The 72,089-nt window shown below is 43.0% G+C and overlaps 1 long non-coding RNA gene across 2 annotated transcripts; it reads left to right on the top strand.

Moving 5' to 3' along the window:
* Nucleotides 1-4,700: 4,700 nt before the first annotated feature.
* Nucleotides 4,701-59,707, top strand: LOC138737593 (uncharacterized). Of its 2 annotated transcripts, none has more exons than XR_011341040.1 (4): nucleotides 4,701-4,763; nucleotides 4,866-4,936; nucleotides 33,596-33,665; nucleotides 59,569-59,707. It is a non-coding gene; the product is annotated as an uncharacterized lncRNA (long non-coding RNA). The 2 variants fall into 2 exon arrangements; XR_011341041.1 differs by lacking the exon at nucleotides 59,569-59,707 and adding an exon at nucleotides 42,533-42,968.
* Nucleotides 59,708-72,089: the final 12,382 nt, after the last annotated feature.

Genomic DNA, 72,089 nt, shown 5'->3' on the forward strand with positions numbered 1-72,089 from the left:
ATCTGCCTGCCCTGCAGCAAAAAGAATCTCAGGGTTGTATATGATGTCATGTATGTGCTCTGAGAATATATTTGAACTTTGACTTTGAATTGCATCTTGCCTTTGGAAACTGAAACCAGGACAGGGCTTATACAGTAAAGGTCGAGCACATCACATTTGTGCACCTCTGGGCTGTGTGCTCAGTCTGCTCCTGTTCACGCTACTGACCATAACTACAATGCCAGCTCCAGCTCCAACATAGTCGTCAAGTTTGTAGACGACACAACAGTAGTTGGTCTCATCAGCACCAATAATGAGTCGCACTACAGAGAAGAGTTGGAAAACCTTGTGATATGGTGTGAGAATAACAACCTGAGTCTCAATGTGGACACGACAAAGGAGATCATTGTGGACCTCAGGAGGACCAGGGATAACCACCATTCACTATATATTAATAGCTCTGTAGTGGAGAAAGTGGAGTGGACCAAATTCCTCAGGGTTCATTTAAAAGTGACCTATCACATAACATCTCCTCACTTGTCACAAAGGCGCAACAGTGAATGCACTTCTGGAGAAGACTGAGGCAGCAAGGCTACCAGCCAATATCCTGTCAACTTTCTACAGGAGCACTAAGGAGAGTATCCTGGCCGGCTGCATCACAGTGTGGTACAGTTGCTGTGGAACATTGGATCGAATGTCAATCCACAGGATGATAAGAACGGCAGAGAGAATCACTGGGGTCTCCCTCCCCACTTCCATCAACGTGATCTTCCAGTATCATTGCTTGAAGAGGGCTCGTAATATAATTGAGGACCCCTACCACCCTGCATTCTTCTTTCTGGTACTCCCATCAGGAAGGGATCCAGGAGTATCAGAGCCAGAACCACCAGGCTGAGAAACAGCTTCTTCCCACAGGCAGTGAGACAGATAAACAACTGAAATGAACTTACAAACACTCCAAGACTCTACTATTTAGTATACAAAATGTATTTATTTTTATATACAGTGCCCTCCATAATGTTTGGAACAAAGACACTTTTTTCCCCTTTATTTGCCCCTTTGCACCACAGTTTTAATTTTAATCAAACAGGTAAATAAAGTGCACATTCCAAATTTTATTCAAGGTTATTTGTGTACATTTTGGTTTGACCATGTAGAAATTACTCCACTTTTTAATACATAGATCCTGATTTCAGAGCACGATAATGTTTGGAACATTTGGCTTCACAGGTGTTTGTGATTATTCAGGTATGTTTAATTGCTTCATTGGTGCAGGTATAACAGAGCAAAGCTTCCTTCTAAGCTTTTGATCACCTTTGGAGTCTGTAGTTGCCATTTTTCAACATGAAGACCAGAGTTGTGCCAATGAAAGTCAAATAAAAACAAGAATACAACAGTAAGAGATATCACCCAAACTTTAGCATTACCAAAATCAACTGTTTGGGACATCATTAAGAAGAAAGAGTGTACTGGTGAGCTCAGTAATCGCAAAGGGACTGGTGGGCTAAAAGAATACCACCACCGCTGATGACAGAATAACTCTCATCATAATTAAGAAAAATCCCTAAACGCCTGTCCGACAAATTAGAAACGCTCTTCAGGAGGCAGGTGTGGAAGTGTCAATGACTACTGTCTGCAGAAGACTACATAAACAGAAATGCATATGCTACATTGCAAGATGCAAACCACTAGTTAGCCACAGAAAGGATAGTCAGATTACAGTTTGCCAAGAAGTATTTTAAAAACTGCAGAATTCTGGACAAAAGGTCTTGTGGACAAATGAGTCCAAGATTACCCTCTGTCAGAGTGATGGCTAAAACAAATTGTGGAGGTGCAAAGAAACTACCTAAGATCCAAATCATACCACCTTTGCTATGGTTTACGTTTCTGTTCATGAGGTCTTCTACGGACAGTAGTCATTAACACATCCATACCTCCCTCCTAAAGAATGTATTAATCTGTTGGATATACGTTTGGGGATTTTTATTCATCGTAATGAGAATTTTTCTGTCATCAACAGTGGAGTCTTTCTTGGCCTACAAGTACACTCTTCCCTCTTAATAATGTTCCAAACAGTTGATTCTGGTAATACTAAAGTTTGGGCGATGACTTACTATTTTATTCTTGTTTTTCAGCCTCATGGCGGCTTCTTTGACTTGGCACAGGAATTGGCACAATTCCTGTCCTCATGTTGAAAAATGGCACCTATGGTCAAAAGATTAGGAGCAAGCCTCACTCTCTTGTACCCGTACCAATGTAGCAATTAAACATACCTGAATAATCACAAACACCTGTGAAGCCAAATCTCCCAAACATTATGGTGACCTGAAATAGGGGAACTATGTATAAAAAGTGCTGTAATTACTACATGGTCAAACCTAAATGTATACAAATAACCTTGAATAAAATCTGGAAATGTGCACTTAAATTACATGTGAATTGTTTGATTACACATTTAAAACTGGAGCACAGGAGAAAATAAAGGAAAAAAGTGTTTTTTCCCCAAACAACATGGAGGCACCATATGTATTGTTTGTCTGGATGTGTGCTTGTATGTTTTTGCACTGAGGATCAAAGAATGCTGTCTTGTGCAATCAAATGATAATATACTTGAACATAAATGATAGAATAATGGAGAGTGATGTAGTAAAGAGAGATTGAGGAGTACAGATGCATGGTTCCCTGAAAGTGGTGACTTACTGTAGGTGGACAAAGAGGTGAAAAAGGTATTTGGCACACTTTCCTTCTTTAGGTGGGGTATTGAGTACAAGGGTTGGGACCTCATGAATTGGGTGACCCCACATCTGGAGAAGTTTTGGTCACCTAGCTTTAAGAAGGATGTTAATAGTTTAGAAATGGTGCAGAGGAGGTTCACCAGGATTTTGCTGGGACTGAAGAGCTTGAGTTAAAAGGAGAGTTTGGCTTGTCTGGGTCTTCATTTCCTGGAGCGTAAGAGGCAGAGGGTGCCCTGATAGAGGTATGCAGTATAAAATCATGAGGAGCTTGGATATAGTCAACACTCACTTCTTTTCCAGGATAAATGATTCTGGAACTAGAGAGCATAGGTTTAAGGTGTGTTGAGAGATGCAAAGGGGTTCTGAGGGGGAACTTTTTCATTCAGAGCCTGGTCCATTTCTGAATGTGCTCCCCGAGGAAGCTCCAGAAGCGGATATAATTACAAATGTTTAAAGACATTTGGGCAGATACTGTATATGGATGTAAAGGGTTCAGAATGAGATGGTTCAAATGCAGGCAAATGGGATGAGGAAGAATGCCAACTTGGTGGACATGGATGAGTTGGGCTGAAGGGCCTGTTCTGTGCTGTAATGCTGCATAACTCTGTTACTTTTTGTATATCATCTTCATCATAGCCGGGTCAAAATGCTGAAGCACTTTCCCATAGCTCAGAGACGCTGGGGTTGGGATGGTGGATTCTTCTCTGCATGGGTTGCAGTAGTTCAAGAAAGTTGCTCAGCATCAATAAGAATGAGAGAGCATCTAATAGAAACATAATGAAAGGGTTAGATAATATAGAGATAGGAAAGTTGTTTCCATTGGCCTCAAGAGTTGGGGAAGTAAATTTAGGACAGAGATGAGGAGGATTTATTCTCTGAGAGAGTAGTGAATTTGTGGAATTCTCTGTCCAAGGAAACAATAGAAGCTGCCTCATTAGATAGATTTTTACATGGTAGAGGAATAAAGGGTAACGGGGAAAAGGAAGGTAGGTGCAGCTGAGCCAACGGCCAGATCCACCATGATCTTGTTGAATGGTGGAGCAAACCCGATGGGCCAGAAGGCCGACTCCTGCTCTCATTTCTTATGTTATCACCTCTCAAAGAGCAATAATGATGAGCAGTCAATGTCTTCCATAAAATAAATATAAATTGGCATATGATTGCATTCTCTCCTTCCCATGATGTTAGAAGCCAGGTCATTTTACAGAAGAATACACACAAATTAATCTGAATGCACCTTGTCTCCAGGACACCACCCCAAACCTCCATTCCACCCCAGCTTTTCTGCTTTTGATGTAATTGGCAGCAGAGATTTTTGGTTTTGTACTTAAAAGCACAGGAAGTAAAGCACTGGCTGTGGCACCAGTGTGTGGAATTCACTCACCACCCACTGTGACACCATCTGTTCCAAGGTTGTTTTCTTTCCCAAATAAAAGAGATTAGCACTTTCAAAGAAGAATCTCTGTTGTGGGTGAATTCTCTTACATTTCACACAGTGGAATTTTATAGGTTTTGTTGTTGGAGGACGGGAAGGAGACAGTGGGGAGTGGATTTGCTAAGTATTGTTCACACCAAGGTCCATCTGAAAGTTATTCTGCATGATTTTCCCAAACTGCCAGAATATCCTTCCATTCTGCTTCGCAGGTCCAAAACCTCAAGTCATAATGGGATGGTCATGGATGAATTTTCCTGTAATAAATAAAATGGAAGTGATTGAAGGGAAGCTTAATAAATATGGGGTAAAGAAGAAGCAGGAGGTGGAGGTCAGGCTGTGGAATGAGATGATTAGAGGTGGAAGAGTGTAACTCTCAACCAAAAGATGACCATCTTGTTGAGCCTGTGATTGTATATTTACTCCCCAAGATTTGATGGTATTAAGTGGGAGGTAGTAGGTCAGCAGTTGTCTCATATCACTGCCCTTTATTTATTCTTTCTTCATTCTAATGGGCCATAAACAATCTGCTGAAGGAACTCAGCCGGTCAAGAATCATCAGTGGGAGAAAAAGAATTGTTGCCGCTTCGGGCCAGAGCTCTTCATCAGGACTGAAAGTAAGGAGGGAAGAGAGCTGGTATAATGTGGATGGGGAAGGAGGGGTTGGACTCCTTGTTCTATTCTTACACTGACCTGTCCAACCTTGCCTTTCTCCACAGCCAGAGGGAGAGCCACCATAAACGAGAGGATCAATACCTCACATTCTTCCTAGGCAGTCTACAGCACAATGGTATGTATGTAGAATTTTCCATTATTTTGCTGTGAGACACTTTCATTCTAGTGGGCTACTTTTCATCTTAAAATATCCATCTCAGTTTATTGCAAGGTCTCTAGAATGTTCGTATGTCTCTCTACTGTTCAGCTTGCCTGTGTGGGGCCAAGCAATCCTTCAGGAAAATCTAGTCCACAATATTTCCCCATTTAACCTCCTTTTGTAAAGGGGCATCACAAACATTTCTTTAGTTTTTCAGTTTTAGGGAAAACCTTTTCATGTAAAAGCAGTGGTAGGGTCATGTACAATCACAATGTTTAAAACACATTCAAACAGGTAGGTGTTATTTCTGTGACATGTATAATGTTTTTACAGTGAGAAAAAAAAGAGCGATTGTAAAGACTGACATTCTCGGTCTTTAATGGCTTCACTTACCTCCGTAAAAGGTTCGAAGGAGGATTGACTGGTCGAACTCACTCCGTCTTCCATCCGCCTGGGGAGTGGACTCAGAGGTGGAGTGAGGTCGTTCCACCTCCTCTGTAAAAGGATTTCTGCTGAATGCAGATTCAAAGGGGAGGGTTGATGTGTCATGATGACATCGTCATCCCATGACCCAGGAGCGCATATTTTAAAGGACCCATATGGTCCAAAAAAAAGGCGATTTACATTGTGCAGAAGATCTGCCTGAGTTCTAAGACTGCTTGCACAGATCTCCACTAGCGCTCCTACCTACTCTTCAGTCACTGTTTTCAGTATAGGCACTTTCCCTTCCCGACGCGCATGTTTGACATCCTGGTGGCAGTTGGCACTACTGCACTTCTCACCTTCAGCTTCGGAAGGCGGCTTGCAATTCACCACTCCATAAGTACCAAGGGATCCACATTTAGCATAAAAGGTAAATTCGCCTTTTTTTTAAAAACTTTGTGTATATAAATGTTGTCATGTTATATGCTGAGGTTGTTGTGTAGCTAACTAATACTTCCATTTTGCATATGCAACATGTTATCTTAATCAAACCATTTTAGTTCCAACATCATTTTGGGGAGTCTGTACTACCCTGCCTCCAATCAGGATGGGAATTGCACTCATGAAGTGATCCTTGTATTGAATGTCCCTGATACAGCTAATGTTAGACCAGTGTGACTTAAGTTGGATTTTTAAAATCAATTGTTTGACATCTTCGGCAGGAGATAAACCTGCTTAGATTCCTGGGTTTAAATGCATAAGGATTTAGATTTACTTATCGTTATGACTGTCACGTGTACTGAGATACAGTGAGAAGCTTTATTTTGCTTACCATTCAAAGGCTGGTGAAGAGTAACTATTCCTGCTCCATCTTGCCAAAAAAAAGATAAAGAAAGAAAGACAAAAATGATCCATTCAGAAAGCATGGTTGAGGATCAGGCTAACACTTCTGATGCAGCCTCCTCTTCCATTGTATCTGCCACCCAGGTAACAAGATGAGCTTGATTTGATTTGTCTCATGTACCAAAGTCGAGAGAAAACGTTGGTTAACGTGCTAGCCATGTAACACAACAGGTAGTAAAATAACAACAAGTAAACAAATGGATAGGATAACAATGTGGAATGTCATGTTACAATAGGTAAAGAGAAAAGTGTAGTTGTAAACAAATGGTGGAAGGACATCATCTTTTGCCGGTGTGAGATCCACTCAAGAGTTTGAGAAAAGCAGGAGAGAAACGGTCCTGGAATCTAGAAGTTTACCTTCTCAAGCGCATGTAAAATATGATATACATTGGCACCTCCTCAGAGACAATGGAAAGTATGGAGGGAGTCAATGGTGGGGGTGGGAGGGGAAGGTTGGTTTGCACATTGGCCTGAGTTGCATTCACAACTCTCAGCAGGTCTTGCAGTCTTGGGCAGAACAGTTCCCATACAAAGCTGCAAGGTATCAGGACAGAATATTTTATGTGGTGTGTCTTTCAAAGCTGTTAAGGGTCCTTGAGAAATTTCCTTGGTTTATGAGAAAGTAGTCTCAGGTGTAGTTTCTTGGTGATAACGTCGATGTGGTTGGACCAGGACAGATTGCTGGTGGTATGTACTCATTAGAATATGAGGCTTTCCATTATCTTCATCTCAGCATTGTTGATATACTCTGGGCCCTGTACTCCCCTTCATTTCCTGAAATCAATGACTAGCTCCTTATTTTTGTTGACATTGAGTGAGAAGTTGTTGTCCTGACCCCATGTCACTACACTCTCAACTTCCTCTCTACACTATCTCGTCATTTTTTTGAAATCCGCCTACGATGATGGTGCCATCTGCAAACTTTGGCCAAACAGTCACATTGGCCTCACTACAGGGGGTATAGTTGTAGTGCCATTTGATGAAGTAGACAAAGACGATGCGGTCAAACAATATTCATGGCTTTTATTAGCGGAAACTTCTGGTACAATAATGAAAGACAATGGGTGCATACACAGTTATACCCAAGAGGAGTGTATTTAACGGTGGAGATAATGCACAGCCAATGTTATTACAGCAAGGCTCGCCAGGGGGGAGACAGGCAGCTTGGCAGTCATTCACCACAATAGTGAAGGTGTGAGTACACAAGAGACTGCAGATGCCAGAATCTGGAGGAAAAATCAACCTGCTGGAGGAACTCAGTGGGTTGAGCAGCAGCAGTGGGAGAAAGACAATTACCTACTGTATGTTTTGGGCCAGAAGCCTCAGCCAGTAGTCGAGGCTGTAAAAGGTCAGTCTGCAGCCTTGCATGGCTCCAGTGTTTAGGGTTTGTGTGGAGAAGGCATTGACACCAATCCTCATCACCTACATTCTACAGGTCAGGAAGTTGAGGATGCAGTTGCTAAGATATGTATCATAGTTTTGGGGATGAGATTATTTGGGATATAATGTTGAAGACAGTAACAGGTGTCCTTGTTGACCTGAAGTCCCAGTGTAGAGAGCAAGATCAGGGCGATGGCATCTGCTGTGCACCTACTGTGACTGAAGGCATGCAGTGGATCGAGGGTGTCTGGTCGGCTGGTGTTGGACATGATTATCTGTTATGAGTGAGAGAACAGATTCAATGGGTCTGAAAAGCAAGGAGTCTGAACACAGTCTGGCAGTAAATGATTTTGCATGGGAAGATCACAAAAGGAATTAAGCACACACACACACACACACACACACACACACACACACACACACACACACACACACACACACACACACACACACACACACACACACACACACACACCTTCTGTAGTCACATACAATCAAGAAAAAAACAATACCATACACACCACCCTTTGACTCAGGACAGGCACGGCTCTATGCTACTAGAAACACTAACTAATACCCTCCCAAACCTTTAACAGTGCACACCTCATTGAACACTTTCTCCAGCACCGTTCCATGATACTTGCACCGTTCCATGATACTTGGCTTGGAGTGAAGCAGGGTGGTCCCTCGAAGATGGCAAAGAGGAAGAATGGCACCCTTTATGGAACTGGAGGGTCGGGGGATCTAGCCCAGGTCATTTACAGAGTCAGGTCTAATCGATTACAATGGCCAATGGCCTAAGGCTAAGTACAAAGGTACTTAAAGGGGCCAATGGTCAGTGTGCACTGATGGGTGGGGTGGGGCCAAACCTTGATTGGCAAGTGGTGTGTCTTCCGAACGGGTAGAGGACAGTTCTGTCACATGACAGCCACGGCCCTTCACAATCCAGTCCACCCCTGTGAAGTCACACCACTCGCCAATCATTACATGGAGTGCAGTGAAAGAAAATTAATATATCTTAATAGAAGTCTAATCCTTGAAAGTCAGGACAGGCACAGCTCTATGCTACTAGAAAGTCCAATAATTCATGGATACAACTAGAGTACAATTCCAATTATCCGAAATTAGATTATCCAAAATTTTCAGTTATCCAAAAAAAATGTTTGGACTTGGAAGTGACATCTGTTTGGCTCCAACAGAAAAATCAGAAATCCTAATTTATCCAAAAAATTTTGAAGTCAAAAATGATGTCATTTTCACCTCCGAAAATTTTCAGATAAATGAGGATATCCAAAACAATCAGAAATCTTCAGTCATCCAAATTTTTTTAGGAGCCAACTGATGTCACAGGTTGAAAAAATTTTGGAAAAACTTCTGAGTAGAATTTCAAGTTTTTGGTGTTGGATTTATCATATTTTGTTCAGGTTGTTTTCTGGTGAGAATTAAACATAATTTCATGCTTAAAAAGCCTTCCCTTCAAGAAAAAAGACAATACCATATCCACCACCCTTTGACTCAGGACAGGCACGGCTCTATGCTACTAGAAACACTAACTAATACCCTCCCAAACCTTTAACAGTGCACACCTCATTGAACAATTTCTCCAGCACCGTTCCATGATACTTGGCTTGGAGTGAAGCAGGGTGGTCCCTCGAAGATGGCAAAGAGGAAGAATGGCACCCTTTATGGAACTGGAGGGTCGGGGCCCAACACAACCTGCTCCCATGCCGTGGCAAATGTAATCTGGCGGCCCTGTTGGCCAACACTGTGGCTTCACATGCTGACAGATAGGACAGTTAGTAACAGTAGTCTTACATTAATTCAGTGTCAGGGTGACCCTGAATTGCTCTGCCAACTGCCGTGTACCATCGGTCCCTAGATGCCCACTTTTGCAGAGTGCCCACGCAGCTAACGCATTGAGGTTGGTTTCATGTGGGGAAACAATGGCACAGCATATGTGGGCAGCCTGGTCCATAGCAGCATTGTGTACAGCCTCGTCTCTATTTTTCGTGGATATGGGCATCCACATAGTGCACTGAAAATTTTCTGTGCATTGCCGGATTCCAAAAAATGCCAGTTTTCCCTCCCCCGGAGTGGGCATCCATGAATTTCCCACCCCATCTCATGCCATCGGGCCATCCACACTGCCATACTCTTGGCTACTGCCTAAGAGTCGGTGTAAATGTGGACTAGCTTGGTCGTGTCCTGTAGGGTGAGCGCTACTGTCACCAGCTCGGCAAGTTGACTGGACCCACCTGCCCCTTCTTTCATTGAAATTTTCCTCATGGCGGGATGAAGTCTCCCCGCTTTTCAATATTGCTTCCCTCCATTCCAGGGGCTAGAGCCGTCTGTGAACCAGGCGTGAAATTTTTGTTCAGGCTCGAGTGAGACGAAGGGTTAGCCCCAGGACACAGAGGAGGGCCAGGTTTCAGTATTTCTGGGGCTGGGTTCTGGGCCTGCTTCTGGAGGCGGCTGACCCTTTCTGGACTGGGTTCTGCTCAATCAGCGTTCACTATAGAGGACTGCTTTGTGGGTGGAATCAGGAGATTTGACCCATCATATTATTGGCTGGTGGGGCTGTAAAACAACAGGGCCAGTGCCTGTTTAATGCTCAGTGGTGAGAAGCACCAGATAGCAGGCAAGCAGCTGGCGCTTGAATGGGCTGTAGCAATTTTGTCCAGAAGCTGTGAAGGACTCTACTCTCTTGGATCTTCTGCTAGAGGCTCCATTCGGCAACCGCCTCACTGGCGTAGAGCTGTAATTTGAAAGGAACATCTGCCTGGCGGGGAGTGAGTGACCCTGGTGTTTTCTAAAAAGTTACGATCGCGGGCTCCCTCATAAATGCCGTTCACCAGTGCCCACTCCCTAATGACCCTGGTGTCCTCACAGACTGTGTTCCATTGCAATCACCCATATAAGTCCCACTCGAGGAGGATAGGGTACCAGACCCTCACAGCAGTCACTACCCAATCACACAGGATACTGTCATCCCAAATCCCTTCCTGCAGCACCCGTACTTTCTGGTGGGAGAGCCTCAATATGCTCTTCCAAAGCAGGGAGTTATAGATGGAGTCAGTCGAGGAGAAGGAGTTGTCTGATGGATTGAGACATATTCACAACCCTCTGCAGTTTCTTTAAGTGGCTTTTACACAATCAGCCTCTGCATGGAGGCTGGTTAAAAGCCGAATGAAAAGATATTTCTTACTTTTTCATGCAGGTCCAGAATGGCCTGCTCTGATGTCCCCTTTCAGCCTGGAGGCAGCTGGGACATTGATGCAGCAACAGGAGGTATGGCTACTGCTCCAATGATGCCATACATATGCCCGAGCAATGGTTGACTTTGTTATCCATAATCCCCCAAGCAGCTGGAACCTCTCTGTGTTTCTCAGAATGGTTTCAGTTGCGTGGGACATTATGGGTAGGGAAGACAGCCATTTTGCTCTGCCGTATATTGAGCCACTGGCGCTGACGAGCGGCCACAAAGGCCAAAGCAGCCTGGAGAGATGCCAGAAGCTGGAGTGGCAGGTGGGGTTGTCACAGCCCACCCCGGCTTTCCCCCCCCCCCATGACTCCCACCCCCACCAGCCGCTCCTGCCCCGGGGGGGGGGTCATGGAGGGAGAGGGGTGAGTGAGTGATAGCGAGAAAAGTGAGATGGGTCGGAGGCTGACAGCATCACAGCAATGTCATCAGTCCGCCCCTAGCCAGCCGCTTGCAGCAGCAGTACATTCATGATGTGTGGCGGTGCGCTCCACTCTGCCGCTGATGCTACCTCAGAGAGAGATTGGAAACAGCGCCTTGGAGCTGGTTGGGGACCATTCATGAAAGTAAGTTTTCTGAAATGAGGGTGGAGAATCTCCGCCTTTATGTTCAGATTTTTGCTTTATAAAAGAGCCTATAGGCGGAGCAGTTCCTGCACCAAGCGGTGATGCACCCTGATTTACTTTGCTACAATTTAAAAGATTTTCAAAATACAAGGAAATCCTTAACATTATGACAAGGATACCTTACCACAGTGTTTCAAGACAATGACTCACCATCAGTCCAGATGAAGGATTTGCACCCACATTGTTGTCTTATCTTTTTCTCCCACTGATACTGCTCGACCTGTTGAGTTCCTCTAGCAGATTGTGTCTTGTCTCACTATCGTATTCTGTGTGAAGCTGGCCCTCGGCTATAAATAGTGCCTTATGACATAATCCATAGAACAAGGGATAGAGAAGAATAGCTGATCTTATTGCAATTATTTTTTTCCAAGGATTATACAGCAACAGACTTGGTTTGGTTGTTTTCAGTTTCGCCTTTGTTAGAGAACATTGGTTCCTGGTCATACAGCCTTTGGAACCACTGTTCATATTGACTCTCCTGACAGGGCAGCCAAAGGCAAAAAAGAGGTAAAGCCTTCAATGAAGTAGTAACCATGTAATGAGCTGAACAAAAGAGGATGAAATAGGAGCCGGAGTCAGCCATCTGGTCCATCGAGTCTGCTGGGCCATTCAGCAAGATCTGGCTGTGGGCCCAGCTCCACTGACCTCCTGTTTCACGTAAACCTTAATTCCTCTACTTTTCAAAATTTGATCCATCTGTGACTTAAAAATATTTAATCAGACTGATTCTACTGCTTCAATGGGCAGAGATTTCTACAGATTCACTCTTCTTTGGAGTTGCAGTACCTCCTTATCCCTCTCTTTAATCTACTTCCACCAAACTTTCAGGCTATGTCCCCTAAAAAATTTGCACTGCACCCCCTGCCTCAGCTTCAAGTCAGGTCAAGTATATTACATCTGATTGTACAAGTAAACGATGAAACAGCAATTCAGCCTTTGGTCCTCGGTGCAAAACATGCAGACATACAATCAGAAATAACACACATACAGACAAAGAATACGTATGCAGGACAAGTCTCCATATATACAAATAAATATATAAATATTTTGACAGAAATATGAGCGTCTCATTCTCCAGTGGAAACAACCTCCCTGCTTCCATGATATCCATTTATTTCTTAATTTTGTACGCTTTGATAAGATCTTCCCCATCCTTCTAAACTCCAGCAAGTACATTCCCAGGCTACTCAATCTCTCCTCACAACCTTAACCCCCTCATCTCCAGAAACAGCCTAGTGAGCCTGTTTTGCACCACCTCCTAAGCTGATACATCCTTTCTCAAGTAAGGGGACCAGAACTGCACATAGAACACCAGGAGCAGCCAGTACAGTTGCAGCAGAATCTCCTTGCTCCTGAATTCAAATCCACTGGCAGTGAAGGCCAACACCTCATTTTCCTTCCTGATTACCTGCTGCACCTGCAACTACCATATTACAATTCCTGTACAAACACTCTCAATCCTCTTTACACAACGGCATGCTGTAATTTTTCACCATTTTAATATTCAAGATTTAAGCTTCAAGATTCTGTTTATCGCCACGTACAGAAAAATACACTTTTGTTTCCTTTGTTTGCCTGGAAGAACCAACAAAGAGGCTTCTCTAATCCAATGCCACTATCAAGACAATAAAGAGAAGGAAAAGAAAATCCCTTCAAAAATTGAGTGTCAGTGGATCCCACTATCTCCTACCATGCTGCTGCCTCCTTCTACCCCCCCCCCCCACCCCCATCCACCACTTCGTGACTCTGTAGCCACACAGCCTCTTGTCCAGTCCAGCAGTGAACCTGAGCTCAAAACGTCCTCCTCGGTAGACTGGATCTGAATCATTGAAGTGATTAAGAATCTGTCAACTCCCGAGCCCTTGCTTGCCATCGGTACCCACATGAATCCCAGTCCAGAAAAACGCAGAAGCCGGTCACCAGCAGCCTGCAGCGAGTCCTTCAGCAGTCAAGCCCCATGCTGGCCCACTCCCGCCATTGATATTGCCTTCCAAAGCAAATGGCATTTGGCTCACATATACTCACACTTAACCATCTATATCTCCTTGCAGACTCCCTGTGTCCTCTGCATAATTTGCTCAATACACAAACTGTTCATGCATATTGTGAAGAGTTACGGCCTCCGGACCAAATCTTGCACCACTCCATTCACCACTGATTGCCAACCAGAGAAACACTCATTTATCCCATCCCCCTGCCCTCTAATGGTTAATCAATTCTCTATGCATGCCAATACATTACCCCCAATGTGCATCCTTATCTTATGCAAGAGCCTTTTGTTTAGCACCTTATTGAATGCCTTTTGGAAGTCCAAGTAGGCTACATCCACCCTCCATCCACTGCACTTTTTATAATCCTAAAAAGAACTCCAGACCTGTTCTTCCTGTCTGATGGAACAAATTTTCTCCTGATATCTCATTATTACTTCCTTAAGTGTCAGCCAGGATTATCTACTCAAATATCTGGAGAGGGACTTAAACCTATATCAAAGTGCGTACAACTTGGAGATGCTCTTTTTTGCGTCATTTATTATTTTCTAGCATTGCAAGCCTTTTGAAGGTCTTTGTTTTTTTTTATTACTCACCCATAGGATTTGAGCATGGCTGAATAGTCAGTGCATGCTATCAAGTTAACATAAGAAATTGGTGGTGAGCTGCCTTCCTGGACTACTGTGGTCTTTGTAGTGAAGGTATTAAGCTCTGCTGTTGTGTGGGATGCTGAAGGATGAACCAGTGGGAATTGTGGAAAACCACTATTGTGTCATGACTGGCTGCTGCCGGCTGGACATTCCTCCCAAGACTGATCCTACCCATATCACTTTGCATGTTCCCTCTCTCTTTGCTTCGATTGGTCAGCAAGGTTGATGGTAGTTCCAGTCTTTAATTAATAAAAGCCTGATAGTTTCACAACATCAGCCTTTTGTGATAATTGATGATACATCATTACATTAATTTTTTTTAAAAAAGCATGGAACAGTGCCTGAAACCTGAGAAGCTTGACATCGACCCCAGGTCCCTGGATGCCACTAACACATTCTAACTTAGGCTACACTGCTTCAAAAATTTCTTGGCAGTGGCCGCAGATGCCATCACCACGGATGCTAATCGACTGAGACTATTCCTTTCACATGTTGGGTCCCGAGAGTTCCCATTGTTCAGCAACGCCAGCTCATATGAAACAGCTATGGAGACCCTCAAGGCCCAGCATCACAGGAAGGTTAATGAGATCTGCACCAAGCATCTCTTAGTCACCAAAAAACAGCGACCTGCTGAGTGGAGTGTCGAGAACCTACAGGCCCTTCAGATCCTCTTTAGGGCATGTGACTGTAAGACCGTGTTGGCCACCCAGAATGCAGAGGGCCTCATAAGAGATAAATACGTGGCCGGTATCTGCTTCGGGAACAGACAGCAATGGCTATGGAACAAAAAAGTTCTCGACCTCCAAAGGACAGTTGATCCTCCAGAACTTAGATGACTACTCTGCTGCTTGGTTGGCGGGGGAGCCACTATCTTGGGACAGGGCATCATCCTGCCCTGTGAGTGACTTGTTCCCCTGCACCTCCCACTACTCTAGCAAGTTGACATCGGCCACCATTGCAGGAAACCTCTCCAAGTGCTACTTTTGCGGGCAGGGTCAGCATTTGAGAAAATGCTGCGTGTGGACAGTCGCCACCTCGGGCAGTGCTATAGGTGCCACCTCAGGCAGTGCTATCACCGCCATCTTCCCGGAAGTGCTATTGGCGCCATCTTCCCGGCAGTGCTATCGGCGCCATCTTCCCTGCACTGCAGCTACGCCATGTGTGAATCCTGCGGGTCACCAATTTGGACTACCCGCCAAATGCCATCTTCCCAGGCATACAATACTTCGAGGGGTCGAGGCTAGCTATCTTGGAGCTGAGGGCAGCCAACTTAGATGCAGAAGCCCCTATCAGACTCAGACAATGAATCCATACTAGCCTCCATCATCTTGAACAAGGGGGCCCTGCAATTGACAGTTTCATGATGGACGACCAGGTAAACGGGCACGATATCAGCTGCTTCTTCGATAATGGGAGTACAGTAAGCTTTATCCACCTCATACCACTAAACAACCATTCCTTAATGTACGGCCCGCCAAGCATAGGATATCACTTGCATCCAAATCATACATGGCAGCCACCCTGGGGTCCTGTATAGTGTACAAACGGTTCAACTGCTCGTTATGTCACAACTCTGTGCCCCCTTGCTACTGGGGCTGGATTTCCAGTGCCAACTTCAAAAGTCACTCTGCAATTTGATGGGCCCCTCCCCCCACCGACTACAAGGAACAGTTTACAGACGGCCCCCTGCAGGTGACATATGGTCTCTTGACCCTCAAGGTCAAACCCCCTCAGCTGTTCTCCAACTTCACCCCCATTGCAAGCCAGTGGCCACTGGGAGTAGACGGTACAGAGTGGCTAACAGGGTGTTCATTAAGGTGAAGGTTCAGCACTTATTGGGCAAGGGCATCATCGATGGGAGGGTCCAGGAGGTCGTGTTAAGGAATGGGAAATAGAATAAGATGGTTATAGACTACAGCCAGACCATCAACTGGTATACACAGCTCGATGCTTACCCCCTTTCCCGCATCTCCAAAATGGTCAACCAGATTGCACAATATCAGGTATTCTCCACGATTGACCTGAAGTTGGTGTTTCACCAGCATCCGGTCCGCCCAGAGGACCACCAGTATATGGCATTTAAGGAGGATGGCCGCCTCTACCACTTCCTCCAGGTCCCTTTCGGTGTCACAAATGGGGGGGGGGTCTCCATTTTACAGCGGGAGATGGACTGCATAGTGGACCGGTACGATCTACAGGCCACCTTCCCATATCTAGATAATGTTATTATCTGTAGCCATGGCCTGCAGGATCATGATGCAAACCTCCTCAAGTTCCTCCAGGCAGCAAAATGCATGAACCTTACTTATAACGAGGATAAATGTGTGTTCCGGACAGCATGGCTAGCCATACTTGATTGCTTGGTCAAGAGTAATGTCATTGGCTTGACCTGGACTGCATGAGTCCACTGATGGAGGAGCTACCCCTCCCACATATCCTCAAAGTGCTGAAGAGGTGCCTCAGGTTCTTCTCATACAATGCTCAATGGGTCCCCAACTAAGCATACAAGATTCACCCATTGGTCACAACTACCACGTTTCCCCATCAGCAGAAGTCCAAGTTGCATTCAACAGTGTCAAAGACGACATCGCCAAGGCACCAATGCATGCTATTGACGAGTCCACATCTTTCCGAGTGGCGAGCGATGCATCTGACTTTGCCTTGTCTGCCACACTCAAATGGGAAGATCTGTCGCCTTTTCCTCACGCACCCTTCAAAGCCCTGAAATTCACCACTCCTTCGTCGAGAAGGAGGCCCAGGCCTTCGTGGACGCTGTACGCCACTGGCGGCACTATCTCACAGGGAAACTGTTCACCCTCCTCACAGATCAGTGAGCAGTAGCATTCATGTTTAATAACAAGCAAAAGGGCAAAATCAAGAATGATAAGATCCTCAGGTGGAGAATCGAACTGTCCACTTACAATTATGACATTCTCTTCCAGTTGGCAAACTTAATGAGACCCCAGACACTCTTTCCTGAGGAACTTGTGCTAGTGTTCAAATGGACAGACTGCAGGCTCTCGACAATGACTTTGTCACCCTGGAGTTACTCAGATTTTCCATTTTATCAAATCTCTGAATTTACCATACACCATTGAGTAAGTCCGGACTATGACTAAAAACTTTCAGGTCTGTGCCAAATGCAAACCCCAATTCTGCCGGCTGGACAAAGTACATCTGATCAAGACTACCCGCCCCTTCGAGTGCCTCAGCGTTTATTTCAAGGAACACCTCCCCTCCTCAAACAGGAATGGCTACTTCCTACCATCATCGATGAATTCTCCCTTTGCTATACCTTGCCCGGATATAACCACGGCCACAGTTACCAAGGCCCTCCACAATATCTTCACTCTCTTTGGGTACTCTGGCTTCATCCATGGTGACCGTGGTACATCATTTATGAGTAATGAGTTGCAGCAGTACCTACTGGCCAGGGGCATTGCCACGAGCAGGACAATCAGCTACAAACCTAGGGGTAACGGGCAAGTAGAAAGGGAAAACACCATAGTATGGAAGGCCATCCTGGCCCTTCACTCTGTCCAGTTACTTTTATTGCCAACAACATTCCTCATAAATAGATGTTTGTTTTCCCTAGGAAATCTGCAGCAGGGACGATGCTCCCCACCTGTCTTACCTCCCCAGGACCAGTTCCGCTATGAAAGCACATCAGGCAGTCTAAGACTGACCCACTGTTCAAGATGATCTGCCTTCTCCATGCGAACCCACAGTATGCCTACATTGCTTTCCCTTTCGAGCGCGAAGAGATGAGTGGAAATTTGCTAGTGGGCATCAACCTAGACACTACCAACATGGGAGGGAGTGGGGCAGGTTTGACAGCCAGGAATGGATGCAACTGTATGGGGGGGGGGGGGGGGGGTACAGCACCTTGTTTGAGGGGGGCAATGCCCATGGATGCCCCCCAACCTTGGTGCCGATGCTGATGCTGGCTGCACGAGATTCCAATATATGATATCCAAGGTGTAAGAGAAGAGAAGGCAGTGTACATATAGGGTGGTTAGTTGGGTGGCAGTCAAGCAGGCTGCTTCCTCTGGACAACATTGAGCTTCTTGGGTGCAATTGAAGCTGCCTCATCCAGACAAGTGCAGAGTATCCAACACACTCCTGATTTGTGCTTTGTAGATGGAGGAAAGGTCCTGCAGAGGGGAGTCACCCACAACAAAATACCTAGCACCTGACTGCCATTGTAGCCAAGGTATTTACCTGACTGCTCAGAACATAGAATCCCTCTCATCCTCACCTACCACCCCACCAGCCTCTGCATCCAACACATTATCCTCTGAAATTTCTGGCACTTACAACAGGATCCCACCACCAGGCACATCTTCCTCTTTCCTCCCCTCTCTGCCTTCTGCAGGGACCGCTCCCTCTGTGACTCCCTCATGCACTCATCTCTTCCCATCAATTTCCCCCCGGCACCATTCCCTGTGGCCACAGGAGGTGCCACACTTGCGCCCACACCTCCTTCCTCACCTCTGTCTGGTGACTCAAACAAGCCTTTCAGGTGAAGTAGCACTTCACTTATGTATCTGCAGGACTGATCTACTGCATCCAGTGCTCCTTCCTGCATCAAAGAGACTGGACATAAATTGGGGGATCATTTTGCTGAGTACCTTCACTCCATCTACACCATTAACAGAGAACAGTAACAGCCAAGCATTTCAATTCTGTGTCACACTCTCATACTCACATGTTTGTCCATGGCTTTATGTACTAACCTACCAAGAACACCTGCAAATTGGAGAAACAACACCTGATCAGCCAGACGGCATTAACATTGACTTTTCCGGTTTCTGCTAACCTGCTCTCCTCTTCCCCCTTCCCTTCCCCTTTCAAGTTCTCTTCCCTCCCTTCACCTAGCTATCCCTCCTCCCCTTGATCTCTGCTGTCCCCCTCCCTTCTCCACCTATCACCTCCTGCCTTTGCAACCAACCCTCACCACTATTCTTTTGTTCAGACACCTGCCGACATTTTCCCATATCTTGACGAAGGGCTCAAGCCTGAAATGTTGCTATATAAAGGATACTTCTTGACCTGCTGAGTTTCTCCAGTTTTGTGTTTTTACTTCAACCATAGTGTCTCCAGACTTTCGTGTTTTATTTCTGCTCCAGTTGAGTTTCTAGTGTACGGAGATCCTTAGGATGTGGCGATCCAGTAATGGTAATGTTGGTGGCTGTTGAGAAGTAGTGGCTGAACATTCTCCTTCTATTCTAAACAGTTATTGCTGAAGCAGATTTTATGGCATAGACATTACTTGCCACTCATCAATTCATGCCTGGATATTGTCCAAACCTTGCGGGAAGTGACCATGAGTTGCTTCATTACCAGAAGAACTGCAAGTGGAATTGAACATGGTGCAATTAGCAAGCACCCCACTTATGTCCTTGGAAGGAAGATCATCATTGAAGTAGTTGTGCCAAGGGCACTGCCCCAAGGAACTCCTGCAGCAATGCATTGGGTAAAAGTGATCGACTTCCAACACATTCCCTTTCATTCCTTTATCAATCAACTGTAGCTGGTACAGTCTTCCTATTCAGCATCCAACTCAACCATGTCTTGGCTGCAGCTCAATGATCTCCATCTGCTAGCTATCCATTCTCAACTGAAAACCATCAGCAGATACTTGAATGTGTTCACTATCCTCGACATTGAATGATGATGGAATTCAGCTCAGCTGAGAAGCATTTGATATGGCTATCGATGCAATCTCCCTTTGAGCTTCTCAGAGTGGACATCCCAGACTAGAAATGTGATCACATGGGTAATGTTCCCATGCAATAATTCATGGAATTTTGCCAGAAACAATGTTGCTTAATGCTCTAACTGAAGTAAGACGTGCATTCTTTAATCTCTGGTAACATTTCTCCCTTGAGGTTGTGGAGACGAGATCATTGAGAAGGTATTTAAAAAGATGCAGAAAGATTTTCGAAAGATCAGGACAATAAGTTCAGAGAAGGAAATAAGGTCTGTAGTATTGAATGATTGTTCAGGCTCAAGGGCCAAGTCACCTACTTCTGGTCCTATTTTTTAGTTTATTTGATTGATACCATCACAGATTATGAACAGCATGAATGATAACTACAGGAGTATGCCTTAACTGAAGGTTTGGGCTAGTTTCTGTGTTACATCAACCATATCAGTGGTTACTGCCAGTCTTTGTGGCAGTGAAGAGCCAACCAGAATTGTTCTTTTTCATTAAGAAAGTTTGGGCTAGTTTCTGTGTTACATCAACCATATCAGTGGTCACTGCCAGTCTTTGTGGCAGTGAAGAGCCATCCAGAATTGTTCTTTTTCATTAAAAAAGTTTGGGCTAGTTTCTATGTTACATCAACCATATCAGTGGTCACTGCCAGTCTTTGTGGCAGTGAAGAGCCATCCAGAATGGTTCTTTTTCATTAAGAAAGTTTGGGCTAGTTTCTGTGTTACATCAACCATATCAGTGGTCACTGCCAGTCTTTGTGGCAGTGAAGAGCCATCCAGAATGGTTCTTTTTCATTAAGAAAGTTTGGGCTAGTTTCTGTGTTACATCAACCATATCAGTGGTCACTGCCAGTCTTTGTGGCAGTGAAGAGCCATCCAGAATGGTTCTTTTTCATTAAGAAAGTTTGGGCTAGTTTCTGTGTTACATCAACCATATCAGTGGTCACTGCCAGTCTTTGTGGCAGTGAAGAGCCATCCAGAATGGTTCTTTTTCATTAAGAAAGTTTGGGCTAGTTTCTGTGTTACATCAACCATATCAGTGGTCACTGCCAGTCTTTGTGGCAGTGAAGAGCCATCCAGAATGGTTCTTTTTCATTAAGAAAGTTTGGGCTAGTTTCTGTGTTACATCAACCATATCAGTGGTCACTGCCAGTCTTTGTGGCAGTGAAGAGCCATCCAGAATGGTTCTTTTTCATTAAGAAAGTTTGGGCTAGTTTCTGTGTTACATCAACCATATCAGTGGTCACTGCCAGTCTTTGTGGCAGTGAAGAGCCATCCAGAATGGTTCTTTTTCATTAAGAAAGTATGCACTTTCTCTTGAAGTCCACAGTGATTGACCCACCACTTTCCCCTCCTCAGTCCTTAGTTAGCTAGCTATCTCTCCTCCACAGTACCTCACATCATTCCACAATCCTACCTGCCATCTTCTCTCTGCCTCCACCCTTCTTCCTTATTAGCCTTTTGTTCTCTGATCTCCTGCTTGGCCCTCAACCAAATTTCTCTCCCACTCTCCTCAGTTCTTCTCCCAGTTTTGTGTTTTTACTTCAACCATAGTGTCTCCTTCATCTGCCTTCTTACTTTAGTCTCTACCCCCTCCAATCTCTTCCCTGGCCTTCCATGATCCTCACATACCATGACCAATCATCTTTTCCCAGCTCCCCTACCAAGTGTGATTGATTCTCCACCTCCCTTCTCACCGTCTCCCTTTGATTTCTCCTGTCCATTCCAGAGCCCAACACATACCATGCTCCTGTGCCCTGATAATTAAATTCCTCTCCCTTGCTGCTGGCTCTCCATTTTGCTTGGTTATTCTGTGCAATCATCACCATTTTGAACTTGCACCCAATCACATATCTTCCACTTTGTTACACCCTTCCAGACTTGATTCCGACCTTCCAACTTCAAGAAACTTGTTTTTTCTGCTTAGTTTTTTACCCCTCCCCTCTCCTGCATCACACAGCTTTTACGTTTTATTATCTTTACTTAAATGGCAGAATTAGGACACAATTTCACAAACTACTTTGGTAGATTAAATGAGATTAGGTTATACACGGTGAATGTTAACTCCCTGGAGAGTGATATAGAAGAGTGAGACCGCTGGGTACAGGTACATAGTTCCATGAAAGTGATAATGTGAGTAGACAGGGTTGTGAAAAAGATATTTGGCACACTTGCCTTCAGCTGTCAGAGAATTGAGTACAATTGTTGGGTCAACATTGGTGAAGTCACATGTAAAGTTTTGTGTGTAGTTCTGGTGAACCAGCTTTGGAAAGATGTCATTTAGGTTGGAGAGAGCAGAAGAAAGTTTTCAAGAATGTAACTAGGACTGGCAAGCTTGAGTTATAAGGAGAGGCTGGCGAATAGGGGTTGAGGGACGACCTTATAAAGCGTATAAAATCAGGAGGGGGATAGATAAAGTAGTCATGGTCTTCTTCCCAGTGTCTAAAACTAGAAGGTATACAATTAAGGTCAGAGGGCAAGGTTTAAAGGTGACCTGAGGGGCACCTTCTTCGCACAGAGGGAGGTGAGTATGTAGAACTGGGTGCCAGGAGAAGTGGTTGGGGCGATTATAAATGCAACATTTAAAAGACATTTAGACAAGGATAGGGAAGGCTTAGATTAGTGGTTCTCAATCTTTTCCTTTCCACTCATACCACTTTAAGCATTCCCTATGCCATAGGTGCTCTGTGATTAGTAAGGGATTCCTTAAGGTGGTATGTGGGTGGAAAGAAAAAGGTTGAAAACCACTGTTTTAATTGTACCTAATTGACTCATTATGTGCACAGTTTCATAACTCCAAAGGAAATGGGCTAATGACAATTTTTCACAAGCAAAATATTTCAGTAACAATTTGGTTTAGAGCAGTGATTTTCAACCTTCCCTTCCCACTCACATACCACCTTAAGCAATCCCTTACTAATCACAAAGCACCGATGGCATAGGGATTACTTGAAGTGGTATGTGAATGGAAAGAAAAAGGTTGAGAACCACTGGGTTAGAGGGATAAGGACGACATACAGGCAAATTGGACTAGCTTCAATAGACCACCTGGCATGAGCAAATTGAACTGAAGGGCCCGCTTCAGTGCTGTAAAAGCTATGACTCAGTAACACTATGATCTACCCATCCATTCTGTCCACCTCATGCCCCATCTGTGATGGTGTCTGCAGTTCCTACATTGTCTTCACCATTTTGAACTTGCACCCAATCACATATCTTCCACTTTGTTACAGCCTTCCAGACTTGATTCCGACCTTCCAACTTCAAGAAACTTGTTTTTTCTGCTTAGTTTTTTTACCCCTCCCCTCTCCTGCATCACACAGCTTTTACGTTTTATTATCTTTACTTAAATGGCAGAATTAGGACACAATTTCACAAACTACTTTGGTAGATTAAATGAGATTAGGTTATACACGGTGAATGTTAACTCCCTGGAGAGTGATATGGAAGCAAGTCATCTTTGATCCCAAGGGACAGCCGAAGAAGAGAAGAATTTTAAACCAAGTACTAATTGAGAAACTGACGAGATCATATATACATAAAACTGATTTTTATGCCCCACCCAGTTTTACTTTCCATTGAAAGCAAATCCTAAAATCAATAATTTCACTGTAATTGTCAGGGAGGGAGTGTGAATCCAAAGTTGGTGCAGAAATCTTTTTAATGCCTAGATTCAGAAAACAGTATCACATCAAAGATTAGATATCTGAGAAACAATACCACAGTAGAGAGTCGATGAAGGGGTGTCGTGGAGAGCTGGTATCCCGGGCAGGAATTGATGCAATCAATACTTATGTCCAACCACTTGGTATCATGCACTAGAATGCCACCTCCCATCCAGCTGCAGCTTTATTACTGGCCGAGAGCTCACACAGTGTTTAATTAAGCCAGGTCCCAGTACGTTCATAGGGTTTGGCTGCTTGACTCTGGATGAGATATAAAGTCCACACCATTATGGTTTGTTCACGCAGGTGCCCCATTTCAGTGAACGATAATATTGCTGTTTACTCAAATCAATATTTAACTACCTCAGTTTCTTGATCTTGCAAACATTTCATTCGACCTGCTCTTTGAAGCAATTGTGCACAATCCTTCTTGAGGGCTTTATCAATGTTAACATTATCATTCAAGTATTGCTTATATATTTTCACATTTCAGGAGGCCAATATTGGAGATGAACTTTATGAATCTGAGAATAATGTGACTGTCAAATCTAACAAAAGGCACCACATTTTATGACAGTAATAAAGTGAAAGCATGAGGGAGATTTGTTCAAACAAAGGGATTTCATTGGAAATCATAATTAACTAGTTTTTACAACTTGCCAAATGAGAGTGTACTGCCCACTTTAGTGATATTCATCTATAACCAACCTACTCTATTCTTTGAAGTTCTGCTGCTTCGATGATTGTAGCAGCTTGTGTTCCCCATATGACTCCAGAGTTTGTCCAATGGAGTAACCACTGAAGGACAGACTCAGGTTATACTCAAGGCATCTAGAAGAATGAAGGGGAATCTCATTGAAAGATAAAATTCTGAAAGGTTATATGCAGGAAGAATGTTCCTGATGTTGGGGAAGTCCAGGACAAGGGGTTACAGTCTAAGGATAAGGGGGAAGGGATTCAGGTCTGAGATGAGGAAAACCCTTCACTGAGAGAGATGTGAACTTGCAGAACTCATAGAAGAGCAGGGATATGATGTTGAGGCTTTAAAAGGCACTGATGAGACCTCATTTGGAGTATTGTGACCAGTTTTGGGCTCCTCATTTAAGAAAGGATGTGCTGACATTGGAGAGGGTTCACAAGGATGATTCCTGAAATGAAAGGATTATTTTATGAGGAGCTTTAACAGCTGTTGGCCTCTACTCATTGGAGTTTTAGGTTAATGAAGGGGGAATCTCATTGAAACATTTTAAATTTGAAAGGCATGGACAGAGTAGATGTAGAAAGGTTATTTTCCATTGTAGGAAAATCTAGGAGAAGAGGGCACAACTTCAGGATTGAAGGGCATCCACTTAGAACAGAGATGTGGAGGCATTTCTTCAGCCAGAGGGTGGTAAATCTGTGGAATGCATTACCACAGATAGTTGTGGAGGCTAGGTTATTGGATGTTTTACAGGCAGTGAGTGATAGGTTCTTGATTTGGCAAGGCATCAAAGGTAATGGGGAGAAGGCCAGACAGTGGGGCTGATGGCAAAATGGATCAGCTTATGATTAAATGGCAGTGCAGACTGAATGGGCTGAATAGCCCATTTCTGCACTTGTGTCTTATGGTCTTATAGTCTTAAAAGGGGGGAAAAAACTCAGCCGGTCTTAAAGGTAGCGATATATTATCACCATTTAGGCCTGAACGCTTCTTCAAGGTATGAGTGATATTACAAGTTCCCGTTTTAGTAAAATGAGATTATCACTGTAGTATAGACAGAAGGAACTGAATGTTCACAGTTAATATTTAACATTGCACACAAGCACCATCACAAGCCACAGCCCAGCAACAATTCAATACATTGGAAGAACTGAGGGAAGGTTTGTCACAGTCTTCTGGATTCGATACATTTGCAAAGTCACTGTGATATTCCACAGGAGAACCATTCTGACTGCTGAAGAGAAAATAGCATTTTGAATAAGCTCTTGTGACCAACCATTTTTGATGGAATTCAGAGCAAAGCATGCTCTGTAAATGACTGGGCCTTTTTGGTGGATTGACCTGTGCCAGGAGGGTCTTTTGGGAAGAAAAGTGCTTCATTTTGATTGTGACAGCAGTGAAGGTCACTTGGAGAGACCTATGCCAGGATCTTGGAAGCTTCGTGGAGGCCGCCCAGTTCAAGTCTCACCTACAAAAGGACCTGGAGTGTTATGACCACAGCTCGTGTGGATGGATATTTCTTCAAAGGCAACACAAGGAGAATTCGTGAGTCTGTAGCAGCGACAACTCCCGTCTCCCCATCAGGTCAACATTAATTCTGGGCATCAAAATTCCAAGGCCTACAGTTCAACACTGACTCGGAAAGACTGAACTTCGAAGTAAGTTGCTAGATTTTGGCCTGAACGGTTTTGGGTCTATCACGCACACGTGCACACACACACACTAGTACACTTGCGCATAGTTGGGGATAGATTTAGTGTTAAGGATATTTGAAAAGTTAAGACTATGGTTTAAGAGTTAGAAATAAAATTAGTGTTTTAAAATTAAACACTGTCTGGTTCATTGCCTATTGTTGCTCGCTACATGCCTGTCCCGCATCGGACTTGTCAGCCACAAACGAGCCTGCAGCTGACGTGGACATTTACCCCTCCATAAATCTTCGTCCGTGAAGCCAAGCCAAAGACATGCAGTATGTAACAGTGAAAAAACACAGGTATCTGAATTAAAGGCTGGGGGAAAGGGGAGGAGTACAGACTAAAGGTGTTAATTGGACATGATAAGAGGACAGGCGAGAATTGATTTTGGCTATGTGAAAGGAGACAGAGGGAAAATGGAAGGGGGAGAGAGAGAAAGCTAGAGGAATGGAGCCAAGGAGAAGATAGTGTTGGGGAGGGGGTGTGTTTTAACAGAAATCAATGTAAATGGAACCCATTTGGAGGGTGCCCAGACAGAAGATGGAGGCATTGTTCCTCCAATGTGTGGGTCATCTCAGTCTGGCAGTGCATGAGACCATAGACAGACATGTCAGCAAGGGAATGAGACAGTCACTGTAGCAGTCTTCAGACATAAAATTCTGACAGGGCTATTCTTGTATATATATATTTTTTAAACTTGAGAAGGAGGAAGCAAGAAGATGAGGAACTAAAAAAATAAGAAGCTCATTGGAAAAACTAGGGTGAATGCCACCATTGAAAAAAGCTGAGTTGGTTGGAATAGTTGTCCACATCACAATCTTTCTTCATAAACCAGTCCTGCTATCCCAGTATTCTATCTACTGAACCTTCACAGCAATCCCACAATAGCAATAAATGGGTATATAGCTAGGCATACATCCAGCACGACCACTGAAATACAGTTACCTTGAAGATAATTTTTACCTACTGCTGACGGAATATAATCAGTTGGATGCCATCAGAATTATAATTTGCAATGAGGAAGAAACTTATAGAAAATCATTTCCTGTATTCTCTCACTCCTTTGACAAAGAATTTTCTGCTGAATTCTCATTTGCATTCTTGAGACAGCTTACGTGGTTTTGTTCTTCTCAACAAGGGGAACCCCTCTCTCAATTTTTCTCTCTCCCTCTCTCTATCCGTAAAATATCTCTAACAGGCTCTTGCCAGGGTCATCTGCAGACACAGTAGTTACTCTACGCTACTGAACAGTTTTAAGGTAATCATCCAGGCAATGGCCAACTCAGTGAAAAAGGAAAAGTGGCAAAGAACCAAAAATAATTAATGTGTCAAAAAAAAAGTTAAATACTGTAGGTGCTGGAAACCTGAAATTAAAAAAAAAGTACTTTTGTGCCACAAATTTACGATCTACTTAACAGCAAGTGTTGTCCAGATCATATTAAATGCAGGGATGGACTGATACTGTGGCTGGGGGGTTGCAAAGATTGAATCAATGAACATCCCCACCTGGCCTTAAGCTCGAAGAAAGTCACTGATGAAAGTGGGAGAGCCTGGGGCAGCAAGCTGAGGAACTCCTGCAGAGAACCTAGCAATTATCTCATTACCCTCATTGTGAAAACTGATTGCTCAAAGTATTAACCATCTGTTGGTTGAATGGATTATCTGACCCAAGAATTCCACCTATCACATTTTGTAACATTTTGCAATTGTTTTTAAATATCAGATGTCCGGACACATTCAAAGGTCTGTGGTGATCCTGCAGTTGTCAAAGCTGGGGCAGAGCATCCTTGAGTGCCAAGGGAAGTTCTGGTGCATAGTCTTTCAGTGAATCATGAAATACCCTGCCAGCATCCAGATGCTGAACTTCAGAACTCCAAATCACAGAGATCAGAGAAAAGCTGCAGTTGTTGGAATTGGAGGAACTCAGCAAGTCAGGTAGCATCCAAGGAGCGAAATGAACAGTCAGTATTTCAGGATTGGTAAAAGGACTCCAACCTGAAATGCTGACAGTTTATTTCTCTCCATGGATGCTACCTGATTTGCTGAATCTTGTCACCCCTCTTAGATTGGTTCTCTGATTCTAGATTGGTATATTCAAGGGTACTAAATTCTTAGCCCTGGGCAAGACTTCCAGTGAAGAGATTAGGCAGTCATTACAAAAACAAATGCAGTAAAATGGCTTTTGTACATCAGCAATATACATGGGTAATTTTTTTTTAATCTCCTTTTCTAACTTCTACTGTGATGAAATGCTTTGAGAGGCTGGTCATGGCCAGAATGAACACATACCCAAAAAACAATCTAGTCCCGCTGCAATTCACCTATCGTCACAATCCCTCCACAGCAGATGCAACATCACTGGCTCTCCACTCAGCTCTGGATCACTTTGAAAAGAGCAATTCATACATATGACTGCTCTTCACCAACTACAGCTTGGCCTTCAATACCATTATTCCCTCAGTGCTGATCTACGGACTCTAGGCCTCTGTATCCCCCCTCTTCAACTGGATCCTTGACTTTCTCATTGAAAGACCACAATCAGTACACATTGGAAATGACTCCTCCACACTGATTATCATCACAGGTGCACCCAAAGGATGCGTGCTTAACCCACTGCCCTACTCATTATACACCCATGATTGTGTGGCCAGACACAATCCCAATGCCATCTATAAGTTTGCCGATGACACCACAGTTGTCGCCAGAATCACAAACAACAAAGAGGAAGCTTACAGGAGGGAAATAGGTCAGCTCGTTGAATGGTGTAACAACAAAAAACTTGCATTCAACATCAGCAAAACCAAGGAGATGATTGTGGACTTCAGGAGGAAGTCAGGGGAACATGACCCAATCCTCATTGGGGGGGGTGGGGGGGGTGGGGGTCAGTAGTGGAGAGGGTCAAGACTTCAAATTTCTGGGTGTCAACATTTCCGATGATCTGTTCTGGAGCCTCCACGTTGATGCAATCACAAAGAAGGCTCGCCAGCGGCTATACTTTATGAGGTCTCTGAGGTGATTCAGTATGTCAGCAAAAACTGTCATAAACTTGTATAGGTGTACCATGGAGAGTATTTTGGCTGGTTGCATCAATGCCTGATATAGAGGTGCCAACTCTCAAGACAAGAATAAACTCCAGAGAGTTGTTAACTTGGTCTATGACATCACAGGCACCAGACTTCACTCCACTGAGGACATCTACAAAGCACCCTCTATCCTCAAAGACTTCCACCACCCAGGCCATGCCCTCTTCACTGCTACCATCAGGGGAAAGGTACAGGAGCCTGAAGACAAGCACTCAGCGGCACAAGGACAGCTTCTTGCCTGCTGCCATCAGATTCCTGAATAATCAATGAACCTTACTTACAATGCCTTACTTTTCATGCACTATTATTTTTGTTTTCTTTATTTATAGTAATGTTGTAAGGTGATAGATGCTGCCACAAAGACACCGAATTTCAAGACTTATTCATGACAATAAATTCTGATTCTAATTCACTGTAATATGAAACATGAAAAATTTGGCAGTGGCTGTGTGATTAATGACTTTGCAGATTTCCAGGTTCAGAAGTTCATTTCCTTTTGAGTGTCTTAGAAGTTCTCGTGGGACATCATTTGTAAATAGGTTGCTTAATGAGGTTGTAACCTGGCATAGTGGCTGACCTTCTTTTCCATGGCGAATGCAGTGATTAAATGTGGAGAGCTGCACACAGCATGATGAGGCAACTGGTGCCACAGCCTTCCGATTGAATCATGCCCGCAAGAAAAATATCCCAGCTGATGCAGGGAAAGATTCTTTGTGAACAGAAACAGCCAATGTCTTTATTATTTGAAGCCTAGAAAAGGGTACTACATGTCACATCGATTGCTGTTCTCTGTCCCTTCATAGCCTATTTCACTCTCGGCTAATCAGACCCTGTCAGGTTCTGTCGGGGGCGAGATGGACACAGATGACTTTCAGCATAGGTTATTACCAAGGTGTTCAGACTCAGCGCATGGAGTCAAGTGAGGCCCTTCTGCACTGAAGTGATGCATTGCAACCTACTGGATCTCTATTGTCACTGCAGCAAGGCTGCAAAAGGGAGTGAAATTTCAATCTTCATTGTGGTAAACTTAATTAAACTCTGCTTTGCATTTATATTACCCAGATTATATTTTAAAAGACCATTGTTTTTAAAGTTGTCAGATATTAAAGTTTAGTGAACTGATGATCATCTAATATAAGTAAATTAATCTTTTCAAACTCTGCGCTGATAATTAAGATCTAATCTTACCACAATTGGAAGGCTGGTCTTGTAACCTGTATCAGAAAAATTCTGATCCTTGTTTTATCTTTATTCATAGATGGGAAGTCAAAACCCTGTGCAGATCTAATTAATATTGTTATAGAATAACTGGAGCCACACGGGAGACTACAGGTGCTGGAATCTCAAGCTAAACACAATCTGCTTGAGGAACTCAGCGGGTCAAGCAGCATTTGTAGGAGATAAAGAATGGTCAGCATTTCGAGTCAAACCCCTTTATCGAGTTAGGGAGGACTGGGGGTCATGGGGGCATTTGAAAACAAAGGACGGGAAGTTTTAAACACAGACTTTGTTAAATCGGATTAGGACTTCCATGCCAAATCATCAGCGATGTCCTCCTTCAAACAATGTGGCTTTCCCTCAACCACAATCAACTCAGCACTCACCTGCAAATCCTCTATTACCCATACGTCTGCCCTGGCCGCCTCAACTCCCATGCACAATGACAGGATTCATCTTGTCCTCATCAACCATCCCACCAGCCAATGCATCCAACACATCCTCCTCCATCATTTCTGCCACTTACTGTGTGATCCCACCACTAGACACATATTCCCCTCTCCGCCTTCCCCAGGAACTACTCCCTTTATAACTCCCTTGTCCATTCCTCCCTCCCCACCAATCATTCCCTTGAAACCACAGGAGAGGATCCACTTGTACCCACACCTCCACCCTCATCACCATTCGGGGCCCCAAACAGTCCTTCCAAATGAAGCAACAGATGTGAATCTGCAGGGGTCATCTACAGCATCCAGTGCTCCCATTGTGGTCTCCTCTACATTGGAGAGACTAGATGCAGACTGGGAGATCATTCTGCTCTGTCCGCCGCAATAATGTGGATCTCCCAGTGGCCACTCATTTCAATTCTCCATCCCACTCCCTTACCAACATGTCTGTCCATGGTCTCATGTACTGCCAGACTGAGTCCACCCGTAAATTGGAGGAACAAGACCTCATTGTGATAGTACAGTTTCTATCACCAATGTGTATATCTACACATGTACAGATGGTCGTGTAGGATGACTGTGATTGGCTGAGAGTGTAGCCACACCTACTGGCAGGTCTTAAAGGATTGCTCCTAGCCAGACTAGGTCATTCTGGACTGGTCAACCTACTTGTGATATGCTCCAGTCTTTTAGTTAATAAAAGCCTTGGTTTTGATCACAAGTCTTTGGTTCTTTCGATGCGCATTACACTCATCCTCCGACTGGGCACCCTCCAACCAGATGGCATTAATATAGACATTTCCGGCTTTCATTAAAACCCTCCCCCCACCCCCTTGTCTCTCCATTCCCTGTCTCCTTTCGCACAGACATGATAAATTCTCACCTAGTCCCTTATCATATCCAATGAACACCTTTTGTTGGTCTGGATTCCTCCCCCCATTGTTTGAATTGAGACTTTCTGATATATCCTGCCTCTGCCTTTATTGATTTTTCCTTGAAGAAGGGCTCAGGCCCGAAACATCGGCAATATATTTTTGTCGAAAAGATCCTAGATGCTGAATAGTGAGTTCCTCCAGAATTTCAGTGTTTTTACTATGGTCAAAATGTAATGTGCTCTAGACAGGATGCATTTTGGAGAGGTTTGAGCAAGAGCCCTTTTAATATATAAATTACAGTTCCATAGAGCAAGGAGTGCCAATTCTGGAGAGAATCAGAGGCCACCTGTGTCATTCAAACTCTGACCAGAATCTGTCCATGACATAACTGGGAATGACAAATGTAAAAGCCACAGTCAAGGGGACTCAAGTAGTTCCACAGTAATAAAAGGATGCCCCCCCCCCCAAACCCCGGCCGTCTTACTTCCTGACTCTTCTAATCTCTGAGATACTTACTTGCTGATGGAAGAATTGGAATCATGGGGTTCAATAAAATTTTGGTGCCAATTTAAACAATTGTGTTATGGTGGATGCACAGTGAAAATGTTTATAAAACATTGCCCTTGATGTTGGTAGGGCTCCTTGGAATAGTAATATGCAGGGAGAGGCCATTCAGCCCATCATGTCCTTGCAGGATCTTTGAAAGTGCCTTTAGGTCTTGGCTGGGATAGAAGAATGAAAGAGGCTTTTCAGGAGGGATTCACCAGACTGTTGGAAAATAAAATTAAAATGCAGATACAGGAAATCTGAAATTAAATGTTGGAAATACTCCGCAGGTTGGGAAACATCCATTAAAGAAAAGCAGGTTTTAACATTGGTTTGACCATGGATTCCTTTCTGCCATTGTTGACAAAGCCCTGTGTCTTCCTCCATTTGACTCTTTGGTTGTAGTTTTAGAAGTAAACCAAGTTACAAGGTCAGAGATGATAACTGAATCTTCCCTGTGTCCAGGAGTGTCAGTGTCCTGAGATAGTTTTCAATATGCAAACCAGTCACGTCTAACCACGGTTAAGGGTGGTGGTCAGTGCAGCAATATTAATGCAGCAGCGACCCGGGTTTGAATCCAGAGCTGTCTGTAAGTTTTTTACATTCTCCTGGCTTCTGCATGGGTTTCGTCAGGGTGCTCCCATTTCCTTCAATGTTCAAAAGACGAACGAAGTTAGAATGTTAATTGGGTCATCTGGCCATATTATGGTGTATGAGCTGGTAGGCCAGAAGGGCCTGTAACTGTGCTGCATCTCCAAGTTAAATACTAAGAGAGTAAATTTACAGCAAACCTGCTCAGAGTGATCAGTTCAAGCTTCCTTGGAAATTTTTGTAGTTTACCAGGTCCATGAACAAATGCAGTCATTGTAACGTTGATTCCCAATATCTCTGAGAACTAAGCCAGAAAATGAATGGCAGGGATGATGACACATCTCCAGCTCAGGATGGTGACTGACAAAGAGTTGGTAGTGGGCTTGCTGTGTCAGCTTGGTCCTGCCAGTATTCAGGTCACATGCAGATTAAGCACAGAAGGAACCCAAAAAGTGTCTCATCAACTCCCCCACCATCCCTCTTCCTAACCACTGCTTCTCTGCTCCTCTGTAAATTAATGCTGTTTTCCTGAACAGATTCAGTTTTCCTTTCATTCATTTTTTAAAAATTCATTCTGTGATTTATTCCACACTAGATTTCAGAAGCTCTGGTTTCATTAGGAATGTCCCTTTAGGGAATTTTATCAAAGGCTCTCTGGAAATCTACTGAAAAAGCATCACAAGCAAGGCCACTGCATATATAGTATCCAAGATAATTGCAAGTTGACAGGCACACTTGCCTGTCCGGTGCCTCCGCCTTTTTAAAAAAAAATGTGCAAAGGAAAGAAATTTGTAGTTAAAAGCAAACAATGGGAATACACATGGAGGTGAGACATTTGCTTTCAATAAAATTGCTATTCATGTCTTTCAGTCAGGGAAACCTCAGAAAGAAGCTGCTGACAAGAAGACACACAGGAGACTGCGGATGCTGGAACCTGAAGGTAAACACACTCTGCTGGAGGTACTCAGCGGGTCCAGCAGCATCATTTGGGGGGGGGGGAGGGTGGGGAGGGGAACACGACAAAAGAATGGTCGATGTTTCAGGTAGATGAAGGTTTGCAATGCACACAGGAGAGAGTGCATGGATGAGGCAGAGTAATTGCCAGTGTTCACAGTCAAAGGAGAGCTAGCTGTACACTGAAGGACATAATACGCGGGACTGCATCAAAGACAGCACACTCTATTATGGCCCACCCCCATTCACGGATCAAATCAGTGCAGTGTGATGTGAATTCATCTTCACATCCCCACTGGATGCTTTCTGCTCCATTCCAGAGAACATTGTTATTAGAATGTTACTGGTGCAAATACAAATAAGTCATGTGCACGAGTGTGACCCAGTTAACATTATCTGTCGTAAGGAGAAATATGTCTTTTTAAATCCTTGGGCTCTATCTTGCTGGAATAAAATCATATCACTTTTATGACACATGCAATTATTAATGCACAAATTGGTCCACAAGTGCCAGGCACAAAGAGATATGTCAAAGGTAGCTCATCTCCAGAGTCTGTTGATCAATTTCTCCTGTACATTCAAGCTGCAGCTCATCATCAGTCACTCCCTTGATTTTAGGGATTTGCTGGGATTGCCCTTCAAAGTCACATGCAACTAACAGTACAATACAAAATGGTGGTACTGCTAGAGCTGCTGCAATGTCAACACAGCCACTGGTACGGACCTGCAGAGACTGGGGAGAGAAGACACAGTGATCCTCTGCAGGGCTCTTACCCAGCTCAACCACCGACAGCTCTGTATAGGCTTTAAACGGCCTGTTAAATGAGCCGATGGTGTTTTATTTTAAAACACTGCGACCACTGGGATGGGCCCAAGATGGCAGCACCTGTGTTCAGCAGCAGTCTCGCAGGGTTACTGATGGCGAGGGAGCTGGGAGACAACCCTCCTCCCCCTCCCCCCCCCCCAATGGAGAAGCAGAGGAGACAGCCTTATGGGACAGTGACCACAGTGGTAGACCAGAAAGGGGTTTTGCAGTTGAAGAACACACAGGCAGAGAGAGGGCTGTTGGTGATTGGATGCAAGGAACCCATGCAGGCTGTGGGCTGCTGGTAACCTGCAGTCAAAAGATTCACAATAGGCTGTAGTCTGCTGGAGACTACTCAAAACTGGTTGAAGGGTATCAGGTCTCAGAACCGGGTTGCAAGAGAATGCCTAGTGTGGGAAGAGCCCCTGAGGTACCTCAGGTGCTGAAGGTTTAGTGATCACGTTGGAGGTTTGTATCTGGAACTCAGGTTGCTAATGGTTTGGACTGAAGTCTGAGTGGTTCCAAGAGGCTAAAGGAGTCATGGAGGAAAATCCATGGGCATGCAATTGTTTTTTTTTACATATAACAGACAGTTTTTCTGTCGGCAATTCACTTCCAGAATGGATGTTCACACTGGAACGACCAGAACGCCAAAAATTTGGATCTCCCTGCGCGTTTACACTAAATATCCAAGGTGCAGTATTTTAGGTTGACATGGGACACCACTGCATCGACGCCAACTGTAATGTATAACCTATGTGCAACGGACAGTGTTGTACATCATCAATAACATCCCATTCATTAGCCAGTTGCTGCCAAATGCCGGCAGTTGTGTTAAGACTTCAAGCTTTCTGTGAAATTCTCTAGAGGTCCAGGAATATCGGAACGATATTTTACCTCCAGGGCCTTTTACACATACTGCGTTGCAGAATTTTGGGCCTTTTACACAGGCTGCGTTGCAGAATTTAGGGAACAATTTTCTGGGATGCAGCAACTGTTTAAAACAAAATGATTCTGAAGGGACTCTCTTTTGCTTCCTTTTCTCTGACTGCAAGGGACACCAGGCAATTTCTGCTGATGGCAAATCTTTGTCTGCCTTACAGTAGGCAAATTGCAATTCCATGTAATATTTCATCTGTTTTATTACACGACTAAAATAAATCTTGAACTGTTCCCTTAATGAACTGATAATTACAATCATTGTTACTATATCGATCAGTCCGACTGCACTCTTCAGTCCAGTCCTACATGCTATACATCTTGCATATTTTAATAGCATAAGAATGAATATTTTAACATTCTCTTTTTCTTTCTTTGATGTCTATTTTATGGGGTGGGGGGGAGGTTGCATCAGAATTGGTAAATACAAAACCACAATATTGTCATCAAAAGCCACCATTATACCCCTGAGGGAAGCAAATCCCTCAGCCTTGCCCAGCATTGGCTTGTATGTGATTCCAGATCCACTCTGTGAAATGGCCTGATCAGTTAAGTTAATGATTTTGTGAGAGAATGAATATAAGCTAATAAAGCTGAAGCAGTATCCAGCACACTACCATCACTGATTTGTTCCATTAGTTGGTGACTTCCTTAGTAACCTCTTCCTGAACTGTCCAGGTTGAAACTACCCTCACTAAACCTCAATCTTTCTTAAAAGCTTTGATCAGTTGCTGTAATCTCCTTGATGACAAATGTTGTTTGTTGACAGATGTATAAGCCCTGTTAAACATGCCATATTATCACAAGTTATTGTTGTCCAAAACATTTTTATAAAAGGTCATCTTCAAAGTTATCAAATGTCTGATGCAAGTTGGCACAGGGTTATATGCTTAGATATTACCATATTACCAAACATTTATGCACATCCCAATAGTCACTAATAGTGATGCCTTGGTGTTAAATGTCAGACCTTGCTGAAGTGTCATTGTTCCTGTAACTGGGTCATACAATTTAGTAACCCATTTACCTCTTCTGGTCGTGACGTTGCCAATTCATATTGAAAATGGTTCCATTAACTGCAGTTTAATGAGAAAACATTGAAAATAGGTGCAGGAGTAGGCCATTTGGCCCTTCAATCCTATACTGCTATTCAATATGATCATGGTTGACCAGTACCCAGTTCCTGCCTTCTCCCCATACCCCTTGATCCCCTTAGCCACAAGGGCCAAATCTAACCTACTCTTAAATATTGACAAGGAACTGGCCTCAACTTCTTCCTGTGGCAAAGATTTCCACAGATCCACCACCCTCTGAGAGAAGAAATTTTTCCTCATCTCAGTCCTAAAAAACTTTCACCTTATCCTTAAACTGTGACCCCTGGTTCTAGTTTTTCCCAGCATTGAAAAGAACTTTCCTACGTCTAGTCTGTCTAATCCCTTAAGAATTTTATGTTTCTATAAGCTCCCCCATCTCAATTTTCTAAATTCCAGAGAGTACAAGCCTAGTCTATCCAAACTTTCTTCATATGCAAGGCCTTCTATCCCTGGTATCATTCTAGTGCACTTTCTCTGCACCTCCTTCCTCAGAAAAGGAGACCAAAACTGCACACAATACTCCAGGTGTGGTCTCATCAAGGCCTTGTACAGCTGTAGCAAGATCTCTGTCCTCCTGCACTCGAATCCTCATGCTATGAATGCCAACATAGCATTCGCCTTCCTCACCGCCTGCCCACTTTCAATGACTGCCTCCATTCAGCTCACCTCACACCACCTGTCCTGAGTTGGAGCTTCAGCAGGTTAAATGCACATTGAAAATATAAACGAGGCTGAATCAGGCCTCACTTACCTTCATGTTGATTCTTTGCAGCAATCAAGGGCAGGAGAAACACAAGAACTGAAAGGTGTAGGAATCCTGAGGGATCAAAGAGAAGTTGGAGAGATTCAGCAGGTCAGGCAGTTCCAAGGGGAAAAATAATCAGTCAATGATTCAGGTCAAGACCTTGATTGAACCCTGTCTGATTCCTTCTTTTTCTTCTTCTCAAAAGCATTCTTCCCAAGTTTTTCATCGAGATCATCTTTTATCTAGGAGCATACACAGCAAATCCAGTACCATTTGATATTGCTTAACCAAGTCCAGTCCACTCTCAATGATCAGGCAAGTGATTAAAGTTATGGTGGTGTCTCAAATTGGACTTACTCATTCAGGGCAATACAGCTAGCACCACACCATTAAAGCACCAGCAATCTACGCTCTCCCTGAGTTTTCATGGCTTTCCTCCGGGTGCTCCAGTTTCTTCCCACCCTCCAAAATTTGTAGGTTAATTGGTGTATTAGGGTGGCATGGGCTCACAGGCTGGAACAGCCAATTACCATGTTGTATCTACAAATTAAATTAAAATTTAAAAATTAATAAAACCCTACTCCATGTGCCCATTTTGGCTTTTGCCATCCTGACATGGCTCCAGAAGAGCTGAGATCCAGAGGAAGGGTGAGGGAGACAGGTTTTGATATTAAAACAGCATTTGTTTGTGTTGCCCATCAAAAAACCCTCATTAAACTGCAGTTAATGGGCATTAAGGGGAAGGCTCCATATGCTGGAGTCATTCTTTTAAGAACATTGTTGCTGTTGTCAGAGGTCCACTATCCCAGCAGAAGTTTCAAAATAGGGGATCTTCACTGAGAGTTATACAATGTTCCATTCCATTCACAACACCCCTGCAAATGAAGCAATCCATTCCTTCACTGCAGCAAAATCAATACAATATTCAAGCATGAATGATAGATGTCAAATAGAATTTGTGCCAAGTAATTACTATCTCCAACAAAACAGGGTCAAACCACCTCCCCTTGACTTTCAAAGATACTAAACTTATCAGGTCACCCTCTATCAATATCCTGGGATTTATCACTTACCAGAAACACCTGTGGATCAACCACACAAGTACCAACTTCGTCAACAAGGCCCACAATACAATGATAAAAAGCAATTACTACAAATTCATACAGTTAACGACTGAAAATTGACATTGATCACCTCATGCCCTTTGATGCCAATGTGAGGATTTGCCTTATGCTATTTTCAAGAGAGAATATTTATTTACTTATTTCAATTGATGGAGAAATTTTGTTCATCCTTTTCAATGTGTTCCATAAAATATATGTAAGCAATTGTCGAGCTCTTCCCTGCAGTTAGAAAATCTACATTATTGTAGTCTTGCCTTAATTTGACATGGTTCATAGGTCTCCCTGTGAAAGAAGTAAAGGTCAGGAATTTATGCATCACTTTTTCATCACAAACTGGTTGCCTTCACTTACTTACCACAAAACTTTCAAGATCCAAACAATTTAGGGACAAAGGACCACAGTGCATTCAATCAATTGCATTTGTAGTTATTCCTTCAAAAATCAATTTTCTCAATCAGTTCCTGCCCATTAAAGTAATTGGGCTCAGAAATCTCTATTGTCCAAAATCCAGATAAGTGCTTCCAGTTCCTAATTTGGGCACACAAATGAATAAACTTCAACTGGATTATTGGTCCAAAATTTACTTTTTATGCAATGGTGGAGCTAATTGTATTCGTCGTTATTTTTTGCAAATGCCATTGGCAATTAAATGTGGAGATCGGAAGTTTACGAGTAGGAACTTGCTACTTTGCTATCAATTTCATGAAAATATTGCTGCTGTCTGCCTCATCAATAAAATGCACTAAATAGCAAGAGATTTCTGTGTAATGTCAAAAAGTATCTAGTATTAGACATTTAAGTATTGTCATTTCAAATTTAACTTAATTAATTTGTGGAATGTGACATTGCTGGGATTTTAATGATAATGGTTAATTATCATCAGTCTTTCCCTTTAACACTGAGCATTAATTAACATATTCAGGTTTAATATTGTGTTGGAAATATTAGTCTCAATAAAGGGTCCTGACCTGAAACGTTGACTGACGATTTCTACCCATGGACGCTGAGTTCCCCTGCAATTCATTGCCTGCTCAAGATTCCAGCCTCTGCAGCTTTTGTATTTCTCTGCACACATCCACATTGCATTAAGTTTCACAGCCACATGCTGCAGTTCAATGGGGTATTGTCGACTGCTCTAGATTGGAAGAGGGGGAGGGAAATGATTACACACATAACATGGCTGATTGCTTTAATCAGCCGTTCCTTAATGAAATTACCTGAGTTCTGCATTAGTGGATGATTGACCTAATCTTCTTTCAATTTTTTTGTGATATAAAAATATAATCCTTTATTTTCCACTGGCAGAATTTTTTCCCTTGATCTCAAAGTAAGACTTCTTTTGGTTTGTCTTTTGTTGTTATAATGAGCTGGTGAATTCTGTGAATTAGTGATGCGGACTAGTGAAAGGCAATTAACAACTTAAATCAGGCATGAGAGAATTATTATTTCTTTATACCAGCTAGGCATTATACCAGTGAAATGATTGAGTGCTGATTAGAACATACAGCAAGACTAAATGGTTTAATCCTCATTCCATTATAAAATATGCTGAAATGTTGATGACAAAATTCAGCAGACAGATCGTGATTCATACATGCAGTAATTGTACACAAGTTATTGGTCTGACTCTGCTGTTCTTAAACACATTAGAATCTATTCTCAGTAAACTGGGATTTACTTTCAGTTCAAAATCCAAAGTACTCAAATCTGGAATGATAGTAGAAAGTTCTAGAAAAATCTGGCCTACAGGCATCAGTAGGGGGGTGGGGGTGACACCAAAATGACTGTTTATAAATTTTTTTGTGCAGTGTTTCAGGAGAAATTTTTTTTTAAATATCTCTGCAGTTAGTTATAACAAAAACATTTTCGTAAGTCCATCTTACATATACCTCAGGCTAAGACTCTATGCTAATTTACTTTTTGAACCTTCTAATGTGCTACAGTCAGAGCCATCTTTATTACCCAATTACAATGACACTTTGAATCACGTGGTGTCCTCTGCAGGCACTGTTGTTTTCACAGTCACTGCTTTTGTCAAATTTTCAGGCGTTTTAGCTACAATATTGCAGTTGTTAGTATTTGTGAACCTATATCAATAACTTTTTTTTTGAGAACGAAATAGTAATTAAAGGAAAAGAAGGAGAAAAATGAAAAAAGGCTCTCGCTCAATTATTTGGGCCACTATTGATTATGTAAACCTAATCCATTAATGTATCTTGTGTAACAATAAAGTTTAATGTTAAAATCAACATAATTTTGACATACATTTTTATTTTGAATTATATTGTTTTCTTACCAAATTTTCACTTTAACCACAAGAAACTATGTAAATGTAAAACATTGATCTATGATATTGTAGTTAAAAGGTGTAATTTTAATTTTGCTCTTTGTTTATCTCACTGCTGTTGCTATTACATTCAGTGATATATGGGAATTTGTGATTTACGAGTGGCATTAGTACAAAAAACATTACTAAGGATTCTGTATGGTCTAGTGCAGGAGGAGGACCATGGAGAGGAGAGGGGTAGGAGTTTTACACCATGAGTTACCACACTGTGACACCAACCCTAGTGATGCCAGTGGTCTGACCAGCTACTCTGGCTTATATCCCTTTTTTCTTCTTGTGTGTAAATACTGCTCTTGGCTAGTGTGTGAAAGTGATACAGGTGAGTGACAGGGTTGTCTCTGGGGTAAAAAGAAAAAGAAGAAAGGCAGGCCACTCTGAGAGTGGGAGAGAGAGAGAGAAAACACAGAAGAGAGAGAAAATCAGTAGGAAGGTCAGAGAATTAGGCTGAAGTTCAGTAGCAGGTAAAGAAGAGAATGAGACCATGAAAGAGAATAAAATAATGGAAGTGAATTGAAAGAAAGAAAAACAGAGGCACAGGAAGAGGGACTAAAAGACAGAAGACAAATATATAAGATGTGAGAAGCAGTCACAGAAGATGCAGGGACAAAGAAAAATCAGTTAGCGATTGTTTTCTAAAAATCAAATGAAACAGCAGAGCTTGAATCTGAAATAGAAATGCTGGAAGCAGAAATGGTCAATATTTCATGTCAGTGCCCCTTCCTCAGAACTGGGGGGAGTGGAGGGGGGAGGGGAGAGTGGATTGATTACAGTTTACAAAGCAGAGCTTGGGGGAAAACAAGATGGAAGTTAAAAGAACATGGGGCTCGATTAAGACAAACTGTACTCTGAAGTTTTTGACATGCAGAAAATTAAAAGCACATTCTTCAAGTGGACAGTAGAAAATGTTACAAATGTTTTAACACTGAGACAAAGCATCTGAAACACTATTCCAAACTCAATCAGGGAAAGAGGTTGCTTGTGGACAGGAAAACATATTTGAAGATGTGCTAAAAATTCCTTGAAGAATTGCAATACCTTAACTGGCTCCAAGCCCATAACCACAAAGTGAAGAAGAAGCACTCAGGATGGTAGAGATCACTTGGGATGGCATGGAGAACTTGGATGCCATGAATTCACCAAAATCCTGCTTAAGGAGCAGAAGAAGTGCATCATTTCAGACACGACCAGCTGGTCTTACTCGACAGCACCCTCCTGCCTTCCCCGTGGAAGAGTCTGCAGTCCCCATATCCACCTCATCAGTCACTTCAGAACCAGAGCCCTCGCAGGCTATGCTTGATCCTGAAGGACCACCTGAGGAAGAGGTGCTCCTATAATCAAAGTCTTGGCATCGGAATGTGCAGAAGGAAGGCAGTTCATCTGCCCAGAAATTTGTGTATCTTTTGATATAATAGCTCAAGTCACCATCATCTTGGACAGATCCGAAAAATGATCCAGATTTGCCACTGGATAGATTGAAGAAGGTTTCCTCTTTGCCCTGTGAATGCAGCTCCAAGGAATCTTTGAGATTCAGGATGAAGGAACAACCAAATGCCTGCCCTCCTGTTCCTACAGTAGTATCTGTTTGGCAACGGATGTCAATGTTAGATCGTGCCTGAAGTGCTCTGAAATGGAGTCAGTATTTATTTTGGAACTCTGTGGACCAACATTTCAGGCCTGAGCACTCTCATTAAAAAGCAGGCATGTGCCCAAATGAAGAGGAGGGGAGGAGGAGAGAAGAGGAGGGGGGGAAAGTGGAAGGAGGAAGGGTATAGACTAATGGTCTGATGTTTCTTTTGCAGAGGATGAGTGGAATCATCTGTCGTATTTCTGGGGAGTCCCACAAAGTTGCAGCATAAGACCACGGATCATTCTAAGTGTGGCTTCTTGGCATCCTGCTGGGATATGGCATCTGACTGCAGGAAAAACAGAACTGCTTTTATATAATGCCTTCACAACCTCAAAATTCTTTGCCAAGGAGGAATTTGTTTAGGAAGTACACACACTGCTCAGCATCCATTGTAGCCTATTCTGAGCATAGCAAGGACCCAAAACTAACACCAACGCAAGGCCAGATCTCCTGATCAGCAATTTTGGACAGGATACCAGAGAGATCTCCCTTGCTCAGCAGCCACCAGAGATGGAATTCGGTTTAAGCGCTCTTTGGAAGGCCAATGTCTGCAAGATTATTGGATCCTCTCAGGACTTGTTTCTTGTGTTCAAGTATTTGAAGTACAGTTACACCCCAACTTATAAGAAAAAATATAAAATTTACACGACTTATGTTGTATTTGACAAACTATAACAAAGATACAGGGTATGTAAGAGTCAAATTGTGTGTACTTACTTCGTTAGTCGGCGTCCCAAAGTCCATAGGCTGGATGTGGCCATCTTGATTCCTGTGCGCATGCACGGTGGGTTTGCGTATTGGAGTTTGGTTGGCACATGCGCAAGAGTTAAGCACCCTGAAAATATAGAATTCATGCCCTTAACTCTCGGGCATGTGCCATCTCCAATATGCAAACCCACTGCGCATGCGCACAGGATTCAAGATGGCTGCGCCCAGCCTATGGACCCCAGGACGCCGACTAACGAAGTAAGTACACACATTTTGGTTCTTACATGCCCTGCATCCCTGTTATAGTTTGTCAAATACAACATTTAATCAAAAAGTTCACTTTAAGACTTCGGTACTTCACGAGCGGGGGCAAAATTCCAACTTGTGTCCATTTCGAGATACAACCGAGCCTTCAGTCCCAATTACAGTCAGGGTGTACCTGAACAAGTGCCCCATCACAGGGAGGTCACTTTTTTGAATAGTGAAAATCCAAGGCTCCATTTACTCAATCAAAAGAATATTTTTAAGCATCTAGTGAGACCTCTAGAACAGTAATTCTCAACCCACCCCCCAGGACTCTGCTCAAAGTTTATGGGCCCACTCCCTGTGAACCATTAGTTTTGAATTCTCCTGTATCTCTCTCTTACTAACTACATTTAAAAAAAAAAAGAATATTTATGTTACATGAGGTGAAAAAAACAAATGAGCTGTAAACCACCCCCCCCCCCCCCACCTCCGTCGGGAGAGTCTGTTGAGCCCTGTTGAGAATGGCTGCTCTAGAAGACCAGGGAAGTTCTCTCCAATTTTCTGCCAATATTTATTATTCAACCAAAATGATGAGTTTTCTTACTGCATTGAGTTTATTTTTATATACGCAAGGACAATGTACAGAGGCACCCAAATTCTTACACACTACAGCTGCATATACATATAAGACACACCAACAATAGTATGAATTTAATTACCATAAAATGTCAAGACAGAAAACAAGATAATAAATTTAAAAGGAGAGATAAAAAAAATATCCTTGCCATCAGGGCAAGAAAAATGACAATATTTCAATAGTGCAGACATGTCTTTGGATAGTTCCACAGTAGTTTAGGGTTAGGGTAGTATGGGGAAGTTCAAGAGCCTGATAGCTGTTGGATAAAAACTGTTCTTGAACCTGGAGTGCTGGACATCAGGTTTCTATAACTTCCACCTGAAGGGAGCAGTAGCAGTGACTAGGATGATGGGTAACATTTATGATGTTGGGTGCTTTCTTGAGACAGTGCCTCACATTGATGTCTTAAATGGATGGGAGGTTGGTGCCTGTGATGGGCTTTGTTCTGTTTCCCACTTTCTGCAGCCTACTGCATTCCTGGGCATTTGAATTCCCAACCAGGCCGGGATACAAACAGTCAGTATACTTTCCACTTGTAGAAGTTTGATAAAGTATTCCACAACATGCCAAATCTCTTCAAACTTCTTAGAAAGTCGTGGCATTGGTGTACAAATACAAAAGGGCTGGAGAAACAGCAGGTCACGCAACATCTACAGGAAGTAAATGGAAACCAACATTTCAGACCTGAGCCCTTCATCAAAATATGAGCAAAATGCAGGCAGGAGCCCAAATAAAAAGGTGGGGGAGGAGTGGAGGGAGAAAGGGGAAGGGGAGGAGTCCATGCCAACAGGTAAGAGGTCAAGGATGGATATAGATGGGAAGATAGAAGAGAAAAAAAGCTGAGTCCTGTCATTGCATCTCAGGGAGGAGGGAGCCAGGGCAAATTTACTTTGTCCATCTCTGGTAAAACTTACCTCAATCTCTCCATTTCTTTCTTAGGAGACAATCTCAACTGACATTCCTACAAATCCACCAACTCCCACAGTTACCTTGACTACACCTCTTCACAACCTGTCTCCTGTAATGATTTGATTCCTTTCCCTCAATTCCTCAGCCTCTATGACATCTGCTCCAAGGATGAGGTCTTCCATCCCAGAACATCCGAGATGTCCTCCTTCTTCAAAATAAAACATGGCTTGCCCTCTACTGCCATCAACTCAGTCCTTACCCGCACATGGCCCCCTCCACCCTGAGATGCAACAAAGACAAGACTCCCCTTGTCCACCCCACTTACTCCACAATTTCTGCCATGTACAATGTGATCCTACCAAACAAACACAACTTTCCTTCCCCTCCTTCCGCAGGAACCACTCCCTTCAGGACTCTGTCATCCACCCATCCCTTTCAACTAATTGCCCCCTAGGTCCCTACCCATGTGATGTCAAGAAATGCTACACTTGTGCCCACAACTTCCTCACCACCATTTGGGGTCCCAAACAATCCTTCCAAGTAAAGCAACACTTCACTTGTGAATTTTCAGTGGTCAACCAAATGCAGGCTGGGAAAGTGTTGCATTGAGCACCTTTGGTCTCTCTGAATTGCACACACAATTCCCACACCTTCATTGTATCCATGGCCTCATGTACTGCCAAACGGAGGCTATTTGCAAATTAGAGATTTTCAATCTGGATTATCTCCAAACTGAAGGCATTAACATTGATTTCCACAGTGTCTGAAATCCGTGCATCTTGGCGCCTCACAGTTTGGCGGGCAGCAACCTCCTTTGAAGAAGACCGCAGAGCCCACCTCACTGACAAAAGGCAAAGGAGGAAAAACCCAACACCCAACCCCAACCAACCAATTTTCCCCTGCAACCGCTGCAATCGTGTCTGCCTGTCCCGCATCGGACTTGTCAGCCACAAACGAGCCTGCAGCTGACGTGGACTTTTTACCCCCTCCATAAATCTTCATCCGCGAAGCCAAGCCAAAGAAAAACCCCTCTTCTAGGGCTCTTTCTTTCCCTATCCCCCATCTCCTTTCCTCCAGTTCCCCACCCCTTTCCCTCCCTATTCAGAGAGGGACCTGCTCCCCCCAAACACCTCAGTTCTTTTCTACCTTTCCACCTATATCCACCAATGAAGTCTTTCCTGTTAGCCTACACTCTTTCCTTTTCCCCTTCCTTCCTCCCCTCCTCTCCTACCCCATATTTTTATTTGAGTGCCTGTCTGCTTTTTGCTCATACCTTGACAAAGGTCTCAGGTCCAAAGGGATTCCTGTTTAACTCCATTCAGAGGTGTGCTGTCTTCACGTTGGCATCGATGTGCTGGCTCTAGTTTGCAGGAGTTTCCTTTGCAAAGTCAAATGCCCCATTTCTCAGCATTGTTGATTACAGTTTATTGTGTCCTAGGAGATAACAACCAAAATATATTGGAAACAATCAGCATATTAGGTAGCATCTTTGGAAAGAAAAACAAAGTAAATAATTCAAGTTGAGGACAATTCATCAGTGTTTTTGGTGTTCTGAGGATGTGAATGGTGGTATAGAAATGCAAGTTCTTTCTGTCTTGTACATTGAAACAATTTATATACAGTGATAACAAGAACAGCTTGATATATGCTGCCTTTTTAATTTGCAATTGAATGCCCTTAAGTACTGGGTGCTTTCTGAATAATTATATAATGAACACCATCATATTCCCATCATATAAAATAAATTAATTCAGGAGAAATTGTAATTGGTCCTTTACTCGTCTATAAAGTCCTCTGGCTGTTCCACAGGCCTGATTTTTCTTTTCAAATTAGTGATAAGTGCAGGAGTCCTTTGGGTTAATAAAATAAAATATTCCTACAGATGTGTTTAAACATTAACTGTGTTTATTTTAATAGTCTGCAGTATTAGTTGGGGATCAGCAATGGTATTTGGCTACAAGCACAGAATAAAACAAAACACATGACCCCCAACACGTAAAAGGACATGGACAGCAGGTTTTTTGGGAAATTGACCAATTTCCCCACCCCCCACTAATTTTCTCTAAGTCACAGACCTCCTTAGAGAGTTTTCCCTACATCCTCATTCGGTCAGAATCCATGAACTCTGTCAGACTGCTGTGGGAATAGGTTCAACATCTTGACTGCAGGTACTTCAAAGACAGGCTCACTGTCAATTACTCTAGAGCAGCCTTAACACAGAGTTACACAGCATGGAAACAGGTCATGCAGTCCAAATTGCCTGTGGTACCTTCCTGAACTTGTCTCTTTGCCTGCATTTGCCCCTTATCCCTCCAAACTAATTCACAAACCTGTGCAAATGTTTCTTGAATGTTGTCATTGTACAAACTGCTTCCTCAGCCTTCAATGGACAATAAATGGCAGTATTATTCATGTCTGTGGAAGGAAGGGTGCAGCTGAGCACAAAACAACATGTTTGGTGATTGGGGAACAAGATTCAAGATTCAATTTATTACCATTGTAATAAAACAGTATCATATTACATGAAATTTGTTTTTGCCTGATTCGCCATCAGTAGGAATTGCCTGCAGTGCCTCTTACAGTCAGAGAAAGAGAAGTAAAAGAATCAGAATTTATTGTCATGAGCAAGGCATGAAATTACATGTTTTGCGACATCTTATGATGTACTATATAAAAAAATAATAATAATGCACAAAAAGTAAGGCAGTGTCTTTGGTTCATTGATTATTCAGGAAGCTGTCCTTGTGCCACTGAGTGCTCATCTTTAGGCTCCTGTACCCTTTTGAGCAACAATATCACAGCAGATTTCTTTGGGCTTTACATCTGTTAATAATAAGCTTTCAAATGTGATGGAAGATATTTTAACTGTTAAACCTATGTTGCAAAATATGCAAAAGTTGTGGATAAAGTACAAGAGAAGGTTAAGAAGACGGAAGATAAGCTGGAGGATTGTGTTTGTGATATGGATTAGGGTCAACAAAAGTTGAATACTTTTGATGACTCTTTTACTGGATGGAGGATTGAGAAGAGTGATTTACTGAAGAAAATTGATTCATTGGAGAATCAGAGCTGGAGGAATAATGTGAAGATAGTGGATTTTGAAGGCTCTGAACCAGTCAATTTTTTTCAAAAATGGATGCCTGATGTCTTAGGAGCAGAATTGTTTCCAAATGGATTGGAACTGGATAGAGCACTTAGAAGGAAACCTCTACCTGGTCAACCTCCTCAATCTGTTTTGATCAGGTGCCGACAGTATCAGGATTGGGAATTAATTTTAAGATTGGCATTTCAAAATGCAAGGCAACATGGAGGTCCATTGATGGTTCAGAACAGAAGAGATTTTTTTTTAATGCGGATCTTAGTCAAAATATTATTAAAAGATGTAAATAATTTAATTCAGCGAAAACAGTCCTCTGGCAGAAGGGTTATAAATTTGCTTTTAGATTTTCTGCCATTTTTAAAGTTTTTTATGGGGAATATGAATCTCAATTTTTTGAGAATGGAGATGCAATGATTTTTGCTAATTTTTTGCCCAATCTTCGAATGGAATTGCTAAGAAGAATGGTAATGGTGGAGAAAAAGAAGAAAGTACAGAAAGATCGATTGGAGGAGATGCAAAAAAAGGAATCAAGTGATTCTGAAGAGATCTTGACTGATGATGAACAAGTGAATAGAGACTTGGAAGAAGCTTATCATACCTGAAGTTATTTTTATCTCTTCTTTGTTATTTCTGTTCAGGAGAGATGCAGAATCTCATTGTAGCTCAACTGACACCATCGCTCATTTAGTGGCTTAAGCTGCTATCCGTGTTCAAAGGGGAGTAGTACTTTAGTACTTAAAGGGGGAGGGGAGGGTTTTTTGTTTTTTTAATACATTGTTTAGAGTATGTTTTTGTTTCTTTTTTCTTTTATTCTTTGAGGGATGGTTACTAATTTCTATGTGGATGGAAACCCTGCTGCACAGATTGAGATCTTTACAAACTACATGGCTAATTTAAAATTTGCTACATTTAATAACCCAATTAAATGCAAGAGAGTGTTAACTTACATTAAGAAATTAAAAGTTGATATTGCATTTTTTCAAGAAACTCATTTAACTGAAATTGACCATCAGTAGTTAAAAAGAGATTGGGTTGGTCAAGTTTTCTATTCTTCTTTTAATTCTAAAGCTAGAGGGGTGCCAATTTTAGTTCATAAAAATTTGCCATTTATTTTTGAATTATATGAGTAAATAGGGAGGGTTTTGTAAGTTAATTGTAAAATTTATTCTGAGTCTTGGACATTGGCGAATATTTATGCACCAAATGTGGATGATGAGATGTTTTTTCAGGATATTTTACTTAATTTATCATATTCTCATGATCAAATTATGATAAGGAGTGATTTTAATTGTTGTTTGGATCCTTTAGTTGAGAAATTTGGTAAAGTGATGCCCAGAACTAAAATGGCTAAAAATTTATTATTTTTGATGAAGGAATTCAATTTAATTGATATATGGAGGAAATTAAACCCGAAACAGAGAGATTATTCATTTTATTCATGATACTTATTCTAGAATTGACTTTTTATTGTCAGCTCAATTATTGAATAATGTAGTATTGGCTGAATATAAATTTAGAATTTTGTCAGACCATTCATTGGTCTTATTGACACATTCAGTAATGAAAAAGGTGGTTTCTACATAAAGGCTTAATCTATTATTATTGAAAAATTAAGAATTTTGTAAATATATTAATGAACAAATACAACAGTTTTTAGATATAAATAGAAATTTTGTGAAGAGTAAGTTTGTAGTATGGGATGCTTTAAAAGAGAAAAAGTTCAATTAGATTCTATGAAACTGAAATATAATACATTACAAACTTATAGAGTTGACTATTTATTGCAAACAACTAAAAATATTATGAGTTAGGGGAAAAGGTGCATAAAGTTTTGGTATGGCAATTGAAATCTGAGCAAATATCTAGAATGATTAAGGAATGAGAAAAAATTCAAAAAATTCTTATAAATCTCAAGATGTTAATGAACAGTTTAAGGAATTTTATAAAAAAAATTATATACTTCTGAAGTGCAACAGAATCAAAGTAAAATAGTTGGCTTTTTAAATAAATTGCAATTACCTATATTGAATTATTGGATTAAGGAACAATTAGAGAAGCCAATAGATTTTAAAGAGATTATGTTAGTTCTCATTTAAATGCCCAATGATAAATCTCCAGGAGAGGATGGTTTTACTGTGGAATTTTGCAAGAAATTTCAAAAATGATTGCTTCCATTGTTTGTTGAAGTTTGACAGCAAGTTAGAGATACACAATCTGTACCAGAATCTTTTTCACAGGCTATTATAACAGTGATTCTTTTAAAAAAATAACAATCCTTTGAATCCTGGGTTTTAAAGGCCAATTTCATTATTAAATGTTGATTATAAGCTTTTGACTAAGATTTTGGCAAATAGATTAGCATAATATATACCTAAGATGATTCATATTGATCAAACAGGTTTTATTAAGGGAAGATATTCTGCTGATAATGTAATTAAATTAATTAGTTTAATTAATATTTTCACGGGAGAAACTCAACTTACTAACGGTCTTATCATTGGATGCTGAAAAGGCATTTGATATGGTGGAATGGTGTTTTTTAACTTAAAGTATTGGAAATTTTTTGGTTTATAAGTTGGATTAAGGCAACATATAAACAACCAAAAGCTAGAGTTATGACAAATGGGCTTTTGACTGATTCTTTTAATTTAGAGAGATCTACTAGGCAGGTTTGCCCTCTATCACCAGCATTATTGGCATTAGTAATTGAACTATTAGCTCAATTAATAAGGTAGGAAAGGAATATAAAGGATATTAAAACAGGATTGGATGAATTTAAGATTAGTTAATTCGCGGATGATGTGTTGATTTACTTAACTGAACCACAGGAGTCCTTGAAAGTGTTACAGGAAAAGTTAATACAATACTGAGAATTATTGAGGTATAAAGTGAATTGGAATAAAAGTGAACATATGCCATTGTCAGAAACTGATTTTTCTGTTTGTAAAGGAATAATACGTTTTTAGTGGACTGATCAAATTAAGTATTTAGGTATTAAAACAGGTAGACATATAGATCATTAATATGATCTAAATTATTTGCCATTAATTTCTATATTCAAAAAGGATTTAAATAAATGGAAAGGTTTACCGTTAACTTTAGTTGGTTGGGTGAATTGTATAAAAATGAATATATTTCCTAGATTTCAGTATTTTTTTTCAAACCATTCCTTGTAATATTCCTAAAAAGTTTTTTTTTAAAGATTTGAATACAGTAGTTAGGTATTTTTTATGGAAGGGTAAATGGTAAGAGTTTCTATTCATGTTAATGTGGAAATATGAATTAGGAGGATTACAACTTCCAAATTTCTTAAACTATTATAAGGCTGCTCAATTAAAATTTATTAATAGAATGTTTGATTTGGATAGTCCTTTGATTTGGCCTGATATAGAATTAAATAGAATCAGTGAGGATAGAAGAGATCAATTTGTTTATAAATGGAATGTTAAATTATTGAGTTGTTATAAGATGCCAATTTTATCTCATTTGATAGGGATTTGGGATGAGATAAATAAAGACATTGGTAATCAAGGTAAAATATCTAGATATACTCCTTTGTATCAAAATAAACTTTTTCCTTTTATGGTTAATAATTACCTTCTTAAGATTTGGGACCAGAAAGGGATTAAGATAATAAATATTTTTTATGAATTAAGTCAATTTCTTTCCTTTGAAAGAATGAAAGAAAGATATCAAATACCAATTCAGACTCTTTTTTGTTATTATCAAATTAAATCAATGTTACATGATTATTTTGGGGAAGAATTTGTTTCTACCTAAAGAGTCAAAATTTGAAATGTTAGTTCATGATGGAGGGAAGAAAGGATTTATTTCTGAAATGTATAAATTACTGCAACAGAAAGTGTCTAAAATTGATTTGCATAAATCAAGATTTCAATGGGAGAAAGATTTGGGAGTTGATTTGGATAGAGATCATTGGAAAATTAGCATGACAAAATTACAAATCTTCAGTACAGGCTTGAAACTTATAATTTTATACATCAATTATATTTGACTCTGGAGCATTTGAAAAGATATAATTTGAGTTTTTCTGATTTGTATTTTTGATGTAATGGTCAGAAAGGTACGTTTTTACATTCAGTATGGTCTTGTGATATGGTTAAACCATTTTGGTCTCGGGTTGAGGATTGTTTACAGCATATTTTGAAAATAAAATTTTCTTTAGGTCCAAGAATTTTATAAATTGGAATATAAATATATTTGTTTGGTATACAAATTGGAAAAATTTCAAATACCTTTTTTGAGGTTGGCTTTAGCAACAGCGAGGAAATGTATATGTATTTCATGGAAAGATCATGTAGAACTGAATTTACAGAAATGGCATTCAGAATTAAAGGTTTGTATTCCGTTGGATGAGATGATGTATAATTTGAGGGGGTAAATATAATTTTAAGAAGATTTGGAGCTAATAGTTGGATTTTTTTAAAAATTGTAATATTTAAAAGTGATCTGGGTGTAGTGAGTGGGGTTTCCTTATTCCACGTTGCATGAATTTGTGTTTGGTATTCTCTTTTTTTCTTTTTATCCCTTTCTTTCTATTAGGGGGTTAGGTGGGTTATAGGGGTAAGATTGGAGGGTGGATTGGAGGTTTGTGTTGGCCTTGGTGGGTTATAGGGGTAAGATTGGAGGGTAGGAGTGGGGGTGGAGGGGATTTTGATTTTTTAAGTATTTTTGGCTTTTTAAATAAATAAATAAATAAATAGATAGATATAAACCATGTTAAAATTGGCATATTGTGGCAGCACACTCTCTCATGGCTAACCAGCCCCATGTGTAATGCCACATGGCGGGGAAACCATGGAAAGATGGCACCATCAGGGGTTCTTCCTGACTCAAACCTCCCTCTCAGTGCACACCTCAGGCAGCAATTATGACATCATCATGCACGTGGTGACTGAGCCAGCGCTGCCCTTAAAGGGGCGCACGCTAAATTCAAATAAACAGTCATTAATGACCCTCAACATGGTGGCTGTGCTTTCAGTGGTGACCCAGACGAGCCCAGATGCCTTTCTGGACTCAAAGACATGGATTCAGTTGAGGTTAATGCTGTGGAAATAAAGCTTCCCCCCTTCTGGACCCATCACCTGCGGACATAGTTTGGGCAGGCGGAACCGCAATTCCACCTTAAAAACAGTGGACGCCATGATGTTTTACCACATTGTGAGTGCGCTGGATCAAGACACAGCAGCCAGGGTGGACAACGACCTCATCCATCATCCTCTGGCTGAGGGTAAATATATCGCCCTCAAGAACTTGCTCCTGAGAACTTTTGGCCTCACCCCCCTGCAACAGGCTTCCAGGCTCTTGCACCTGGATGGGCTTGGGACCGCAGCCCATCAGCATTAATGGATGAAATGCTGGCCCTGGCGGAGGATCTTAAGCCTTGATTCCTCTTCCATCAGATTTTCCTCGAACAAATGCCAGAGGATATCCAGCTGCTCCGAGCAGACGAGGATTTCGCGGACCCACGTAAGGTCGTAGCCCGAGCGGACGCTCTCTGGCGTATGAAGAGGGAGCATGAAGCAGCCCTCAACCAGGTTTCAAGTCCAGGAACCAGTCGACCGCAAGCCGCCCCCAAGCACAAGCCAGAAGACTCCCATTCAACCTGGTGATTTTATCACCAGCACTGGGGAGCCCAAGCCAGTAAGTGCCACCAACCCTGCAGCTTCCAGGGAAATGACCAGGCCAGGTGCCGTTGATGGCTGCGACGGCTGGCCACATGAACAGCCTCCTTTATGTCACAGATAAATTTGCCAGCCGATGTTTCCTGGTGGACACAGGGGCCAAGCTGAGCGACCTACCCCCTAGAGCGGTGGAGACTCGCACCCGATCTCCTGGTCCAACCCTGCAGGTGGCCAATGGTTCCACCATCAAGGCCTATGGCACCCGCAGGGCGCAGATCCAGATCGGCAAAGAAAAATTCTACTGGAGGTTCGTGTTGGCCTTGGTGGGCACCATGCTGTTGGGGACCGACTTCTTGAGGGCTCATGGTTTGCTGGTCGACATGAAGAGCAAGAGGCTGGTCAACACCAGCACTTTCCACTCCATGCTTTTGGACACCGCAGATGCTGTCAGACCCGAGATCGCCGCTGTGGCTGCCGCCAGGGATGAGTACACCGATATATTCCACGAATTCCCCACCATCTTGGAGCCACACTTCAATGTTGCTTTCCCCCAACACGGAGTTTTCCACCACATCACCACGCAAGGCTCCCCGTTGCACGCTAAGCCCAGACGGCTGCCACCTGAAAAGCTACAGCAGGTGAAGGAGGAGTTTTCAAAGCTCCAAGAGTTGGGGATTGTCAGGTGTTCAAACAGTGCCTAGGTATCACCGCTCCACATGGTCCCCAAGTCGTCTGGGGGCTGGAGACCCTGCAGAAACTACCGACGGCTGAACGATGTCACAACCCCCGACAGGTACCCAGTCCCCCACATGCAAAATTTCTCAGCCAACCTCCACGGCGCGCAGCTCTTTTCCAAGGTTGACCTAGTGCGGGGATATCACCAGATCCCAGTACACCCCGACGATGTGGGAAAGACTGCGATCATCACCCCGGTTGGCCTTTTCGAGTTCCTCCGGATGCCTTTCGGGTTAAAGAATGCAGCCCAGACGTTTCAGCGCTTCATGGATGCAGTAGGTAGGGACTTGGAGTTTGTGTTCATCTACTTAGATGATATCCTTATCGCCAGTTGCAACGGCGAAGAAGACAAGGTCCACCTCCGCACCTTGTTTGCCTGACTGGTGGAGTTTGGCCTCACGGTCAACACAGCCAAATGCCAGTTCGGCAAGCAGTTGCTGTAGTTCCTGGGGCTGCTCCATCACCGGAGAAGGTGGGAGCCGTCCAACGTTGCCCCAAACCTTCCACCTTCAAAGGCCTGCATGAGTTTGTGGAGATGGTGAACTTTTACCATCAGTTCATCCCCTGTGCCACCCGTACCATGTGCCCACTGTTCACATTTATCGCCACAAAGGAAAAGACTTTATCCTGGTCAGAAGACATGGACGAGGCTTTTACAGCAATGAAAGAAGCCTTCGCCAATGCGACATTGCTGGTGCACCCACGCCTGGAGGTGCACACGACGCTCTCAGTGGAAGCCTTAGCTGCAGCAGTCGGGGGAGTTCTGGAGCAATGGCTCAATGGACAATGGCGCCTGCTGCCCTTTCAGTAAACAGCTGCACCCTCAAGAGCTCAAGAGCAGTGCGTTTGATCAGGAGCTCCTGGCACTCTACTTGGCCATCTACCATTTCGGCTGTTTCCTGGAGGGCAGATTCTTCACGATCTTCACAGACCACAAGCCCCTCACCCAGGCACTTGCCATGGCCAAGGACCCTTGGTCAGCCAGACAACAGCACCACCTCTCTTACGTGCTGGAATTCATTACCTACTGACATCCGGCACAGAGCAGGCAAGGACAACGTGGTAGCAGACACACTCTCACCCCTGTCCATCAACACGCTAACCCCCGGCCTTGACTATACACAGCTAGCCCAGGCCGAACAGCACGACGCACTGCCATCAAGGCACTTACACTTGACCTCAAAGACATTAAGTTGCCTAACAGCCTGGACACACTGTTCTGCAACATCTCCACAGGCCCACGGCGCCTGGAAGTACCACCACAGTGGAGGGGGAGAATCTTTAGCCTAATCCACGACCTCGCTCATCCCTCGGTGAAGACGACCGTGCAGATGGTTGCAGAGCAATTCGTGTGGTATGGGCTCAAGAAGGGGGTGGTGGAGTTGGCTAGGAACTGCACCAGGTGCCAGGCCTCCAAAATCAAGAGACACACACAGGCCCCAATCCAACCCTTCGACTCGTCACTGCAGAGGTTCTAACACTTCCACGTTGATGTTGTCGGCCCCTTACCATTGTCCAGGGAGGCGCACTACCTCTTTATGGTAGTGGACCGAGCCACGAGATGGCCCGAGGCCATCCCAATCAGAAAAGCTTCGGCGGAGACGTGCTAGGATCCTGGTCAATCAGTGGATCGATGTTTCAGCGTGCCGTCGCACATCACCAGCAACAGGGGCACCCAGTTCACCTCCATGCTATGGGCCCAGCTGGCAAGGCTCTTGGGGGTTAAACTCCACCACATCACGGCCTACCACCCACAGTCCAACAGTTTGGTGGAGAGGTTTCACCGGCACCTAAAGTCCACACTCATGGCCCGACTCACTGGCCCAGACTGGGCAGATGAACTGCCTTGGGATCAGGACGGCACCCAAGGAGTACCTGGAAGCCTCATCGGCAGAACTGGTATACGGCATGCCACTTTCCCTGCCCGGTGAGTTGTTTGGCTCAGAAGCTGACACAGCACCTGGGGACATGAACCCGGGAACTGCGGATTTCCGCAGGAAACTGGCCTTCCTGGCCCCTCCATCCCCATCATGCCACGGAATCCGGCCATCCCACCACTGCAAGGAACTGGACTTGGCATAGTTTGTGTTCATCCGGAGAGGACCTCATTACAGCGCCCATATGAAGGTCCATATAAAGTCCTCTGGTGATCTGGCAGAATTTTCACTCTGGATGTGGGGGGGGGGGGGGGGGGGGGGGGGGGCGAAAGGAGGAACTTTTTACAGTGGACTGCTTGAAGGTGGCCCATTTGGACTTGTCGCAGCCGGTACAGACAGCCGTGCCCAAGCGCCGAGGCCGTCCACCCAAGCGGCAGGACGTGTAGCCGGTTCTGGGGGTGTTGTGTAGCGGCGCACTCTCTCATGGCAACCCAGCCCCGTGTGAAATGGGGCAGCCATGGGAAGATGGTGCTGTCAGGGGTTCTTCCTGACTCAAACCTCCCTCTCAGCGCGCACCTTGGGCGCATGTCACCATGCATGTCACCATGCACGTGGTGATTGAGCCAGCGCTGCCCTTAAAGGGGTGCGCGCATTAAATTCAAATAAACAGTCGTTACCGACCCTCAACGTGGTGGCTGTGCTTTCTTCAACTGCGCAGTGTGCCACAATGTATTGTATTATTGTTGTAACCATGGTTGTTTTTATTTTATTTGCGGACTCGAAGGGCCGACAGGGCCTGTTTCCGTGGCGTAAACGGTTATATATGGTTATTTTAAATAAAATATTCAAAAAAAGAGAGTTGGCACCTCCATACCAGGCAGTGAAGCAACCAGCCAGAATGCTCTCCAAAGTACACGGGTAGAAGTTTTCGAGAGTCTTTGGTGACATACCAAATCTCCTCAGACACCTCACAAAGTATAGCTGCTAGTGAGTCTTCTTTGTTTTTTTTAAATTTTATTTCTTGCACCATGAGTTATATCAATAACAACATTCACAAATGATCATCACTAATATATACTCAGTGACATTTCCTCTTTTCCCCCCCCTTTCATCCCTCCCCCTCCCCTTCAAAACCAATAAATAATGAAACACATAAAACAAAGAAATAACAAAAAGCAAAGAAGTCGCATCGTCCACTTTTACATATTTAAATCTCATCGTGCTCATAATCATCTTGTTTTAAGAGATGGAGGTCTGTGGTCAGCATTCTCAAACATATTTTATGAATGGTTCCCAAATTTGTTCGAATAATGTATATTTGTCTTTCAGATTGTATGTAATTTTTTTCTAATGGAATACACTTGTTCATTTCTGTAAGCCACCAGGCACTTTCAGGTGGCCAATTGCTCTGCATGTAAAGCCGCATGTTTAGGCAATAAGCGGCTGTTTTGAGGCCACCTGAATGTGCAGGAGGCGCTCTTGAGGTGAGCTACGTAACCCTCCTCCGAGAGGGATAATCACCTCAGCTCAGTGGCTCCCCCAGCCACCTGAATACAGCTGGCTGAAAGCGGATGTTAAAGGGTCAGACTGCTGATCACAGCTGACACTGGGCAGGAGCCGGAGAGTGCTCAGAGCTGCATCCTGTGCAGCTGTGTCCTTCAGGTGGCCAGCGTTGCGCTTTAAACACTGCCACCTGAATGGCAATTTAAAGGGCCGCTTCTGCTTCTTCAGGCACATTCTAAGTGTAGAATGCACCTGAAAAAGCTTACTGTTGTATTTTAAGGCTTGCTTCCATTTTCCAAGTTGTCATAGTACACTTTCTTGCTTTGTGATTGCATCAACATGGAGGCTCCAGGACGGATCCTTGGAGATATTGACACCCAGGAATTTGAAGTTCTTGACCCTCTCCACTACTGAGTCCCCATTGAGGATTGGGTTGTGTTCCCCTGACTTCCTTCTGAAGTCCACAATCATCTCCTTGGTTTTTCTGATGTTGAGCGCAAGGTTCTTGTCGTTACACCATTCAATGAGAGCTGATCTACCTCCCTCCTGTACACTTCCTCATTGCCGTTTGTAATTCTGGTTACAACTGTGGTGTCATCAGCAACTTGTAGATGGCTTTGGAATTGTGCCTGGCCACACATTTATGGGTGTATAATGAGTAGAGCAGTGGGCTATGCACACATCCTAATCAGTGAGGAAACGTCGTTTCCAGTTCATACTGACTGTGGTCTTCTGATAAGAAAGTCAAAGATCGAGTTGGAGAGTGGGGTACAGAGACCAAGAGTTTGTTGTTTCTTGACCAGCACTGAGGGAATAATGGTGTTGAAGGCCAAGCTGAAGTCGATAAAGAGCAGCCATATGTACGAATTGCTGTTTTCGAGGTGATCCAGAGCTGAGTGGAGAACCAGTGATATTGCATCTGCCTTGGAACAATTCTGACGATAGGCGAATTGCAGTGGGTCCAGATCTTTACTTAGGAATGTGTTAATTCTGGTCATGATCAACCTCTCAAAGCATTTCATCACAGAGAGATCCCCCAAAGTTACCAGGTGTACATAGATTCATCTCCAGTGGTTCCGCAGCCACACAGAGTCCAGTCCAAACCATTTTCAACCGGAACTCCAAGTCTGAACCTCCGAAACGGTCAGGAACCCTTTGGCATCACCTTGATCCTGATTCTGATACCTGGTACCCCTTCAGCAAGTTTTGAGTCAGCCTCCAGCAGTCTGCAGATTGGCAATGATATCCCTGACAACAGTCTCCAGCAGTCTACAGACGCTGTGGGTTCCTCTCCTCCAGTTGCCAGCACCCCACCATATGTGTGGGTCTTTCAGCCATAGTGCTCCCTTACTGGTCTGCTGCTGTTATTACTACCCCATGGGTCATCTCCTTTGCTTCTCCCTCTCAGACAGGGGATGATCTCCCCATTTTCTGGTACCCTGCCCCAGTCCTCCACTCCCCTGGAGTTGCAACCCCTCATGGCTGCTGTCAATCATAGGCACCACCATCTTGGGCGCAGACCAAAAACTACTGTCGGCTCCTTTAATTGGCCGTTCAAAGCCTGTGCAGAGCTGACAGCAGTTGAACCTTGTATCTCCGCCCCTCACTCCCCACAGGTCCACAGCATTGCTGTTGCAGTGGCTTTAGCAGCTCTGCCATTTTCTTGAACAGAGGGTGATGTGGAACTGGAACAGAAAAGGAGTTGATGCTGGGGCAGATTAGCCATGATAATATTGAAGGATGGGGCTGGGCTTGAAGGGATGGGTGGCCAACACCTGCACTTGTTTTCATGTGTTCTTTGTCTCAATCCATCCTCATAACCTCTGCGAAATGTTATGTCTTGACAAGTTCCAGATGATTCGCTGAAGAGGATACACTGGATGTGCTGTAGAATGGGGGAAAGAAAAATCAGAATCTAAATCTTTGTTACCAGTGTGGGGGCCTGTCGACTTCAGAATGATGAATGAAACTCAAATCTATAAGGCCCGGATGAAACCCCAGGTATCTCACTTAATAAAACCAGAATCTGACTAATTCTGTCCCCTTAAATCAGTGGTGCTTATCATTACAATCTATTGCTTTTAATTCAGTAAAACTATAACAGCCCATTCTCCTCAATTTAGCCATATAATCACAACCTTTTCATCTTAATTCATTCACAGGATGTGGGCATTAATGCCAGGGTCACATTCAATATTCAACCATCATAGGACCTGAGAAGGTGGTGGAGAGCTATTTTTTGTGAATGGATGCAGTGCTTTTTATATTTATAATGACACAGAGGGAGACTGATCATCTAATTAGGATTCATGCCAGCTCCCAGAGGGTCTCTTTCAGCAGTCCCATTCCCCCTCTTATTTTCCTGTCACCTTGTAATTCATTCTCCTTCATGCAAGCCTATCAACGCTGCTTTGATGCTTTCCGCCATTAACCAACAATCAGGGAAAGTTTACAGCAGCCTGTTAACTGACCAACACATCATTGGGATGTGGGAGAGAGAAAAAAAAAAATCAGTGAACTTGGTAAAGGCATTCTCTTGGGACACTGGTTGGGAGTCTCTGAAGAAACAGCAATATATTTCCGAATCAGAGTACTGCGTGATCTGGGCTTGTTGGAACTCCTTTGCAGTTACAGCCCTTGTCCTTTTTGATGGTAAAGGTCACAAGATTTGGGAGGGGTTGCTGTTAATTTTTTTTTTAATGAGGCCTTTCCGCTCCATGAGCCCACACCACCCAAATGCATCAATTAGCCTGCAAACCCCATGTGCTTTTGGAGGGTGGGAGGAAACCGGAGCACCTGGGGTAACCCATGCAGGTCATGGAGAGGATGTACAAACTCCTTACGGACAGAGCTAGATTCAAACTAGGTTGCTGGCATTGGACTAAGGGTGCCATATATAGTTTTTTGGATAGCACATAATATAGCTGTAATGCACTAAATGAGGTGACAGTGAAGGATAGATACAGCGGTGGATTATATAGAATTGCTTGAATATTGTTGGAACTTCCGCCTCCTTGTAAGTGAAGTGTGTTCACCACACGCTTGTGTCCTGAAGATGATGGCCACGGGTTACCGAGAGATAAATCACTCTTCATAGGAGACCCATTCTCTGGCCAATTTAGCTCTGTACCCACAACATTGATGTGGATTCTTAAGGCAAGTTTATGATCAGCAGTCATGCGAGGTTGTTAATGTTCAAATGCAAGACTGGGTGGTCATGTGCAGGGCCCATCTGCCCATATATAACCCTGGTTTCCAGCCTAAACCCAGAACCTTTCTGAAGACTACTGTTGAACCCTACCCTTAGTTATAAGATAATAAAAGCTTTCGTTCTCCCTCCAGTCGTGAGGGCTTTTATTCACGCTACAATTTTATTAGCTTATTCCCGAACGATGGAAGTGCTACTCAAGCCAGGTATGCTACTGATAGACCGCATCCCCCAACGTGGCTGAGGAGTTCAAATACTGGCTAGACTGCTTCCAGGCCTACCTGAATGCGACCAGAGATGTCTTCCACACCCATGAAGTCAGGAAGTCCGCACTTGTTTCGAGGATTGAAATGAAAGGGTATGCAGACATCAGGGACTGCTCTACTTATGATGCTACTATTGAGGCGTACCTGAAGAGGCAGAACGAGGTCCTAGCGAGGTACCGACTCACTCTCCATCGCCAGTGGCCAGGAGAGACCATTGATGACTACTTGCTGGATATGTGGAGGCTTGCCAAGAAGTGCAGGTACAAAGCGGCTATGGGTCATGTTCGTGAGGAAGAACAGATCCAGGACACTTTAGTCGCGAGGGTCCACTCGACCCCTTCCAAGGTCCGGCTGTTCCTGATACCCCTGCCCTAATGGCTGCTGCTTCTTGTGCCAGGGAGTGCTTTTTCTGTGGCAGGAACCAGCATCCCCAATTTTATTGCCCGGCAAAAGACTCAGTGTGTTCCAGCTGGAGCAAGAAAGCACATTGGGAGAGGGTTTGTCGTGTGAGGGGAAGCCTGCGGCCTGCACAGCTCTCAGATCCAATTCCAGCCTCAAGCTGTCTGCCTCGAATTCACCAAACCCACTTGCTGCGCGACATGCCGATGGAGGGTGGCGGTGAGGAAACAGCGTGAAAAGGCTCAGCGGCCACTTGCCATGACACAAATTCAAACTCTGCACCATCATTGTCAGAGGAAGGAGGAGGGCTATTTTGCCGCGCCACGAGGTTGACACCATCTTATCCATGCAGGGCAACCCAGGATGGTGGGGGCCACTCGAGTGAGGAGCATGGAGTCTCCGGGAACCTAGCCTTGATGGTCCTAGATCAGGACAGATCTCACCAGCCCAAGTGACTGTGCAGGTAAATGGATATTCCACTAAATGCCAAATCGACACAGGCTCTATTGAAAGCTTCAAAGACTAACGGACTGTGCAAAAATACAACCTGAAGATGTATCCTTCTAATTACTGCATATTTCTCATTTTCATTTGCATTCAACAACATTGTATAGTACATCTGTCATTTGAAGGGGGGTATTTCTGGAAATTTTGTTTCTATATACTTGATGAATTGTGTACTCTGGTGTTGTTGGGTCTGGACTTCCTGTCTCACCTTGGAGTATTCTGGTCCCCTCCCCCTGTAACAGTTCGGAATGGAGGGCCTGTGGAGAGCGCAAGTGGTAGTGGTAAAAAGGGAAAACAAGTCCAGGCTAGTAATTGACTATAGTCAAACTATTAACCAATACACATTCCTGGACGCATACTCCTCCCTCATATTTCGGACATGGTGAATTATATCACGGAGTATCGGGTCTATTTGACCATTAACCTGAAAACTGCTGATCACCAGCTGCCAATCCATTCTGAGACCATCCATATACAGCATTTGAGGATAACAGTTGTCTCCATCAGTTCCAGATGGTTCCTTTTGGTATCACTAACGGGGTTTCTATCTTTTGGAGGCAAATGGACAGAATGGTGGATGAGTATGGGTTGAAGTCTACCTTCCCCTACCTCAATAATGTTACCATCTGTGGCCATACTTTGAAAGGCCACGCGGCGAAAGCCCTGAACCTCACTTATAACTCTGACAAATGCGTGTTTAGGACTAAACGTCTACTCTCCTTGGCTACGTGGTGGAGAATTGCATCATTGACCCTGATCCTGATCCTGATAGGATGTACCCCAATTAGAGCTCCCCGTTCCCAGGACCAAAGGTTATGAGGAGATCCCTTGGGTTTTTCTCTTATTACGCCCAGTGGATCCCTCAATACGCTGATAAGGTTCACCCTCTCTTAAAAGCCACCCTCTCTTAAAAGCCACCCTCTCTTAAAAGCCCCTCTCGGCTGAAGCCCAAATGGCTTTTAACTAAACTGCGAAAGCTGCCATGCATGCGATGGACGGGAATGTACCTTTCCAATTGGAAAGTGACACTTCAGACTTAGCCCTGGCTCCTACTCTCAACCAGATGGGTAAGCCAGTTACATTATTTTCCCTCTGACATTACAAGGTCATGAACTCTGGAACCCATCTGTGGAAAAGGAGGCTCAAGCCATTGTAGAAGCCGTGAGGCACGGGAGACACTAACTGGATGGTAAGAAATTCATGCTCCTCACTGACCACCACTCTGTTGCATTCATATTTAATAATGCCAAGGGGCAAAATCAAAAATGACAAGATTGCTTGGTGGAGGATTGAGCTCTCCTTCTACAATTATGACATTGCCTATCGGCCAGGAGCTCTTAATGACCCTCCAGATGCCTTATACAGAGGAAGCTGTGCCTCTGCACACACTGGCCAACTCCGGTCTCTGCATAATGAGCTCTGCCATCCATGGGTCACCCGCATGGTTCATTTTGTACAATCTGCTCTACTCCATGGAAGATGTCAAGGAAATGACCAGATCTTGCCAGGTCTGCGCGGAGTACAAGCCACACTTCAAAGGCGCACCTGATTAAGTCATCCAGACCCTTCAAACGGCTCATGTCAATTTTAAAGGACCTCTTCCCTCCACAAATGGAAATACTTTCTTCCTCTCAATCTTGATGAGTACTCCCACTTCCCGTTTGCCATTCCTTGTCCAGAAACATTCACCTTGTCAGTTGTAAAGGCCCTAGATTCCATTTTTACCCTGTTCAGGTATCCCAGCTATATTCATAGCAAGCAGGGCTCAGCCTTTACGAGAGACAAGCTACGTCAGTACCTGCTGGTGAGGGACATTGCGTTCAGCAGGACCACTAGCTACAACTCTGGAAACGGGCAGGTTGAAAAGGAGAATGCCACGGTCAGGAAGGATGTCAAACTAGCCCTGAAGTCAAAAGGTCTTCCAGACTCACACCATTAGGAAGTCCTCCTTATGGCACTCCATTCCATCTGGTCACTACTATGTACCACAACCAACGCTACCTTTCACAAGCTCTTATTCACTTTTGAAAAAAGGTCATCATCAGGAACTACACTCCCAATCTGGCTCACCACTCCTGGTCCAGTCCTTCTCAGAAGCACCCAAGGAGAAGCAAGACTAAACCCCTGGTGGAAAGGGAGAAACTATTCCACGCCAATCTCACGTATGCCTATGTGGAGTACCCAGATATCAAGGAGGACACCATCTCTATCAGGGACGTGGCAACTGCTGCAACAGAGGGTCCATTGCCTCAGATGCCCTGCGAGCCATGGAGCTCATTCTTGCCACCCCCAGGACCTCGGGGGGATCTGGTTCAGGAGGAAAGTGCAACCCCCTCCACTGTTGATCCAGAGACCCAGCCCGTCTCTCCTCCCCCACAAGGGGACCAAGAGACCCAAGAAGCCCAAGGTCCCCATTGCTAAGGTGCTCCACCAGGATCCCCAGACCATTTAAATCTGTAAATTTGTAAATAACTGTATATTTTACAACCATTTTTTTCTGAACCCATGTTCTCTGTCTTTATTCACAGACTCTAAATTCTACAGAAGGGGTGAATGCAGTGAACTGGGATTCACTGGTAGTATGTTGTGCTAATGGCTGGCCCTGCCTCCCAGCTCCGTCCCCATCTGCTCACTTATAACCCTGATTTCCCACCTAAACCCAGAACCCTTCCAAACTCTACTGTAAAACCCTGCCCTTAGTTCTAAGCCAGTAAAAGCATTTGTCCTCCCTCCAATCATGAAAGCTTTTACTCATGCCACATCGTGCTAGACTATTTTGCTCCCTAGGCAAGGCCAACTACTTGCACCCCCCAAAAAAAATTCAAGTCTTACCTGTGAACATTCAGAGGGTCACCGTAGGAATTGGAACCAACCACCCAGGGTTTAGTGTTCAACAAGGGGGGGTGGGAGAAGGAGTGGAAACTGGTGGGGGGGAATGGGGACAGACTGGAAAGAGAGCGTTGTAGTATCCTACAAGTCAGCATCCATGCTGATATATTAATTATCTCATGACTATGCAATTATGCTAAGTCATTAACCTCACTGTTTTATGTCAATAAAAGGGGAGGGAGAAAGCACAGGGACAGGGGGTGGGGATAGGGGAGAGGGGAAGATGGAGAAAAGGCAACCAGGGAGGGGGGAACCAGAGAAACAGCAACCAGGAACTGGGGATGGAGTGTAAAATAGGGACCAAGGTGGAGCGCAGGAACTGGGGGAATGGGGGACAGAGTAGAGAGCATAGTGAGGGGAGGAAGCAGAGACCACAGAGAAGGGGGGGGGGGAATGAAGCAGAGACCAGGGTGGGGAGTAGTAGGGAGAGAGGGAGGTATGCACTGGAGTCCAGCAACCCAGCACTGAGCCAATATGCCCAGGATTGAGTGAGGGCATTTGCAGCACCCACCAGCCCCCTCTCCCCTTCCTCTGGGAGCTGTTATCCTGTTGCCCTCCCTGAACCCTTCAATCATTGGACAGCGCCTCCCGAACAAACAAAAATTAAAGCCTTACCTGATCGAACTTGTCTGACCCTGACTGTCCCCCACTCTGTGGACTATGCTCTAGCAGCTGCCTAGTTCGCCTAGTGGTAGCACCAGCCCTGGTCATGTGTGACTAAATTCAGAAATATTACTGCAGCCAACAGACACATAACAAGCGACTTCTCTAATTTCAGGCAAATGATTCATCTCTGAAATCCAAAACATTATTTCGGTCCTTTCCTCTTCATTCAAGGTAGGGCATTTTAATTGATCTGACCATTCAATATTTCCAACATCTCAGTGCCATCTTATTCTTCTTCTTTGGCTTGGCTTCGCGGATGAAGATTTATGGAGGGGTAATGTCCACTTCAGCTGCAGGCTCGTTTGTGGCTGACAAGTCCAATGCGGGACAGGCAGACACGGTTGCAAGGGAAAATTGGTTGGTTGGGGTTGGGTGTTGGGTTTTTCCTCCTTTGTCTTTTGTCAGTGAGGTGGGCTCTGCGGTCTTCTTCAAAGGAGATTGCTGCCTGCCGAACTGTGAGGCGCCAAGATGCATGGTTTGAGGTGATATCAGCCCACTGGCGGTGGTCAATGTGGCAGGCACCAAGAGATTTCTTTAGGCAGACCTTGTACCTCTTCTTTGGTGCATCTCTGTCTCAGTGGCCAGTGGAGAGCTCGCCATATAACACGATCTTGGGAAGGCGATGGTCATCCATTCTGGAGACGTGACCTTATTATACAGCATTTTTAAATACCAATATTTTATTCCTCAAAAAAAATGTACAGTGATCCAGAGTGAGTTGTTGCTGGTTGGTTAAAGAAAATTCAGCCACCATCCTCTATAAAACTAACCCCAAAGAAAAGTTTTCTTGCAAAGTGGCTATCTTTTTTTGTGATAGAGTATATATATTTTAAAACACTATGATTTTGAGCTTTTATTTGAATTGACAGGGTAGACTTTTATCTCTCATTATAATTGATCCAATGGATAAGACATTAAATGTTTATTACCTTTTGCAATATGGATGATTCTTTCCCAATGTATGAACGTCACTGTTTCAGTTTTGATTCTGAGGTATTCATCTGCAGTAAGTAGATTATTGCATGTTAAATTCCAGTTCTACAGGCCAGATGTTTGCGCAAAGAGACAAGTTCTACCTTAAAGTAATGGTGATCCTTTGAAAGGAAGACTTCCAGGAAGGTTGAGAAAGCTAGATACAATTCTATGGGACCCTTGACTTCGCTGCATGGTCACAGTGCAAACTATTCACGATCATGAGAAAGACTGATAAAATGTTTACCAATCTTTCACGACATCCCAGTGTCCCTTACAGCCAATTCTTTATTTTTAGGATATGCTCAACATTACAATGCAGAGAAACATGGCAGTCAGGTTACCCATTGTAAGGTTCCCCAAACTAGAGAGAGAGAAGTGGTGTGATTACCTCCTTCAGGTTTTATTCAAGGGAAACACATGGGTTTGGAATAGTTTTATTTACACTTGTTTTCCAGGATTTTGACAAAGGATTTTGGCTTGAAATGATGACCATTCTTTTTCTTCCAATGTTGTTGCTCAATCCATTGCGTTCCTCTAGCAGATCAGGTTTCATTTCAGTCGGTGTGCTTTTTTGTACCAAGAGTTAACTACATTGGGTGAGTCTATAGTCACACAAGAACTGACTAGGTCATGACTGCAATATCTTTCTGTGAAGGCCTTTAGTGAACCAGATGGTTTAGTTTTTATTGGTTGCCATTAATAAAACTAGTTTTTTTAAAAATCCAGATTCTAGATTATTAATTTAATTTAGATTTCACTTTCAGCATGATGAGATGTGAACTTGGGTCTCTGGATTATTGGTCTAGGCCTCTGTAGTCCCAGAGAAGTAGTTTAAGAAGTGCACCGTCACTGTTTGGGGGAGGTTCCCACTGTATCCCTGGAATACTAGAACAGGATTTTTGCATTCATCTGCAATGAGTTCAAAATCGTGACCAACCCCAGCACCTTTGAGAGTGTGACATGTCCCTCAAAGCTGCAATGGAGCTCAAATCTTTGAGGCAGCTCTTAAGTCTCAAAGACCCCAAGAGCATAAAACTTAGAAACAGAATTAGGCCATTTGTCCTATCTCTTCTGCTCTGTTGTACAAATCTCCTGCCTTCTCCCCATAATGTTTGACACCTTCACTCATCAAGAACCTATCAACCTGAAGGAGTCACTGATGGAGTAATGGCCGGTAGGAGAATACCAGCCCTCTCCAGAAAAGAAGGAAAAAAGTAAAGAAAAAGCAAAGCCACAGACACACAAACCACAACAAATAAAAAATAAAGGTGTGGAGGAAATGGCGCCAAAGAAAGAAAAGCCAAAAACAACGGGAAGAAAATAAGGAAAGACGTCGGAAGAGAAAGGTGAAGGTCTTACCTGTACGAAGAAGCAGGGACCCGCTGTGGAAAGAGAAGCCCACTCCCTGAGGTCAGTGGAAACCCCGAAGGGTCGCGACCCACCGAACGCAGGACTACAAGGATGGCTTACAGAGCCAAACAGAGATGCGCGATGCACACGACAAAGACAACACCGACGGGAGGGGGGACCAGCTGTGGAGTTTCACTCCACAGCTTGAACAGCTGAAAAAGACCCAACAGCAGGGCTCCCAGTGGGAAGATATAGAAAATAACGGGAACGAGAGGGAGGAGAATGAAAAAAGTAAATCAGAGACACAGCAAATGACCAGCCCAGAGGAAGAGGATCAACATCAAGACACCATTAATTTAAAAAAAAATACCCAGCAAACTGAGATAAACAGCCCAACATGAAAGTCAAAAGAGACACAGATACAAGGAAGAGAGGTAGAGGACACAGGTCCTGGAGCGGACACAGGGAAGAGGAGGGAGAGCATCAAGCTCTGCACAGAGAAATGGAAGATAAAGGGAATGGACAGTACATGGATAAAAAAAAATTTCAAAAATATATGGAAGCATTAAAAGAATGGCTGACATGAGAATTTAGTGAAAAAAAAGAAGAATAAAAGGTACAGAAGAAAAAGTGAGTAGATTAGAGATGATCATGACAGAAATAGGAAAAAAAGTAGACAAGGTGGAAGAACAAGAAACAGCCGTGGAAGTGGAATACTTAAAAAGGAAATTGGAAGAAACTGATGAAAAAGTTAAAGAAACACAGGAGTTAGCTCAGAAGATGGATATAATGGAAAACTATAATAGGAGAAACAGTATAAAGATAGTGGGCCTTAAGGAAGATGAAGAAGGCAAAGATATGAAATAATTTATAAAAGAATGGATCCCCAGGGTCCTAGGAATGCCAGAAATACAGGAAGGAATGGAAATAGAAAGGGCACACAGAACATTAGCCCCAAAACCACAGCCACAACAAAAACCAAGATCCATTCTAGTAAAATTCCTGAGGTATACAACAAGAGAAAATATATTGGAGAAGGCAATGAAAAAAAAGAGAGAAGACAAAAAGCCACTGGAATACAAAGGTCAAAAAACATTTTCTACCCAGACACAAGTTTTGAGCTCCTGAAGAAGAGGAAGGAGTTTAATACAGCAAAATCGATCCTATGGAAAAAAGGCTATAAATTTATGTTAAGATATCCAGCAGTGCTTAAAATAGTTATCCCGGAGCAGCAAAGCAGACTGTTCTCGGATCCGGAGAAAGCACGAGAATTTGCAGAACGCCTGCAAAACAGACAGAGAGATGAAGAGATGTAACAAGAACAAGAATGACAACAAACTTCATATAAAGAAGAAAAATAATGTATAAGTAAGAACTAAGAAGGGGAAGAAAGGAAGTAAGGGGGAAATTAAGAGGGTGAGCTTTGTTATACGTGAAGATAAAAGTCTTTTCTGGAAGAGGCTGGGTGGGAGAGAATAACAGTCACTACGAAATCAGTTGACGCTTGCAAGCGGGTTCGCAACACAAATGGAGAGGGGAGATGTGGTTGCCCGGCAAGGGACAAGGGGAAACTCAGAGTGGAGGGGACATTTGGGGTTAAGGGAATTTTAGGTGTGGGAATAGTGGAAATATTTTATGTTTGAGAAGTGTTGTCTTACAGTGTGTAAAAAAAAACAGAAATGGTTAAGGAGGAAAGGTGGTGATGAGGAAGCGGAAATGAAAGGTAAACAAAGTATGAAATGGCCAAGTTGAACGATATGACTATAAATATTAACAGAATATATAACCAAATCAAAAGGAAGAAGCTGTTAAATTTACTGAAGAAAGAAAAAATTGATATACCATTCGTGCAAGAAACACATCTAACTGAAGTGGAACACAAGAAATTAAGGAGAGACTGGGTGTAACGGCAGCATAATATAATTCAAAAGCCAGAGGAGTAGCTATATTAATCAATAAAAATGTACCAATCAAAATAGAGGAGGAAATAATAGATCCAGCAAGGAGGTATGTAATGATAAAGTGTCAGATATATTCAGAATTTTGGAATTCGCTCAATATATATGCACCTAATGAAGAAGATCAAAAATTTATGCAAGATATCTTTTTGAAGATTGCAGATATGCAGGGGAATATACTGATAGGAGGGGACTTTAACCTTAATTTGGACTCAAAGATGGATAAAACTGGAAGACTAGCAGAAAGAACAAATTAACCAAATTTATGGTTAAATCAATGCAGGAAATGCAACTTTTGGATATACGGAGGAGACAACACCCAAAGGAGAAGGAATACTCATATTATTCAGGTAGACATAAAACATACTCAAGGATAGAACTGTTCCTGTTGTCAGCCCACATCCAAGGGAGAGTTAGAAAAACAGAATATAAAGCTAGATTGTTATCGGACCACTCACCTCTGTTATTAGCAATAGAGCTGGAGGTCATCCCACCGAGAACGTATAGATGGAGATTAAACTCCATGCTACTGAAAGACAAGATTTTAGAGAATTCATTGAGTGACAAATTAAAATGTACTTTGAAATAAATATGGAATCAGTGAAAGATAACTTTATACTATGGGATGCAATGAAAGCATTCATCAGAGGGCAGATATAAGTTAGGTAACTAAGATGAAGAAGGACTACAATCGGGAAATAGAACAGCTGGAAAGGGAAATATCAAGTACAGAAAAAGAATTAGCAATAAGGGAAGATACAACAAAAAGAAGAGAATTGGCCGACAAAAAAATAAAATATGAAACACTACAAACAAACAAGGTGGAGAAGAACATAATGAAGACAAAACAGAAGTATTATGAACTAGGAGAAAAAACACACAAAATACTAGGTTGGCAGCTTAAGACAGAACAAACTAAAAGGGTATTGGCATCAAGGAAAAAGGACAAACAAATTACATATAACCCAACAGAGATCAATGAAAACTTCAAGGAATTCTACGAGCAACTATATCGAACTGAGAATGAAGGGAAAGAAGACAAAATAGATGAGTTTCTAGCTAAAATTGAACTACCGAAATTGCAAGAAGAGGAGCAAAATAAATTAATAAAACCATTTGAAATAGAGGAAATACAAGATATATTAAAAAAAACTACCGAACAATAAAACGCCGGGAGAGGATGGACTCCCAATAGAATTCTATAAAAGATTTAAAGACTTATTAATTCCTCCTCTCCTGGAAGTAATAAACCAGATTGAAGAAACACAAAACATGCCAGATTCATGCAAAACAGCAATAATTACAGTAATACCAAAGACAGGGAAAGATCCACTAACACCAGCATCGTATAGACCAATATCTCTACTTAGCATAGATTATAAAATAATAGCTAAACTATTAGCAAATAGATTGGCCAACTGTGTACCAAAAATAGTAAAACTAGATCAAACTGGATTTATTAAGAAAAGACGAACAACGGACAATATCTGAAAGTTCATTAACTTAATCCATGCAGTAAGAGGAAACAAGAAGCCAACAGTGCTGGTTGCCTTAGACGCAGAGAAAGCCTTTGACAGAGTAGAATGGAATTATTTATTCAAAGTACTACAGAGGTTCAACCTACCAGAGAAATATATTAATTGGATTGAAGCATTATATAAGGGACCATTGGCAAAGGTGACAGTAAATGGATATATATCAAACCAATTTAAATTAAGCAGATCAATTAGGCAGGGATGTCCACCATCTCCCTCACTGTTCACGTTAGCTATAGAACCACTGGAAGAACTGATAAGAACAGATAATAAGAGGTATAAAAATAAAAGAGAATGAATATAAAATCAGTCTATTTGCAGATGATGTCATAGTATACTTAACAGAACCAGAAATATCAATAAAACAATTACATAAGAAATTGAAGGAATATGGAGAAGTATTGGGGTACAAGATCAATGCAAATAAAAGTGAAGCAATGCCAATGAATAATGCGGATTTCACAAAGTTTAAGAAAGAATCACCATTTAGATGGCAAACACAAGCAATTCGATACCGAGGTATACAACTAGATAATAATCTAGGCCATCTATACAAACCATTAATACAGCCATTAATGAAGAAATTACAAGATGACTTGGAACATTGGAAAGACTT

Source organism: Narcine bancroftii, chromosome 6, assembly GCF_036971445.1.
Source record: "Narcine bancroftii isolate sNarBan1 chromosome 6, sNarBan1.hap1, whole genome shotgun sequence".
Classification (NCBI taxonomy): domain Eukaryota; kingdom Metazoa; phylum Chordata; class Chondrichthyes; order Torpediniformes; family Narcinidae; genus Narcine; species Narcine bancroftii.